At 43.0% G+C, this 72,089-nt stretch overlaps 3 protein-coding genes across 3 annotated transcripts in view; 1 reads left to right on the top strand and 2 right to left on the bottom strand.

Annotated features, from left to right (window-relative positions):
* gal3st2 (galactose-3-O-sulfotransferase 2) overlaps window positions 1-3,839 on the bottom strand; it is a 14,490-nt gene extending 10,651 nt beyond the window's left edge. Inside the window, exon 1 of the mRNA XM_030067508.1 lies at window positions 3,778-3,839. Within this exon, the coding sequence (XP_029923368.1) occupies window positions 3,778-3,839 (62 nt within the window). The remainder of the gene's footprint in view (window positions 1-3,777) is intronic.
* A 31,817-nt stretch (window positions 3,840-35,656) lies between these two features.
* LOC115370479 (protein NLRC3-like) lies at window positions 35,657-54,596 on the top strand. The gene is made up of 11 exons (XM_030067507.1): window positions 35,657-35,681; window positions 35,890-36,057; window positions 36,229-36,307; window positions 36,475-36,703; window positions 40,023-41,796; window positions 41,899-42,072; window positions 42,227-42,355; window positions 42,564-42,599; window positions 42,696-42,742; window positions 48,865-49,386; window positions 54,577-54,596. The coding sequence occupies exons 2-11, from the start codon at window positions 35,990-35,992 to the stop codon at window positions 54,594-54,596; spliced, it is 3,078 nt and encodes a 1,025-aa protein (XP_029923367.1). The 5' UTR covers window positions 35,657-35,681; window positions 35,890-35,989.
* A 4,182-nt stretch (window positions 54,597-58,778) lies between these two features.
* On the bottom strand, window positions 58,779-64,475 carry LOC115370478 (protein NLRC3-like). Its single transcript, XM_030067506.1, has 5 exons — window positions 64,202-64,475; window positions 61,280-63,074; window positions 61,001-61,174; window positions 59,511-59,684; window positions 58,779-58,836 (listed from the first exon to the last, which is right to left on the bottom strand). The coding sequence occupies exons 1-5, from the start codon at window positions 64,473-64,475 to the stop codon at window positions 58,779-58,781; spliced, it is 2,475 nt and encodes an 824-aa protein (XP_029923366.1).
* Between the last annotated feature and the right edge of the window lie 7,614 nt (window positions 64,476-72,089).

The raw sequence follows: 72,089 nt of genomic DNA, 5'->3' as shown, positions 1-72,089 counted from the left end.
AGCTGCTGGGAATATCTCGATGCAGTATCACGTCGGTACGGGGGACCAGCTGAGAGTGCGACTCAGGTGGGATATTTTTGTCTAACCTGGACCCAAGACGGGAGCACAGTAACTCAGACCAACCCGAACCCGACAGACATTCTTTTTTTGTCTGAACCCGACCCGAGCCCAAAATTTGGCTTGTCCTCCATTGCTAGGTTATATTTACTGCCTGAAACAACCTACATGTTGCCTTCAGCGTCGTCATGTAAACTCCAGCACTATACAGGAAGATGCCCAGAACAGACGGTCTATCGTTTTTTACTAAATGTCTGTCCGAACCCATCAGGTCCCGACATGCCCAGGTCAGGTATCTACACTCTAGAGCAGCTATCCAAGAAAAATACACAACCTGTTGTCTGACTGATGAAAATCAACCCTTCAGCATCGGCACTGTGGATGAGTGATTTGCTCTATTTTATGACATAACTGAGCAGCTTTAGATTACATGGAGGAAACAGTGACGCTCTCATTCTGACAGACTAGTGGTGATTTGCGTTGTTTTCCAAAGCAAACTTTGGAAACAGGCATGTTGACTTACACAGCCTTGCACATGCTTCAAGGTAACAACTCAAATCCACATCCACAGGATGACCCGGCCTGCTGTTACAGCACAGAGGCTGTCTGATCGCAGTCACCAGCCTGTAATCTGATGCTGATAGTTAACCGTGTCACACTGGCCGCAAACTCAGATAGGATATCAGGTTGGAACTGAGGGAAGTAAGCCACCAGACACTGATTTGGACTGGTGGTATTTTTTCCATTGAGTCAATATTGCATTATTTAAATAATGAATCCCTCCTGAAATATTTAAAACACTGGTAAAAACAGCTGTTGGCTGGTTATTTTTCCTTTAAAGATGACAAATTTGGTCATTTTTGCCCTTTTTAGAGAGCTTACATAGCAGATTGACTGCAAAGTTTGGCATGGAGGGAGGTCTGGGCTGACTTTAAACCCCTGGCAGCATTTTTACGGAGTGTGTGCCAACACACAGTCACCAGGAGTTTCTCATCTCCTGAGATATCGCTGCTTGGACATTTTACTTTTAAATGTGACTTGTTAATTTATGGCATAGACAGATCCCAAGGACGGGCTCCTGGGCCTGAGCTTTTCAGGGCCCCCCACCCTCCACAACACACACACACACACACACACACACACACACACAATGCCAGCACACACAACCAGTCCTCGCAAACACACAGTAAAAGTAGTGAGCACTCAAACTAATGGCTTATGTGTATTCAGCCATTACTGGAAATTAAGGACAATTTAATTTTCTTGTATTAAAAAAATATTGAGTCACACTTTCTTTGGGTAGATGTTCATCAGAATATGAATTGCCATTTCAGTTAAATGTCAACAAGAGGTCAGGAGAATATTAACAGCCACATAAATTATATTTTAACAACATATTGACAAATCTGCTCACGTTGTGTGGTAGTGTGTATTGGCTGGGTTAGGGTTAGGGTTGTTGGGGTGGTCAGCCACAAAAACAAAACAAAACAAAAAACAAACAACAAAACAACACCAGCAATATGAGCTGGTTAGAGTTATGATTGGTCGGGCATATCTTGTCCATAATTCCAGTGGAATCCATAAAAACCCTTTGCAGACATGTTGTTGAAATATCATGTTGGACTTACTGATATTCAGCTGACCTTGTTGATATGAAAATTACATATCAATTGACATTTTGGTGAATATCTACAGATATTGATATGATTGATATGTAATAAAAGACACGGAAACAGAAATGCATGGCCGAAATGGAAGTGGCCGGCCAGCAGCTACACCAGAAAACCCAAAATATACCGGAAAACGCAAAATAGCCCACGGGTTCTGAGACTAAAATCGTGGCGGAATGAATGGAAACCGGCGGCTGGATTAAAGGTTGTAAAATTATACTGGTGGTCTAAAATGCGACTAGTTGCTTTGGGGAAGGATGCATGCATTTAGTAGATACAGTATCATGCCTAACATGCAGACTCACTGGTGAGGTCCTTAAACACAGAGACGGAGCTGCAGCTTCAGGCCCGCAGCCAGAAGAGCCTGGTTCCTCCCTGATGAGTCGCAGATGGGTTTGAAACACAGGCTGACCACCACTGAGCAGCAGCCGACTGTTTACCGTTATCTCTTTGAAGCAGAGCTGCTCGATTGTGGGAAAAAAAAAAAAAAAAAAAAAAAACCTAATCACAGTTATTAAGGTCAATACTGAGATCACAGGTATTCAGCACAATTACTGAGCTTGTCATTTCAATGTGCCACAGCACAACAGAGCGCAGTGTAATAACTGTTTTACCTCAATAATCTCATTTTCAGAATCGTCGGAAGCCAAAATCACAATTGGAAATGAAATCCGATTTGCTTAGCCCTACTTTGAGGTAACCTATTCTCAGTTGTTTTCTCAGTTGCCAAGATTTTTTTTTTCAATCAGTGAGAATCAGGAATTTCTCAACAGAATTGAACAGCAACAAAGGGAGAGCTGTGTGAGGTGCAGGGCCGCTGGTGGTAAGGTGATAGTTGGGTGCACATGAGGCCGGCATATTTGTTTTTTTCACAGCAAGCTGAAATTACAGGGCATTTAAAAATAAAGTGATGCAAACAAAATGAACCACTGACACAATTAAATAAAATGAGGAGAAAAGTAAAACATTAAAAGAGAAGAGAACATGACTGTCCCGACACGTTACATAATATTATTGAGTCTGGGTAATAGCCTAATAAAATAGAAATGATAATGTGGAGGTGTGTGTAAGGAGTCTAAAGAGTGTGTGTGTGTGTGTGTGTGTGTGTGTGTGTGTGTGTGTGTGGAGGAGGTTGGTGGTATTACATGCTGACAGCCCTCCTATAAAACTTTTACAGCGTCTCTTAAACTATTTGTTGTTGGTATAAACTCCATTTATGAGCAGCAGCAGTTTGTCCAAAGGCAACTGTTGCTGAGCTACGATTGGTTAGTTTGTGTTCGGGAGGGCGGGGCCTTGCTAGAGGTCTAACCATGAATGCAATCCAGTAACCCAGCCTTACATCTGTATTGATTTTTGTAATATGTTGTAGGGTTAATGCACATATTGAGACATACTGAGCAGCTGCAACTGACCCAACATCCCCTCAGGGATCAATAAAGCATTTCAGATTCTGATTCTAATCACTTTTTGGCTGTTGGTAATCTGTGATTTACAAGCACCCACCCAGGGATTCCTAAGCCGAAGTTTCCTGCTCATGTTCTTCCCTGCAGCACAAGAGGAACCAGGTCTCTGTGATGTTCCTGTACAGAGTTGCGTCAGCCTCGGCATCCATTCGCATGCTTTCACGCCCGGCACTAACAGAGTTTCTACAGCTTCTACACCGAACTTCACTGAAAATGAAAGCATTTTTACTTTTTATTAAAGAGGTCATATCTCTGGATTAACACAAGCAGCAACACGAAACAAGGTTCACTCGATTCAGGAGAGCAAGACGGAAAATCACAATCTGGCCACAGCCACCTGAGATCATCTCATCTACTTTTTCCTCCTTAGTGGGAATTTTTGCCATGTATTTTCCCTCTCCATTTAAATTCATTCGCTCATTCCCTTTCACACAGCTTACCCTAATTAGGGTTGCAGGGTGATGGAGCCAGAAGCTCTGATTTCCTCTCAGTGCACCAGGAAACCGGAGCTCCTGGTGGAAACACCCACACACACACACACACACGCACACACACACACCGTGGTGCTGCTTGCACTGTTGCCTCACAGCAAGAAGCTCATGGGTTTGATGCCTAGACAGCCACGGCCTTTTCTGCGTGGAGCTTGCATCTTTTCCCAGTTAAAACCAGTCACAATTTTTTCACACTTTATTTATTTCTCTCGCTTTCACTGCTTCAACCACACAAATTAGATTACATTAGATTAGATCTCTTGCTTTGTAACCGAAGTAAAAATCCCACTAATTTTCCCAAAAGCAATGTTAGTGGCCATTTGGGCCTTTCTAACTGAAACTTTCCCAGTTGAATCATCGGTACAGACTAACAGCAGCTGCACTGAGGCTTAATGTGAGACTGAATACACCTGAATGCGTTTTGCGGCTTTTAGCTTCACCACAGTAATATCCGACGAGCTTCACAGGTGCTGCAGCACATGAGAACTCATGCAGATACACAGGAGAAAGTGTGTTACACAATCTCCCCCAAAACCGAACACACCGGAGAACAGAGCTGTCCTTTTGGCCTCAGGTAGCTCGCACTTTCTCAGCTCTTTGTGCTGGAAACTCGTCCAGGCAGGTGGGACTTTCTGAAGCTTGAGGTGCGCTCGGAGAAGAAGTCCAGGTGCGCCGCTGAATGGGAAGCAGCGTGACGCTGCCGTGCAACTGCAGGATTTATTTTCAGTTTCGTGAAGATACAAGCGTAGTCGATGATGCAAGCTGAGGCAAGACCGAGCCCACACATCATCACACAGCATCAGAGCGTGCAGTGCACCTGTATGAGGTAGGCCTACTTTGTCATAACAGTTGGCTAGCAGTTATATAATTTTCATTTAATGCAGGTTGGGGATCTTGATTTTTTTTCCGAATTCAAAGAAAAGTCGAAAGAAAGTACTAACACTGGAGATGGGCTGCGATTTGCAAAATATGACACAAGAAGTTCACCCCTCACCCTGTCCTCATGTTCATACAGTCCCTGACAAACTTCCTTTTCCTTAACCCTCTGAAACCTTTACACCTTTCAAAAATAATGTTTAAAATTAAAGTACAAGATGATTTGCAAAAAAAGAAAAAAGAAAAGAAAGCTGATAATTAGAAAATTTACCATTTACCATTAAATTACTACAAAATGACCCTTAAAATTGGGGGAAGAAATACAAGAAAATGATTAAAAAAAAAAACCCCTGACCCTGGGCCTGGAGGATGCAAGTCAAATGAAGTCCAACACAGTCGATCTCATGGGTTGTATGAGCAAAACTGTGCAGAACGGCCAGAAGAATATGTGCACAAAACTGCAAAATTCAGACCAAGTGGCCGCCAGACGTGTCCGACTTACGAGTGGAACTACAGTAACAAGTTTAATGAGTTTTCCACATGAAAAATGTCCTCAAAGTGGCAGAAAAATGATAAAAAATACATTAAAGGACCAGTGATTTTGAATGTTTGGCCCATTTACTTTTCCCCCTGTTTTACTTTGCAATAAACCTTTTACTAAAGATTCTTAAGGTTTGGTGTGCAAGCAGCAGAGGATAATATATAATCGAAATCCCTCAGTTTTTAAATATGATTTTTTTGATTGAAACACCCACTTTATAACATTCTGCCTCTGAAAGGGGTTCTTCTCCACGCCTCCTCGTATATGAATCCTTAACCCAGATCTACTGAGCAGCAGCATCTGCATCAGAGCAAGTTCCTGGCTACAGCAAAAAAAAACCCATCATGCCAATTAATTCTGTGCACCACCATTTTTTTTTTTAATCTCACCAAAAAATGTCAGAACTGCTTTGCACTCTAGTGAGCCGTATGCATGCTAAAACAGACCAAGTGGAAGTGTTAACTACCAGGTTCATACTGGGCTTCCTGGGGGACTATTTTCCCTGGCGGAAGGACCTTTTTATGACACCTAATTACAAGCCATTGAACACAACAGTGCTGCCTGCTTTAAGAAACTAATGTGGAGGACTTTAATCCACAGATGGAAAACTGGAGCGAAGAAAGTCTCAAGTCTCTGAAAGTTCATTTTCATATCGTAGTGGAATGAATGGAAATCAACGGCTGGAGAAAAGGGAGGAGAAATGATGCAGTAGTTCTAAAATACCACTGCTCGCTTTAGGAAAAGATTAGCAGAAACTTGATGTACTGAGGTACACACTCAGTGTCACTTTTTCAGGTCCACCTGTTCGGTCTAATGCAGTTCAGGTCTACAGCTCTGCCATAAAGTTTATAATGTTCAGTTTGTGTTGACATTGTAGAGAATGTGTATATTTAATTCTATGTTTATTACTGAGATTGTAGTTTGCAGAGGTCTTGTACGGACATACATTATATTGAGAGGTGTTTCTAATTTTTTGTCCTCCTATTTATATCCATGAGGGCTGACAGAATAGTGGAAACAGCTCTCAATAAAATGCAGTCCAGTATAACAGCAGCACTAACTATGAGCTCAATGCCAAACATAGAAGTGAATGAACACCTCTATTACTATGACAACAAGACGAGCATTATAGGCAGCAGGAAAGGAAAAACTTTATGGCACAACAGTTGGATTGGATTGCACAGGTGGACCTACTGAAGTGGCCACTGAATGGATATTTTGTAGATTTTTACTCTCAACATGCAAACGCATTGGCTAGTCCTGTAAGGCACCCACAGTGCTTGACCCCCTAATAATGGAAACATTTATCACCAGATTTCCTAAGTGCCTACAGTGCTTGGCCCCAATAAAAATAATTGGCTAATAAAAGAAACAGCCAGTGGATCTGAATCCACATTTTTAATCAAACTGTAACAAAAGAGATGCTCAGCCTGGGTTTCTGCATGTTGAGCAGCAACCTGGGAATCAGTTCAAATTGGATGCAAAAGTTGCGTTGAGTGTATTTCTATTCCAGAGAGCGCAGAGAGGAGTCAGAGACGGTCCCCTGAGCAGGACCTGAACTCACAAGCTGCAGATTTCTCTGTGCCTTTTCCTCTCACCCACTGTTTCCCAGCTGCTGCCTGAGAGCCAACCGTCCCGAAGCAAAGCGTCGGTTTACTTACGAGGCCGGAGCTGGTTCCTTTCATCCACTCTGCTCGCTGAGGACGGCATTCCCCGCAGCCCCCCCAGACACCCCGACACCGCACCGGCCCGACTGCCTCCGATCTGTCCGCTGGAGCAGACTGCCCTGCCGCCTCTTCTCTCTCTCTCTCTCTTCTCTCTTCTCTCTCTCTCTCTCTCTCTCTCTCTCTCTCTCTCCTGTGGTGTGTGTGTGTGTGGGACTCCCTCCTGCTGAGCCGTCATCTCCCCGACGTGTACACAGAGGTAGAGAGACGTAGAGAATGAACGGCCAGAGAGAGAAAGAGAGAGAGAGAGAGAGAGGGAGGGAGGGAGGGAGGGAGAGAGAGAGAGAGAGAGAGAGATTAAATGAACTAACCCTAACCCTTTTTTTTTGGCATTTCAAAGCACACATGTACAATAGCATATTAGAGATATTCTCTGAGATTAGAGTGGCAAATTTATGAGGGAAAACTCGAAAACTGAATTATATTGTAGCGATTATAAAGTGATTATTAAGTCACAAATTTGCAAGAAAAAATTGACATTACAGTTGTAAATTTAGGTGAAAAAACATTTTAAAAAAAATCAAAAATTCAATAACAAATTTACGAGAAAAACAACTCGAAAAAATGTTTCTCTCATACTATGGTATTTAGCAACAAGGAAATCCTGGGAATCCATCGGATGCTGATGATAATAGTGTGATTTTAGGTTTAAAAAAAAAATAACAGGATTTACATGTTTTTCTTGTACATTTCTGAGAAAAAAACTAGAAAATTCTACTAGACCTGGCCAAGACATCAGCATTAAAGCACAGACTAAAAAAAAAAAAAAAAAGTTGCAGCCACTGTAGCGTTGAAGGCCAATCATAACCAGTGGGTCTTTCATAAGTGAATTAAATTCACAAAATGAAGCTAATGAAACGAATGATGATTTATCCACATGTGCTACACATAACAAAAGAAAGAAACAAAAGGCATTAGAAACCTTATGATTTGAGGTGATAATGATTTGAAGTGTACATAAACTAGTGCTTAGCTGCAGTGCCACAGCTTTTTAATGTCATTTTTATACAATTTTGAACTTAAACTCAAGCATTACAAGTGGTTTCTTTCCCTGGGTTATTTTACTTGCTGACTGGCAATATCTTAGTGGGGAAAGTGAACCGGTATAGCTCTGTTTCCCAAGCCGCTGGTGGGGGAAACCAGTCACACTGGTGGAACTCAGCTGCAGCCACTGGTGAATTGTCATGCGGAGCAACAGTCTGTGTGTAAGTCTATGAATGTGGAAAAGGGCGGCACTGAAAAAGGCTGTGTGTGCTCAGCAGCAGCTTTTCCCAGGTAAAGAAAGCTTAAAAAAAAAAAAAAATTCTCTGCACACTCTGCTGAATATATCACTTGTCATTAATCTAAACTTGCAGGCCGCTGCGCTGAAGTGAATAAAAACTTGACAAATCGTCGAGTCAGTTTTGCTTTGAATATTTACTTGAGCAAACTTTTTTTCAAAGGTTCCTATGAGCGGTTAGCGGTCTGCCTTACGACGAACCTGACAAACCATATTTTCATCTGAACTCAACCTGAACCTGAGATTTTGCTCGTCCTCCATCGATCGGTTATATTTACCACCTGAAATAACCTACCTGTTGCCTTCAGTGTTGTACAGGAAGTTGCCCAGAACAGACAGCAGGTCCATCATTTTTCACTAAAATAACACCAACATGACTGAACCCGACCCGAACCTGAACATCAGTTCCAAATTTTTGTCCGAATCCAACCAGGTATGTAGTTATTGAGCCAGTACTCATGATACGTAATCTGAAAACATAATCATTTATGAAATATTATTATTTTTTAAGTTAAGGGTGTAAATTTTATACACCATTATGTAGCTCACATGGTTTATGTGAATCCGGATTTGTATGGAACAGATGTTGATCAGACAGTTTTAGTGGTGTAGAAACCTCATATTGGCTGTGAGAATAAACTAAAAAATAAAAATGCAGGAGAGATCGTAGTCTTAGCTCCATGATAAGTGGAGTTAATGAACATTATAAAGGAAAACACAATACAAATTTGACATAGCTTCTCCATGAACCAGCTCGGTTTATTGTTCTCTAAACTTGTAGGTAAGTTAGACATTAACCCTATGCCTAACTTGTAGGCAAACTTGTAAAGTGATATAATAAACCTTGTCACTGCATCAGAGTTTGAGCTCATTTTGAGTTATTGTCACAAGTTGTGGTTTTTTGACCACAGTATCCACTCTCTAATAGACAGGCACTAAACTAACAAAACCACCGAGCCAAACTTTTCCACAGACTTGGACCAACGTCTCCGTGACTCAGGCTCAACAACAACAGCAGCACAACTTCAGGACTTCATGACATCATCCGAGGTGGACTGAGGCCGACGTTCCCATGTTCATATTCCAGGATGCTCCACACACACACACACACACACACACACAGCTGGTTTCATGAACAAAAACAGGAATGTTTCTCGAAGAAGCCAGCACACACATTCCACGATGCAGCACGACAGCAAGACCAGGAGGGCCGACGCTGGCTGCTCTGCGTCTTAATAGCTGCTTGATATGCACATGTTGTTTGCCGTCTCTGTTATTCTCTCACTTCCCGTGGGGATTTGTGACAGCCTGGGTTCTTTTGAGTCGCATTTTCAAGCGTTACTGGTCTACAAATCTTCCATGAATCTCCAATCAAATGAACTTGATCCTCCTCGACAGGCCGACACAATGCAGCACCAGGGTCTTACACCGGTGCTCACATGGCATTTGAGTGCTGGCCATATAAAGTAGCCTTTCTTAGAGCAGAATAGCCATTTTTTGTATAAGAGATGTTTGTTGGTGCCAAGCCCATATAATCCGGTATCTGTGCCTCTCTTGTGCTGCTGTGAAGGAGGGTAAAGACATGGAGGTTGAGGGGTGTTAGGGGGGTTTTTGGCCCACAAAAGCCTCCTTTGTCTCTGTAAACAGGGAGGTAAAATGAGCCTGCAGCAGTCACCCTGACAAGGGTGAACATGGCATTGTGTAAATCCCCCCACCCCACCCCCACAGTCACACATACTAACACACACATACACACCCTTCTCCTCACTGCATTTGTGCACAGAGAAGGTGGCATTGTGCACAACTGTAGGGCATAAACGTGTGTGTGCATGTGTGTGTGTGTGTGTGTGAGTGTGTGTGTGTGTGTGTGCAGAAGCAGCGGGACATAGTGAGGCAGGTGGTGGCCAGTGGCCACTGGACAGAGGTTTTATTGTTTAGGTTTAAAGGACCACAGCAGTGATTTTGAATGTTTGGCCTAATGACTACAATTTCCCTCATATTTAACATGGCGGCAAACCAGTTAGCTAATTATGAAGGAGGAGCAAAGATTTCACCACATATAAGCAAAATCCCTCACTTTCCAAATAGCAATGTTGGGTTGGAGCGCACACCTTATAATGTTCTGCTTTTGCGGTTAACAAAGTTGTCGCCAATTGATAAACCACAGAGCTGAAAATTGTCAGTGTGAAGCGAACAGGACTGCTCCCTTGGGTCTATTTCCTGATTTTCAAGATTAAAACTGCCTTAATCCACTCAAATGAAAGGTACGTAAAGCATGTGCAATAGAGGGAGGAGCAGGACTTAAAAAGCCACAATATTACCTGCGTACATGTGTTCACTGGCAATAATGGCTGCTGCTGGTCAGGAGCGGAGTGATACAGGAAGTGCAGAGGTCACCGCATCTTTGTGGATGGTCACAACAGAAAAAACAAACTTGTAAACTGTAATTTGGGCAAAACTATCACCTGTGTGCACTTGTGTGTGCATTTTAGTTTCAGAAAGTGACACTTGCAAAGTAGTGTTAAACTTTTGAGTGGATTAAGGCAGTTATTTTTAAGGGTGTTAGCTGGGGGGAAGTGCACCTCAATGACAGGAGGCAGTTAGCATCTGGAGCATCCAGCCAGTAACAATGAGAGGAAGATCACTACTGTCCTGCCAAGCCGCTATCAAGGCAAAGGTTTCCTAACCTCAACCTAAATGCAAAAACCTACATGCAGTAGTGATTTTACCAACTGATATCGTACTAACATCTTTGCCGAGAATGTAATACACAGGGATATTGTACAGGACATTTTTAACATTACTCAGAGGTTTCTTATATTTTCGGGATTTATTACATTCGACATAAGCACATTTTTTTTTATTTTTCAGGAAATTATTACTCTATTGGGCACTGCAGTCCCTTTAAAGAACCATTTTTGAATGGTTAGTTTTCTGTGTCTGAGATCAAACTGAAGTATTTGGCTGATTTCAGGATATATGACCACACACACACACACACACGCACACACACACCTGAACACATACAAATGCTATACACATTAACACACACACACACACACACACTCACACACACACATTGAAACTCTACAACTCGGTTAACTGTCTCTCAGCCATTCCCCCGGCTGTCAGTCAAACAGTGTGTGTGTGTGTGTGTCCGCCAACCATCTCACGGGGACTGAGGGGGGCGGGGCCAAGCAGATGGAGCTGTCAATCAATTTGGCTTGAGAAAAGAGAAGAAGTGATGTGATGCATTTCAGTTTAACTTCCCGGAGTGTTTGTGTGTGTGTGTGTATGTGTGTGTGTGTGTGTGTGTGTGTGTGTGCGAGCACACGGTGATTGAAGCTTGAACAATGTCTGTCTTTCTGCTGTCAGATTTGTTTTAGCTCTCGGCTCTCTTCTCCTCTTTTTTATAGAATCATTCACCGTCTGTCATTCTTCTCCAATCTTTCTCCGTCTCCATTTTCTTCTCCACACACGACCAAAAGCCATTTATTTTCCTCTTCCTTGCACTTTTTTCCCAGTTTTTTTCCCCCTTCTCCGTCTCTCCCTCAGATATTCTCTGCAGCTCTCTTTTAACCTATACATGCAAGTGCAAACACACGCACGCCAACTCGACTACCTGGTTAATGACAAGACGACATTCCACAGGATATTTTAGCATGGCAAGTGAGATGTGCCCCCCCAACACACACACACACACACACACACACACACACACACCGAGTCTCTTGCTGTGTCTTTGTCTCCGAGCCCCAGACTACAAGCTCCAGCAGTCATCAGAGGAAAGGTCAGGCGTTTAGTCTCAGCAGAGAGGTACTGGCCTAATTTGATTCCTCCTCTCAGACTCTCAGGGATACATATTCATTATAAACTCCTCTCAGTGTCTTCCCCAGACACTTGATGACTTCAGGCAAAAAATTATTTGGAGACCCTTAAGTTTTACCGTGAATAGATCAATGTACACTATATGGACAAAAGTATCGGGCTATACCTCTTCATCACTGAATTCAGGTTTTTCATTCAGTCCCATTGCCACAGGTGCATAAAATCCAGCAGCTAGCCATGCAGTCTGCCTTTACAAACATTTGTGAAAGAATGGCTCATTCTAAAGAAATCACTGAGTTCCAGCGTGCTGCTGTAATAGTAATATAATAGGATGCCACCGCTGCAACAAGTCAGCTGCTGAAGTTTCTTCCCTCGACCGTCAGCTGGAAGTGGGATTATTGCAAAGTGGAATCGCCCAATGAGCACTGGGATAGGCTCCAGCAACCCCCCGCGACCCTTGCGAGGATAAGCGATTCGGAAAATGAATGAATGAATGAAGGAAGTGTTTAGGAACCACAGCAGCTCAGCTACCAGGGGGCAGCACCACGTAAAGTTACAGAGCGGGTCGCTGAGCGCTGAGGCTCATAGTGCGTAAAAGTGGCCGACGCTCTGCTGCCTCAGTAACTGCAGAGCTCCAAACCTCCTCTGGCATCAACATCAGCACAGAAACTGAGCGCCGGGAGCTTCATGGCCGAGTGGCCGCAGGCAAGCCTCACATCACCGAGCACAACGCCGAGCAACGGATGGAGTGGTGTAAACGTGTTCTGTGGAGCAACCAATTACGCCTCTCTATCTACCTGGTGCTCTGATGGACGAGTCTGGGTTTGGTGAACACCAGGAGAACGTTCCCTGCCTGACTGCATTGTGCCGACTGCAGTTTGCTGGAGGAGGGATAACGCTATGGGCTGGTGTTTCTGGGCTCGGCCTCGGCCCCCCAGTTCCAGTGAAGGGAAATCTTAATGCTTCAGCTCACTGAGACATTTTGGACAATTCTTTGCTTCCAGCTTTGTGGGAACAGTTTGGGGAAGGTGCTTTCCTGTCCCAGCATGACTGAGCCCCAGTACACAATGCAGCTCCATAAAGGCATGGCTGGCTGAGTTTGGTGTGGAAGAACTTCACTGGCCCCCACAGAGCCCTGACCTCAGAAAACAACATGAATTACTATTTTGAAATGAGAAATGTCCTTAATATCTAGTTTCATTGTTTGTGTTTGATTTTGTGTATTTTTTTTTTTTAATTTATTTATTATTATTATTTTTTTAAGGGGTTCAAGTGTTGTTGTTTTTTTTGCTGGTTTATCATTTTGCTTTTTCATAAATGTTTTAGCAAATTCCTGTGAGATGGTAAATGGTAGATACACATTCACTGGAGGGTTTGTGTAATTGCTGACCAAGAAATATGACCCCCAGTAAGCCTGATGGGGGTGCTGTAATTAAAGGTCAAAATTTTGAACTTTAAAATTCATAACTCATATGCTGTAAGTCCAATTTATACAAAACATGATTCTGACCCTCAGTTCCAGTGAAGAGAAATCTTAATGCTTCAGCTCACTGAGACATTTTGGACAATTCTCTGTTTCCAGCTTTATGGGAACAGTTTGGGGAAGGCCCTTTTCTGTCCCAGCATGACTGAGCCCGAGTACACAAAGCAGCTCCATAAAGGCATGGCTGGCTGAGTTTGGTGTGGAAGAACCTGACCGGCCCGCACAGAGCCCCGACCTCAACCCCATCCAACACCACCTGGGATGAACTAGAACGGAGATTGCGAGCCAGCCCCTCTGGTCCAACATCAGTGTCTGACCTCACAAATGCTCTTCTGGATGGGGCAGAAACTCCCACAGACACACTCCAACATCTGATAGAAAGCCTCCCAGAGGAGTGGAAGCTGTTCTTCTGCAAAGGGGGACCAACTCCATGTTAATGATTTAGAATGGGAGGTCAGAAAAGCTCCTGTAGCTGTAATGTGGAGGTGGACCAGGACTTTTGTTCATATAGTGAAAGTCCAAAAGATGAACAACCTGTGTGACACAAGACGTTAAGACTTGGTGGCACTCTGTTTTAATGTGTCTTTACTTAAATATGCACAAAAGATCACAGCCTTTATAACTCAGAGGTTTGTGGGCAGTATGGCTCCTATTTTGAAAGGCTTTATGGCTCTCTGAACAAAACTCACTTCATTTCTTTTTATTTTTCATTTCATGGGGGGGATTTTTTTTTTGGCAATCTTATTGTTTATCTTATTGTTTTTTGGACATTGTTGGGGTAATAATTTTATGATGGAGTTTCCCATTACTGTCCATGCTGACACAAGAGAATTTACATTTGCTGTGTACATTTTGCTTCAAGGTTCCTCCAGGAGCCGTTTTAATCTGACACTTTCCTCTAAGAGCCCATGTTTTTCAAGGGGTTCCCGGAGGCCTTCCAGTAGGTTCTGCCAGTGTTTCACTTTAATGAACCGCTAAAGGAGCCGGCAGGAGCCTTTCCTTTTTAGGGTGCAGCATGGCCCTGGCTGCTGCTGTGCATGTCTGATGTTGGGTGTAGCACTGTGGGAGAGACAGAGAGAGTGTTTAGAGAGGCTGGCTACTGTGGTATTTATGGTAGCAAGTTGCCAGCAGCACAAAAAAAATTGTAGGGTTATACAAGAGAACTCCACGACAAGACATGACCCAGCAAGACAAAGAAAAAGACAGAAAGAGGGAGCCATGGCTGTGTTATAAATCCTAACAAAGTGTCTTGCCACACCACAAGGGAAGTTGTTTAAAGCACAGCAAGGTTTCAGTTTAAAATTATTTTGGAAAGTAAAGAGGAGGAGCAGTTTTCGACAAGCATAAAACAAAAACTGTTTTAGAGAAGTAGTCTCTAGAAGGAAAAAACGAGTTTTCTGCAAGGCACGGCTGTGTAAATCACCAGTACAAGCTCATTTAACCATCAAATAAAATGAAGAGGAAGTGAGGAAGAGAGATTGAATCCTCCAGTGTTTTTTTCACACCATGACTGTGTGTTTTCTGCACGGTGTTCCTGCAGGAGCCTGAAGATGCTGAGGATGAGCTTGGAAATGAAGGGGCTGTGACCCTGGGCTCCCCTGTCAGTCAGCGCTCTCAGCTTTCCTCCGCAAACAATAAAGTTTTTATGAAGCTGAAGTGGCTTGTCATTTCCCAGAGTGCAGCGTGAAATGTGACCTCGCTGTCCATGCACACACACGTGGACGCGCATAGCCCTGCACACACACACATACACACACACACACACACACAAGCACAGGGAGAGAGAGGGAGATGATTGCTGAATGCCTTTTCTGTTGGACTTCAGCGAGATATCCCGAGCTTCTTCTAGTGCTTCATGCAGCGATAACAACCGTCTTACAGGACTTATCTGCAAACCAAAAAAATCTGTTTTCACCTCGCAGTTTCTCTCTCTCTCTCTCTCTCTCTCTCTCTCTCCCCTCCACATTCTTCTCATGCAGTTGTTTTGCACCAGCTTTTCTTTTGCAACACTTCTGTCTCCCTCTGTCCACATGCCTGTCTTGTACCGTGGACTCGAACCATGAAGGATCTAGAGATGGGGAAACTTACCAAATCTCAAACGTAGGTCTTTATGAACAAAATGAGCAGTAAACAGTATTGAACTGGTGTAAGTTATATGTGGACAGAGCCTTCACAGTTAACCCTTTTCTGAAAATATACTGTTTTCAGAGTTGGTACAGGAGGTGGCGTGTACATGAGATACGAGAAATTACACATGTCCAACCAACAGGGGGCGCTAGAATCAACATCAACATTAGGCCCAAAACATGGGAGTTTTGGGCCTAAAACTCCCAAGGCAAAAATCACACATTCAAAAATGATATATATATATGTATGTGTTCTGTGGGTTGAGACAAATCTCTTGATATCATCATATTTTCTTGCAAAATCGCAAATTTTGTGCAATCCACATTTTCTCACTTCTTCCAGGCCGTTAGTCTGATCTTCATGAAACTTGGCACATAGAATCTACAGACCCTCAAACCAAAAAGTTATCAAAAGAGTTTTAATATGACAAAAAATGTGGAAGATACAAATGTACAACTTCTTCCCTTTTATGCACAACACAGTGTTATGCCTTAGTAACAATTAGTCCAATTAACACCAAAGTTAGGTTCATGGTTCCACATACACCACTGAGCGTATGTGCAAAATTTGGTGCCAATTGACTGCTAGGTGGCGTTTTTATGCCAATTTAGTTATATCTCAGGGTAAATAGTTTCCCATTCTGTCTTATGCATCTCTATATAAAATTATCTTTTGTGACATGTCATGTGATCACAGCTTCATCGCACTTCATCTCTCCTTGATGCCGTTCTCCCCGCTCGCTAAGCCTCCCTCGTCGCTGCTTACAGCTCTGGTTGATTTTTGCTTTTGCTGGTTGTTGGTTTTGTAAGGTCCGTTCCTCACAGCACTGATCACTGAGAGCATTGTCACCTCTGCCAACAGAGCTGGACAGGCAGGGGTTAAGCTTTGTTAGTTTGATATCTCAAAAAGGCATGGCCTGTCCCAACAAGGTGGAAAACGTCCAAATGGATTTACATAACACTGCAAGGCTTGGTGGAGAGGTTGGTCATGAGCCACGGAGGAGATGATCAACTTTTTTTGACAACTGGCAAAACTGGGGTGTGGCAGTGGGCATGGCCTATAACAGAAATTTGCATAACTTCCAAACCGATTCATACAACAGTGTATAAGGGCCATTGTGGGGTGGGGGGGGGGGGGGGGATTACAGAGCAGGGGGTTGAGGGAGTTTTTTTTTTTTTTTTCCTATTCCCTGACTCTATATTTTTTCTTTTTTTTCTTTTTTTTCCATACAATGGTCTCTCACTCCTTGGCCAAAAAACGTTACTAAGCCATTCTATCTAACTATTGTTTCTCATAAATTTGTGACTTTATACTCTCAGAATTATCAAGTTTTTTCTTGTAAATTTAGGACTTTAATCTCGGAAAATCTGAGTTTTTTTCCTCAGAATACTTCCCCTCCCCTGGCTCCGTAATGTTTTTCCCTTCAATGGCCCTGATATGCCATCATACCTTAGCCAAAAAAATACTTAATTATTTCAATCATTAAACTATTTTTCCAAGTTTTTTTTTTTTCTTAAAATGATGACTTTATAATCTCAGAATTATTGAGCTTTTACTTGTAAATTTACGACTTAAATCTTGGAAATTCTCAGTTTCTCAAAATACTACTCCCACACATACATCACTGTTTAATGTTTGAATTTATTAGACAAAATGTGGGATGTGGCATGCTCTGAGGATTTCATTGCAGCGGCGGAGGTGGTGCCGTCTTTCTAGCTGGCAGTGCTGAACCTGGGTCAGGTATCAATTATTCAGTTCAACAAATGAGGCGTCTCACATCTGGCAGTGATTTCACATCTGGCAGTGATCTCACATCTGGCAGTGATCCTAAACTGGCACAAACATACAACATGAACTCAAAGGAAAGGATCACCCTCAGTCTTCTTCTACTGTTATACCGCTACAGAGATAATGAGAGAAAGGGGATATGAAGCACCTATGGCCTCTGTTGGTGACTAGTAGGAATGACAGTATCTGCAGAGCCTGTTTCAGTGTCTGGTCAGATGGAAACAGCTGCTGGAGTTTGCTGGGGGTTCAGGAGGGATGTGCTCCAAAACAGAGCCTGGGCCAGAACGTGACGCCGCCTTCCTCTCCAGCTGGGGAGTTGGAAATTCCCAGGGCATAATTACAACCTGTTTGGATTCCTCAAAACATCTTAAGGCCAAAAGTAGATCCTTACTTGCAGATTGAAGAGCTACTCTAAAAATAATGGGTGTGTCACTCCTAACTTTAGGCATCCTAAATTTGGGGACTACTGGGAGTAGTGAAAAGGACTCCTGAGTCACTAAAATCAGATCACAAACAATCCTAAAATGGATGCTGAAGGCAACTTTAAAAATTGATTGTCTTAATTATGTTGGTAATATGATGACAGCAGAGTACTTCCTTTTCCCCGGCTGTAGTTTTGTGCCACTGAGAATAAGAAGCTGTTATTACCTCCGCCTGTGGAGCTGGACAGGACCCATTCTGTCTGTCTGTCTGTCCGTCTGTCTGTCAGCGGGTTATCTCAAAAAGTTATGACTGGATTTACACAAAACTCTGTGAAACGGGCAGTCATGAGCCAAGAGTGAGCTGATTAACTTTTCATGCTGATTGGTCACAAGCGGGCGTCACAGTGGGCGACACCGATCACCAAAGGGCACATAACTTCTGAACGGATTCAAGCAACATGGCAGAATTTTGTGGAAAGCTCACGGCTCAAGGAAGAGCTGGTTAAACGCAGACTGATTTGTCGTTGTGGTTTGTAAACACAACATTAAAAGTTGGCCCCTCCTCCCTGATAAGCAAATTCACTCTTGTTTTGGAACGAGCTTTGTCCACTTGTTGTTTCGCCTCACTAGATTTCCTTTTTTTCCACTGCATCTGCATTTCCATAGCTTCCTATTGGATGTGATGCTATTGATCTGGCACCGTGCTGTGCTGTGATTGGCCGGGAGCGACACACCCACTGTCCAACGGTCGACACTCAGCAGAGTCCCGAGCTCAGCAAAATAAGAAAACCCAGGCAGAGGGCAGGGTCTCTGCAGACACACACACACACACACACACTGCTAGTGGCTCTCGGGCACGGTGGGTGGTAGAAGAGCTGAATGTGCAGGATCCATAATAGAGTGGAAGGTCACTAGGATGGCATTCATTCCGTCACCATCCTAGGAAATGAAAACTCCCTGCCAGCGGTCAGTTTAGCCAGGGAGCCTTGGCCGGCTTTGAATGTTGTGTTTAAAAACCACAGCCGACAAATCCTCCTCATCCTGCCTTTAAACCACTCGGCTTCTATTCTCAGGGCCCCAGCTGTGGCTTTAAAACCTGCTGACTGGCAGCACGAGAATCTTCAGTCTTCTACTTTTGAAATTCCTTTCAAAAGTGGATTTAAACCACAAGCACCATCACGAGCATTTAAACTACTCTTCATTTTGCTGAGGACCCAAGGACCTCTGGGGTTCCCGGACCCCACTTTGAAAACTAGTAGTGTAGAGCATCTAAAATAAAGAGCAAGAAAACACAGCAGATAGTCAGAGGTACAGAGGAATGTCACGACCAAATCCAAATGAGCGGAGAGAGAGAGAGCATACAGTGAAATTCTTACTTGGCTAGTCCTCCTTCCACACAAAAAACAAAAAAATAAAATGTCACTTAAAAGGCAGCAGGTCTTTAACAAAAGCAGACGTCCGCACTCACTGCAGCCTTGTTTTAATTTCAGTCACTGAAGACGCATCTCACATCTGTTACAGTTCGACTGTTACTGATCACATTCAGCTCAGATTATTGAATTATTCCAGCAGCTCTGAGAGGCTCGGGTTCTCCGCTGAGGAGGATACATCAACCTGTGATATTTCTGTGGTACTCCTGTAGTAACTCTGTCACATCTTGGGTTAGAGAGAATGTGTTTAATCGTGTCAAGGCACAAATTTCAACAAAGGCTGCTGCCTCATAATTTGATATGGAGGAAAAACCACTTGAATGTTGTCAATTCATATGTTAGAAACCTCACAAAATTTCTCACAACATGTCTTTAAGGGAGCTCCTGTCTTATTAAGGGCAGCTGAGCTCCTCCTGCTCCCCTGTAGCGCCCCCTGTAGGTAGACAGTTTGTGTTTTTCTTCATTAAGCAGCTGCTTTATAGCCGATCTGCACTTCACTTTGATTTGATCCATCAGCTGACAGTCCAGCTGCTGGCCAGAGTCACACAGGAGAGGCTTTCTGCTGGAAAAGTGACAGTGTGGCCGGTGTCGGGGTGTCGGGCTGGACCAGAGCTGCAGACAGGGAACGGCAGATGAGTGGGCGGGGCTTCAGTCCGTCCTGGGTCACATGTCTGTTTACACCTTTGATGCTATGTGGACAAAAGCGTCCCAGGCCTCTGAATGTGTCCTGAGCGATCGGATGTCAAGATGCTTTGAGGACCAGCAGGACCTTCATGCTGTTCTTTATTCATGTGGAGAGAAAGAATGAAACCAGCTGGAAGATGATCTGGACAGAGCCGTTGTTGTGTTTGTGTGTGTGTGTGTGTGTGTGTGTGTGTGGCTTTGCTGAACTTACAACTCCACTATTGACAACAGAACTGAATAAACTGGCTTACACCTGATCTGTGGAAGAATGATATGTTCACTTAAAGAAAAAAAATCTTCCCTGCTTTTCTGGATTGAGATAATTATCTGAGAAGGTTTAGTTTTATAATTTTTATTCTATTTAGTTTTATATTTTATTGACTTCTGATTATCCGGTTTTATTTGTTTTACTATTTTACTCTCAACTCCAGGTTGTTTATGCCTTTTAGATATTTTTAATCTAATGAACCCATTTAAAGCACCTTGTACCTTTGTTTTGAAAGGCACTCTATAAATTAAGTTTATTATTATTGTTACTGTAAAGGTTTTCAGGAAGAAAAGATTCTGCTGTTTTTGTGAATGAATGAGATCATTGTGTGAGAATTCTGAGGACAAAGCTCATGAAAAATAAATGATTTTTCTGAACAAACGATTGCCTCGAGACTCTGAGATGAATATTCTTATTTATTCAGGGAAAAAAAGGCAGATTGTTTTTTTTTTTCAAGTGAAGGCATTACACTCCTGTAGATTATTGATAAAATCAAATTTCAAAAAAAAAACAGCCCAGAGGTTGAACGGGCTTGTTCATTGCAGTTTGAGGTCCAACAAAGAAATAAAAAAAATCAAAAAGAAAAAAAGCTTTGCTGTTGTAGCGTTGATATCTCTCACTACTACAGGGCCTTGCTACAGGTTTGTTTTTTTTGTTGTTGTTTGTTTTGTTTTGTTTTGTTTTGTTTTGTTTTACTTTGTTTTGTTTTTGCTCATCCAGTATGGCTGGATAGTACAATACAATGTGCAGTACAGTGCCGTATTCACATTTATAGTACCGGTATTTGGTACCAGTTTATAGCGGTACCAAAACATAAGAAAAACATCAAAATGTGTTTCCAAAGACTTTGAGGTAGATATGAGATTTAATTAAGTTCTGCTGAAGGTCGCACCAACTACCAAAGTCATTTTTCTAGACGTTTCCTTCATAGATTTACTAATTTTATGCTGGCGAGGTTCGAGACGGTGTCTGGCCCGTAAACGAGACCAAAAGACCCACAATCCCTCTGGGCCATTCTCAGAGACGGTTAACGTCACTGAGGAGGAGGAGGAGGAATGTGTCGACCCTTTATTACAGCCTGTGTGTGTGTGTGTGTGTCTCTGTGGTGCTGTACATGTGCCAGGCCAGACAACATGTCATGAAGCTGACTACTATATAATCCCTCAGCACAAACAGCCTGTGAACACGATCCTCACCACCCCGAGTCATTTTACATGGAAGCATCGAGTCCTGGACAGATACACAGCGACAAAAATCTCAGGAGTCGAAGTCGAGCCTTAAAGGTACCAAAACTAAGATCTTTCACACCCCATAGTATAAAGTCAATCAGTCTTGTAACACAAAATACCTCACACAGTGAAAGAGAACATAAAAAACAGAGGAACCTGTAATAAATCAACAAATTGCACTGAGGAAAGACTAGAGGCAAGATTAATACTAATAAGAAGAATAAGAAGCTGAAAAATAGCATTCTAAAATAGGGTGAGGTGCTGTATCTCGACATATACATATAGAATAAGGAGTAGTAGCCAAAACAAATGAATAAATGAAGGTATTCTAATTAAAAGCCAGATGGAAAAGGTTGGTCTTGTGTTATCACCATTCTGTGATGGGCTCTGGTTTTCCTTCCTGTTGAGTTTGAATGGAGTTTAACTGAATGCTGCACTGTTATAATATATCTGTGTGGAGCTGATAGGCGTTGTCCATTTATACCAGTGACTCAACAGCAACATGCCTGACTCCTCACTTCCAACTTTTCAGTCTGTACTCTGCTTTGGACCCAAAACTCCCCACCCACCAATTTCTTCCAAGCGTACAACTCTGTGTCGTCAAAATGTGACTTTACCGTTCATGTCACTGGAGGCTCTTTCACACAGAAAAGCTGGTAAAAAGAAAAAAAATTGGAGATGAAATTTCAAACCTACTCACAGTGCCTTTAGCGAGGCTGGCATGTACACTTCCACACACACCAGTCACTACGGCTTCTGTTGCCGAGCAGCACAAGAGGCATGTAAGCGTTTACGCCGATCAGCTGTTGAAGATAAACGTTTGTATGGAGGACTGTTAAAGCAATGGAAGGTACAGCTAGTAGTAATGCAAATCACTCTTCTAAAAAATTTGACTGTGGCCAGGAGATACAAAAGGAGCCGTCAGTGGCATGAGATCTACAGACACGGTCTAGTCCCTGTCTGTCAGGCAGTAAGAACAACATTCATGATGATGTATGATTATTTGGGGTTCAAGAAAGTAGCACTGGAATAGAAACGGGTTCGGGTCGGGTTTGGTCACATCAGTGTTTAGTGAACGGAGCTGGAGTTTACGTGACGACACTGAAGGCAACGCGTAGGCTATTCCAGGCGGTAAATGTAACCTAGCGATGGTGGACAAGCTAAATCTCAGGCTCGGGTCGGGTTCGGACACAAAAATGAATGCCTGTCTGGTTTGGGTTGGGACAGAAATATACACTCTGATTTAAACATAAAGCAAGGCTGGGAAAAAGTATCTGCAGAGAAATGTGTCCTTGCTTCAGAAAGAGCTGCACGGTCACCTCTGGACTGAAAATCAAACATGGACGAAGCTCTAATTTTAGCGGTTTCCCAGCACCCAGTCCTGCTCACTACGCCCATGTGTGTTGGGGTGAACTTTTTTTTTTTTTAATTTGGGTGAATCAGCGGTAATGTGACTGCCCCCTTACTGACATACTAACGGACATTTCTCAGAAATAAAATAGTGGAGCCTCCTAATGGCAACACTAATCACTGCTGTGGATGGTGCAGATGTGACTTACTGGAGCCTTTGACTGGTGACACTAAACACTGCTACCTTCCACAACATCACTCGCAGACACAATTTTAATGATCTAAGCACATGAAGAGTACCATGCAGGGTGTGTCCAAGTCCACTCTTACTATTTTAATGGCAGAGAAAAGGGTCATTGTGCCAGGCGCCTTGTTCAAAAGGGTTGTACTGAGTCTCTTCATTAATCATGGGTGTGTTTTGGCTGTTTCATGCAATAAAGCATTCAGAGTTTCCCTTTAAAAGCCAGGTTTACTCACACCTTGGTGGATTGCTTCTATAATGGTGCATTTCCCAGCTGAGAAAGAGGGCTTCTCTGCAGAGGCAACGGAAGTGAAAGCGCACAAGCAGATCATCTACAGTGACAGCGGGACGCCATCAGAGCTGTGTGTGGAACAAGCTGTGGATATGAAGCAGGGTGTATGCATGCTGCATCTTGATAATGGCCTTAAAACAACAGAGAAAACTTCACCACTGCTCTCACACTTCAGAGTTTTTCTTGGTCAATCGTACAGTCACTTTCACCTGTCCCCAGGTAGCAATGCAACAACATAACGCCTGGCTGCACCTCATTCCAACATGGATGCTGGACCGGAAAATGACAACTGAACCATTGCTCCTGGGCGTGCACATCACATTGTTTCCCAACATACAAGATGTCTCTTGTCATTTTTGAGAGATTGGGCATTGACTTCATTAGTGTTGACATCTTTTTGGACACATTTCCACAATCTCAGCAGGTCCTGGACCCACTGCAGCTGGCTTCCCACCCATCTGGAGGGGTTGAGGATACCATTTTGACCCTAATGAGCCTGGTCTTCTGTCTCTCATGTGGCGACACCAAAGGCACACGTCAAGATTTTATTTGTGGACTTTACATTCGCTGTCAATACTGTCCAACCCTGTATTTTAGCCAAGACACTGGACACAGTTTTTCTCAGACCCTCGACTTTCACAGTCCAGCAGGTTAAAGTGGATCATTGTCCACAGGCTCGCCTCAAGGTTGTGTCCGGTCTCCTTTAGTGTTTATTTCATACATCATTCTGTGGCACTCCAACTTCTTGAAATGAAATTCGACCAAAGTGATTTATAGTGAAAGTGAGATCAAAAAACATAGTGGATCAAGAAATCTTGTGTCTAATTCCATGTATCTGGTCAACAAAAGGATAAAGAGGTTTCACTGTCAGCACCAGAGAATACAGAGACTCCAGCTGCAGCAGGGTTAATTTTCTGAGAGGCTATAGTATTTTCTGATTGATTTGTAGGTGGTTAAATGTGCATCATAGTAAATCACATCATAACATATATGATTTTTAACACTTTGACACCCAAGCTAATTCACCTGATTCCATTCAGAAACATTGGGGAAAATGTGATTAGACAACAATGATCAAAACACACAAAAAGAAAGTGAATTTTATTAAGAGGGTCAAATAAAACCTTTCAAAATAAACTAAAAGCCTGTGTGTGGTACCTTGCTTTTGTAGTATTAAAGTTTTCCTGTTATTCAGCTTTGAAGTTGCAGGATGGCATGTTTGTTGGTCTGAAAAATGCTGTCTGGCTGTTTCATGAGGAACCCAAAGCCACCAAATGCCATATTTTTACCCCATCAACAAAAACAATATCAACACTGCATTCTGTGTAATATCCTGTGTGTGGGCTGACTGTGTGTGTCAGGTCAGGCAGGGAAACCAGAAATAGACTCGGAGCTTTTGTAAATGCTGTTGTCTAGGGATTCAAGTTTGATGAAGGCAGGATTTAAATATGATGTGGGGCTTCTTGCAGTGATTTTTCCAAAAAGCATTTCAGTGTAGTCAGAATGGTTGGGAGAGAAAGCATTTCAACATTTTTTTTTTTTCCCCCTGACTTTAGAGACTGTGCCATTTGAGGGGGAAGTGAGCAGATGAATCTGAGCTGAGAGAACAAGAGGCCAGGAAGACGATGAAAAACACAGCAACCCAACTTCCTGCTGGCTCAGTGGGCTCAGGAGCAAACCACGTCATTCCTCTCGCCCTCCTCGTCCCTCGCCGTTACGTGCGATCTGAAAAAGCCTCACAGAAAAGCCTCAAAAATGTCTCCATCCTTAAAGACGCCTCCGGTGTGGAGTCATGGAAGGATTATGCAGTAGAAAATCACAAATGAAGTAAATAATACTGACATTTTGGTTCTCAGCCCCGCTGAATCAAACGGGTCGCCTTTGTTTGTTGCAAAAACACACACACCACACACACACACACACACACACACACACAAGGACATAAACTCTACAGACACTCCTAACTCTCTCCTACACACACATAAAAAAAACATGCCTTTAGCTTTGGCTGCACTTTTCTACCCACAAATAGGTTTCCACTCATTTAGAGCGAGGATCAGTAACAGATGCTGTCTCTCCAGTTATTTTCTTCTCGGTGACGGATTGCTGCATGTCTCCCCTGGAATGTCTGCACACACACACACACACACAATCCAGCATCGTGCACACACAATCGCACTCACACACACAAACTGGGGAATTTTTTTAATGTCTGGTATGAGGGAAATCATGAAACAATTATTCTCTCCTTTTAACAAAGATATAATCAAAACAAAATTAGTTGGCTCTTTCAGCTTCTTCTCAACAATTTGACACACACACTTAAATTAAACTCTAAGCTAAATTACTCCTGGCATTGGAGATTCTTTTTTTTTTTTTTTTTTTTTTTTGATTTTACTTGGCAAATTCAGCTTGCAAAACAATAACTTTTGGAGGACATAATCGTTTGAGTCTCACTACCTACATCCAAAATTCGTCTCCATGCAGCAGAGACACACACCGAGTCAACAATTGGGTTGAGGACAGGGAGAGCAGTGGGAAATCTTTTCCATAAAAGGTTGCTAGACAGCGAGGGCAGGATAGGAAATAGCTATTTAGAGCCACCACCAAAAATTTGTGATGCAGAGGAACATTTATTGAACATTGCAATATGTTCCACAAAAAAGTCCAGCATGAGCCTTAACAGTCTTAGAAGAGCAACACATGTGTGTGAATAAACATACAAATATACATGTACATACATACAGATATACTATGAGTGTTTTTTTATATTTTGAATTGGGAAATGAATTGCAGTGCTACAAACACATCCGTTGAATGAGAGCCCTACAACCACACACTGAGCTGAGGAATTAATGAATACTGAAGGTATTTTTACAGAGTCGGCCCTTCAGTCCGTCCTGGGTCACATGTCTGTTTACACCTCTAATGCGATGCCGACAAAAGCGTCCCAATGTGTCCAAAATGCATCCTGAGCGATCGGATCTCAAGACACGTTGAGGACACACTGCGGCTGTTCACACCTGAGCCGAGAGCTGCCAGCTGGTGATTGGATATCTCAGGATGGATGTTAATGCCAGGTGGAAACAGGGTCTAAGTGTCTGGCTAGCAGCTTCATTAGCAGAATAAAGGACTGATATCTAGATCAAGAGACTGAAAAAGCTGGTGGTCAAATTACCCAGCATTCATTAAGATCAGCAATCAGGGATCCAATTTCATTGTGGTACAAGAGAGAAGGGCTGGAGGAAAGGAGGTGTATTTTACTTTGGTTGTAAGCACAGGACAACATTACAATGGTGCAAGAAAAACAAGGCAAAGAGCAGCAGGCGAGATAAATACAGTGACAATATTTATAATTTTGCCCTTGTACGCCGCCACAGTGGATCTGAAACGGAGTAATCAAGACGTGACTGAAGTGTTCAGCTTTGATTTAAGGGGCCGAACAAAAATATGGCATTAACCTTTTAGGAATTACAGCCAGTTTATAGACCAGTTGCTTGGTTACAACCTGTATAGCGGGAGGTCTTAACACACTGATGCCGTCCCTTGAGCCTGGTGACCCACTTTCTGCCCTAGGTGGCGCTGTGCTGCTGGGGTTCCTGCACGAGACCAGCAGTCCAGCTGATCTCTCGATTCAGCTCAGCGTGGATAACCATGACCTGGACTAGTCACAGCCCACACAGACCAGGCCAGCCTCCTCCTCCTCCTCAGACAAGCCTGGAGCACTGACCTTCATCAGGCCATGTTACCTGTTGCCTCGTCTCCCTCGTCTCTCAGGGCTTTTATCACTCCCCTGTTTTGTGCCTCCTCGTCTCCTCTCTCCTCCATCCTTCTGCCTCGACCCAGAAATCGATCTCAGTGCATCCTCTTTAAGGATGTCTCACTTCCTAAAATGCATCTGGAGGAGCAAGGAGGTACAGGTGGATCTTTAGTGGAAGTCTTTCCATTTTTTTTCCTGAATGAATGACAGGAAAGGCAGGAAATTCTCCCTCCACTTTATCTTATTCAGAATTACAGCAGGGCCATTTCATAAATGTGAGTCCTGTCATTCACTTTTTAACTTTCTCCTGACATTTAAGATCCATGACTTTTGGTGTTTTTTATCCAAAGATCAAGCTGTTATTTTTAAGAGATTTTTAGCGCTTAAACATCAAAGTCATACCAGACCAGAACTAGCACTGATCCAGCCCGACACCCTGTGTTTTAACCCCGACACCGACCCGAAAACATAGGTTTAAAAATATATATCCTGCTGATTCTGCCGAACACAGCTCAACTGTCAGCTGATGGACCAAATGCAAACTGAGCTGCAGGTATGAAGCAGCTGTTCAGAGGATAAAAACACAAACTGTCTGCCCAACACTGGTTTCAACAGACCCTGGGTTTAGTTTAGTTTTTTTTTTTTTTTTTTTACCTGGTCTGTAATTTCTGGGCCACATCAGAGTCACGACAACAGAAGAGTCCCTACCCAGCTGCACATTCAAACACTCAGAGAATTACAAACTCTGCTGTTCAGACTTATTTACATTTTCCCACATAACAACTTTAAATGAGTTTCAACTGTTGCTGTGCATTTTGAGCACAAAATGAAAAAAAAGAAAAAAAAATCGAAATACAGAAGGAATCAGAGCCTGATGCCTCAAACTCACTCGGTTCATTTTCTCTTGTCAGATTATTTGTCTCAAACTGGCACCACATTTTATGTGTCCAGTGTAATAATGTGAAACTGTTCACTCAAACACACAAGGCCATGGGTCAGACAGCTTTCAGATAGATCATCATCATCATCTTCATCATCATAATGTTTATTACACAGCACTTTATAAAAACCTGTCATGCTTCACAACAAAGTGGAGTGGAAATAAAAGAATTGCAGTTGGGATTTTGGATTATTGGAGCACTTCAGGTTTTGTATGACAACATGACTTGGTAGAAGAAATGACAGTAATAACTTACAGGTGTGGAAAATTGTCATAATTAATTGACGGTGGATTAAAATGAGGCAGGAGTGAGCAAGGATGTCTCATTTTGTTAACTTCCTGTTGCATCGCCTCCTCTCTCCTTGAGTTTCCTCCTCATCTCACACTTCCTGTGGGCGGGGCTAGGGCATGAGGAGAGGAGGCTCAGGCAAGGGGTCTGCTCGGGCTGCGTCTCTTTGACATTTTCTGATTCTCGACTCTGCTTCAACAAAAATGAAAATAAAAAATCAATACAGAAGAACAGGACCAGGCAATGATATCTGTTCTGTTTGAAAAGCTTAAATTGTGTTTGGTTGGATGTCCAATAATCAAAAAAAAAAAAAAAATAGCTCTCCTCAAACTCGCTGAGGTGATGAAGATGTTTGTAATATTTGGTACATGCATGTAGAGTTCTCAAATAATACTAAATAGGCCAATACAAAAATGTTATCATATTGTATTATAAGTATTGCACAGTCAGACAAATTTTCAGATTTTTGTCTTGTTTTTGTTTTTGATCATAATTGTCTCTTGCAGAGCTCAACAGAGGAGAGACAGGTGAAATGAAGATTATTGCATTTCTGTTTTTTTATATATATGTTTTTGATAATTTTCTGGTAATATTTTGGTAATATTCTTATTTAAATCTTTCTTTCTTTCTTTCTTTCTTTCTTTATTCATTTTTGTTTGTTTATCTATGCATTGATTTATTTTACAAATGTTTTGGTTATTTTCCAGCAATTTCTACAAATTTTCTTATAATTACATTAATAAAATTTTCTGATTTTTATTCATTTATCATTTCAGTTATTTATTTATTTACTTATTGCAACTTATTCGGTCATTCTCTTGTACTTTCCTGCTAACTTTGGTGTCATGTCTTACTGATGTGCGAATTGCCTTTTCTTGTTAATTTCTAATTCCCATTCTTTACTGTGTTTCTGAAAGCAATGAAGTGAATTTGCTCAGAGGGTTAAAGTTTAAGTCTTGTCAAATTCAAGTTTCATATCTTAAACTTGAGTTTGCCTTCGTGGTGCAGCAGAGTTTAACGGGAAACCTTGATTTAATCTGGGGCTTCAAAATAAATCCTGGTTTGACGTTTCCGTTTTCTCTCCGTGTTTCTTTGTTTTCTTGTTTTGCCTTTCATCTCTGTCTTCCACACCTCCCCATGTCTTGCTTTATTTTCCCCACTCTTCCTTTTTTCTCGCTGTAATTGTCAATTTGTCTTTTGTTTACTTTTCTCACGCATTCTTCTTCTGAGGTCTTTTTTTCTTTTTTTTTTCTTTGCCGTATTTGTCAGTTCTGTCTACCTCCTCACAGAAATCAGCTCTCTCCTCCTCTCTCAGGTGGGTGACCCCATTTCTTTGTGCAGGAACTCAGAAATGAGGTGGGGGTGTCCCAGTGGCCTGCTTTAAAGGAATCAAAAAACACCTTTTTTTTTTTTTTTTTTTGGAGATAAAGCTGGAGCTGGTGAGCCGTATAGGTGGTGAGACACTCATTTTGCTCGAACGGTAACATAAAGAGAAAGTGGAACAGCCTTTCTGCACTTAGACTGCAATTTCAGTGTTGCAGTTTTATCTCAATATATACATTTTGTTCACCCCAATTTAACAGCAGAACTGTCATGCTGCAAGAGGAAACAAGACTCCCTCAGCAAACACGTGATGCCGTTGGCTCCAACTGTCGAAATGTGTAAAAGTAACTGGATGACAGTTACAAATGCAGTCGATATTCTCTAAAAACGATGTGTTGCCACGGGTTGGCCCTCTGACCTAAAACCCAAACTCCATGTGTACATTAAACATTGACATTTCACACTAGCTTGCGGCACCACACACATTACATTTCAGTTGTGTACTTGTTTGGGATGCTATGGAATTTTCCATGTAAACTGAGTGAACTGCAGCTCCAGCACAGCCTTTTTAAGGCAGTTAAGTGTCAATATTTGTTTGGAGCCCCATTGTGAAAATTCACTCAGTCACATGGCAGCAAGCTGGCAGGATAGAAAATTCAACAGGATGTATGAAAAAGGAGAGAAGAAAAGCAGAAGAGGGGTATGTATACACTCAGTGTCACTTTCTCAGCTCCACCTGTACAGTCTGATGCATTTCAGGTCAGCAGCTCTGCCATAAAATCTACCTTTTAATAAAGTTTATAATGTTCAGTTTTTGTTGACATTGTGGAGAATGTGTCACTTTAATGTTTATTATTGATGTTGTAGTTTGCAGAGTCCAGTCCAGTCCAACAGCAGCACTAACTATGAGCTCAATGCCAAACATTGAAGTGAATGAACACCTCTATTACTGTGACAACAAGAAAAGCTGAGCATTATAGGCAGCAGGACAGGAAACTTTATGGCACAAACAGTTGGATTAGATTAGATTAGATTGTACCTAATAAAGTTGCCGCTGAGTGGCATCTCTCTGTCTCCTGTAAAACCCCACAGCCTCAGCCTCCTCAGAGCAGGACGAAACCCATTCCTCTACTGCCCTCTAGTGTTTGATTTTCCATTAACACAGACATTATTATGCAATGTAATTACTGACTCTCAGTCTGTGGACAACTGATTTCTGTCACTAACCACAAAAGTGCGATCATGCAAAGGCTATTGCGCTGATGTCAGGAGGGGAGAGGTGTATGTGGTGGGAGGCAGGAGGCTGGAGGTGCACACACCGCTATAGATTTGCGATCGTCATGTTTCTGCCACGCCTGTAGAGATTTTCATGGGAACCTGCTGAGGCTGTAATTTTTGACTAATTCTTTCAATACTGGCGATAGGCACAAGCTGCTCTTTGACCACAACACCGAGTGATTTTCATTGCCATGGCAACAGTTTAGGAAAGTTCTGTTCAGGCACCAGCACTGCCTGAAGACTAAAACCCCACAGAGACATTGCTTGTGAACGCTCAAGAGGTCACAGTTTTTTTTTTTGTTTGTTTGTTTTGTGTGTGTGTGTGTGTGTGTGTGTGTGTGTGTGTGTGTGTGTGTGTGAGAGAGTGTGTGTGTGTGTGTGTGTGTGTGTGAAAAGTCTAGCTCCTAATCTTAAGCAAGAAGTCCTTTGGTGAAAACACCAAGGTTCTGAAGAATCTTAAAGAAAACTGCTTCAGGGAGAGTTGTTTGGGCAAAAGCCTAAACACGTCCTGGGAATAAAGCTGCATGGCCATGAGTGACCAAACGTTCTAGTTCTGTCCCTGCAGTGTTTAGTCGTCACCACCAGGGGTCTCCAGTCAGTAAGTAACATTGAGACGTTCAAGGCCTTCCCCTCCACTAGTGGGAGTCCAACAAAAAGGCAGGAAGTGTTGAATGTCTTAATCAACCTCTCCATTTCCAGCTGTTGCTGGCTGAACTAAATCACATGTGTAGCTGAGCAAGCTCGTCCAGAAATCTGACTTGCAGTTGAAGGACAGTGGCAATGAAAATATGAGCTGGTTTGTCAGGCTTATTGGCGTTGTTATGAACCCCATCAGCACTCTGAGTTAGATGCGCCCACAAGCGCTGTGACTGGTGAGAAAATCTGCAGACCCTTTGCCTAATTCCTATAGTAGTCTTGACATAAGCCCTCAGCCAACCATTACCCGAACCTTAAAGCCACATTAAGCCCACGTGCAACAGTTAGTGAGGAAGTTGCATCATTTAGTACTAAAACTGTAGAACTGATGCAGGATGAAAGATTTGCAGCTTGACTCTGCACTACATGTGAGCTAACCTCTGAAAACACTCCAACAAAGCATTACTGTATATGACTTTGACTGTAGACGAGACCAGATCATCATTTCCTTTCCTTTTAAAATCTCCAACAAGCTCTTGACGACTTGTCCTTTGGCTTTCCACATCTGCACACCACACATGTCAGGGAGCACTGGCCGGCTTTCATTTTGTGCAGAGGAGGGTGAAGATGATTGACGTGTCTGTCATATGAATGAATTGGTCAGTTAAGTTGGAAGAAGCTGCTGAACGATGACGAAGAGAAGAAGTTTGGAAAAAAATTGCCACAGTTGTGTTGCCAAAACTGATAAAATGGGAAATAAAGTTGATTGTGATGGACAAACTGGATGGGAGGTGTGGCTGAGCAGATGAGTGAGGGCTTGAATTAGAATTATATTATCCAGAGCTCAGAGAAAACAAGTTTTCATTTGGATTTAGAAGGAACAAGAGAGTTTGTCTCCCTGACTTCTCCAACAAAACGTCCGCTCTGCTACATTAAAAAGCTCTTTTCACTCTTCATATCAAGACTTTTTGGCTCAAGAGGCTCTCTGCACACTCATGCCAGTGATCATATCCGATATACTGGAGAACCACGAGCAAAGTCCACAAACAGCAACTTGCACACCTCCAAACTTCTGCTCCAGACCCTCAAATGGGCTTTCATCCAGCTGCAGAGCCACTGGAGTGACTTCCAGAGCTTCACACCCTGACATAAACACATATTGTATACATATGCTGTTGTCTTTGATTTATGTTTGGTAAGAGCCTTGTTTTGGTGTACGGATCCCTGCAAACGCTGTTTGTTTTTACCTGCATTATTTGTGTATGTCTGGCAAAATGACAATAAAGTTGATTTGATTTATTTTATCTTCTTTTCACAGTTTCATGATAGCTCCAAAAATACATTTTCATGAAAAATTACAGATATTAGTTTCTTTCCCTCTGGACTGATCAGAGGTCTATTTTCCTCTCATATGAGAGCAGATTGTGAGTATAAACCTGATTCCAATGAGTGACAGCTGCCATACTTTACCACACCCGACTGACACCTGTGACCTCAGACCAGACCAACATGTCAAGTAAATGCTAACATTAACAAGAATCACACATTTATGTTAATTTAATCTCATGGTGAACTATTATCAGTTTTTTTTTTTCTGCAGCGCTGCCTTTCTGTCAGCAGAGGGCGCTGCTGCTGTTCAGTTCAGTAGAGAATTCCATTCCATGAACGGGCGCAGCTGAACTGTTGAAGAATCCCCTTCAGGTTATGGCTTGTAGTTCTAACATCTGGCCAGCAGAGGGCGGTCTCCATTTGGCTGCACTTCCTGACACTGGCGTCTGCTACGCTGCACTGTCTTCAAAATAAAAGCACACACCTCGTACTCTGTAGCCTCTTCAAAATAAAAGTATCTGAGTCCTCATTCCTATGCAGAGCCGTTTGATATTCAGCCTCGTTTTGCACAAATCAGTTTGTTACCCATTTAACTTCAGTGGCGAACTCGCTGTGTTTCCTGCCACGTCTGCATTTCAGGTCCATCACAGAAAGGAGAGAGGAGGGAGAGGGAACCTGTTGTGTGGTCGTCGTTGTCGTTGTCGTTGTTTTCTGCTTATGTCAGTTTTTCAGAGCAGGAGAAGGAGGCTGAACATTTTGCAAATGAAAAGTTAAAACAGATGACATCTCTGTTCAGCAAAGATGAGAAGAAGCTCAATAGGCCAAACCAAAAGTTCAGTCCATGTTCCCTGGCAGACAAAGGAATGGTAACTCCACACAGTGCCGGCTCTACCTATGTTGGCGCTCTAGACAAAATTACTCCCTTGCGCCCTTCCTGACCAGCTCATTTGCATACTAACAGTGATTGGCTGTTTACTGAGAGCTGGGGGGCAGGGGGTGAACACAGAGCACGGAGGGACAGAGGTGAGATGAAACCAATCATCTCATTTGTGCCTTTCCCAGCGAATTTTTCCAATTATTGTGGTAAATTATGTCTACATTGATTTTGTGGGTAATCTATTAAAATCTTCTTTGTCAACTTCTAAAATTTTGATTTGAGGGGGCAGGACATTTGTTTGAGGGGGCGTTGCCCCTGCGTAGAACCGGCCTCGGTGGTGAGGCTGTTTTCTCAACCCGCAGATGAAAACAGTTTTTCTACTTTCACTTTCAACCTCAACAGGGTGAAGAAGGACGACTCGACATTTTGTCTTTTCAGCCGCTTGAGGAAAAAAAAACTCGACGAGCGGTAAGGCCGATTAATTATTCGATTTGATTTGTGTGTGTTGGTGTATGCATATAAATATTAATGTGTCTGCGTGTGTGTGTGTGTTTGTATGCATGTCTGTGTGTGGTTGTGTGTGTAGGCTATGTATAAATTTGAATGTAGACACTCAAACACACACATGCTTGATTAATACCATCAAGACACCAAGACCTTGAGGAACACCACTGAAAAGTTCAGGATTTGATCTGATGTCAAAAACTATTGACATTTTGAGAGTTCTATAAGAACTGCATTTTTCAGTGCCTGGATGTTGAGCATTGTGTTGTGTAAATGTGTCAGAAATTTTGTCTCTGTCTCTTCAACTGCTTTAGAAAAAAACTCTTTCACTTCCCCTCAGCCAGAACCAAACGGACTGTTGACGAGCAGTAAGGTCGATTATTTATTCAATTTCATTGTTTTTTTTTTCTCTTTTCAGCTGCTTTGTGCACACGCACGTACACACACACAAACACACACACACACACACACACACACACACACACACACACACACACACACACACACTGAGTGTGGCAGCAGAAGCAGAAGCAGAAGCTCTGTGTTCCCTCTCCAGGTGAAGCTGAAAGTCTCTTGGATTTGATGTGGATGTGACTCAGCAGGTAAAGAGCCGACCAGGGATCATTAGAGATGTTTGATGAACAGGCTCCTACATTGTGTTTTAGAGCTGGAGGACTGGAGAGCAGACTGGGACCAGCACATGTGGAAAGGCTTTCAAAACGGGTTTTCTGTCTTTCAGCATCTAAATATTCATGTCATGATATTTAATGTTGATTGAGGACAAAATCATCTTTGTCTGAAATATTTTACCTGTGTGTCTTACTGCTGACCAAAGTCTGTGCCAGGTGAGCTGTAATCTCAACACCTCATCAATGAGGTGTTGAGATCCACCAAGCTGTCGATCCACCAAGAAAGCAAAACACTGTCACTGAGTATTGTACCTGTTATATAATATTTTACACTACTATCACCGAATATCTCAATACGGAAACTTTGAAACCTGGAACCTGGGGAAATTAGCAAATGAGGTCATTTCAGGTCATTACCTGAAAATGAACAAAACACTGAGTGAAAGAAGCAATGATTTGTAACTATTATAATTACACATTTAAAATTAAATGACAAGAAATTTACTGCAAAAATACCATCAGAAAATATAAATTAAATGCAGTGGAATGAGAGCTTTGTAAATGTGAGCTGCTGGCGGTCCATGTGTGAAGTGTCCCAGAGGATTCAAAGTCCTCTCTAGGTGAAGCTGCTCAGTGGGTTTGATGTAAAGGGCGGCTGCTCTGAGTGTTACATCCACTCTGTATATGTGACATGGTGCTGACAGGAAGACAGCACACATCCTGTCATGGAAAGCTTGTTGTCATGAATCAGCCGCTGTGTTTGTGTCAAGGTGTCGGCTCGGCTATGGATGTGTGTGAGGAGAGAGAGGAGGGGCTCCCTGCCTCTGAAAGCACTCTGTCTGGGGAACCTGACAGCCAGACCAAAGCTAAGAGGTGAGATGAGGATCTCTGACTGTCCATCTCAGAGCTCAGCAGGCAAATCAGCACAGCAGCTTTATTCACAGGAAAAGCTCTGTGTGTGTTCACATTCGATTTTACAACGCTGTTTCTGAAAAGAAGTCACTCATTATTATCTTAGTATGTTAGTGTGACTAAGAAAGTAAAGCAGATCCCTTCACTGTGTTCATAATGTTTCTATCAGGATCCAGCAGGAGAGACCAGACCCCCCTGAACCTGAACGTGGACCTGGACTTGAACCTGGACCTGAACCAGAAGGTGGAACTGAGCCCAGCTGTGTGTCCATGAGGAGTGATCAGTCTATTGATAAATTTATTGACTTAAAAGATGGCCACCCCTCTGTGGATGATGGGTAATTATTTCAAACTGGTGATAAATCAGATGTTTTTCTGTCATCAGATTAATGAGATCCAGAATTGGTTCGACCCTTCAGACTCTGTTGACTGAGTTTCCTCTTTCAAAACATCACATCCAATAATCATGTGTGTGTGTGTGTGTGTGTGTGTGTGTGTGTCCTCCACAGAGTCCAGCAGCAGAGCTCAGAGGTTCCCAGTGGTCAGTCTGCCCAGCAGCATCAAACAGACCTGGCCTCCATATTTATGGTGTGTAAATGTACAACAACATAACAACTGAACAACAAACATTCTGCTCAGAATCGTCTCTGTTCTGCTCTCTGTACATCTTTCAGCCTCTTTAACTTGGATATGATTTTGTGTTTTGAGTCCAAATTTTAATTTGGAAGTCTAATTCTGTTATTTTTCTGTTGCAGCTGCTGGAGGAGAATATCAACACCTTTGTGAAGAAGGAGCTGAAAAACCTGCAGAGGTCTCTGAGTCCAGATTACCCAGAATGCTTAGAGAGGCAGAGAGAGGATGAGGAGGTGCTGGACAGTGAGGAGGAAGAGCAGAGGAGGAGCAGCAGAAAGGCTTTTCTGCAGGTCACACTGCACCTCCTGAGGAGGATGAAGCAGGAGGAGCTGGCTGAGCGTCTGTGGAGCAGTAAGTAAATAAATAAAAAAATAAATAAATTTCAAATTTAAACAAACAAAAAAAAAATCTTAGTTTTACTCTTTGGAGTCTGGCTTCTTTTTTTTCTTCTTTGACTGTGCTCTCAACGCCCAGCTCTCATAAACTCTGAAAAATGTTTCAATTCACATTAGTCATTTCTAACAGACGAGTCAAACTCTTGCTCATCACTGAGAAATTTCAATTAACAGCCGAGTCAAAGAACCAATCAGATCAAACCAGTTGTGATGCATCAGGCTGTTGCTTGATGACAGATTATTTCAGCTTCTGACACTTTTTACGCACAGGAGTTTTTCTCCCGGCCAGCAGGGAGCTTGCTTTTTTCTGTCTTGTCCCACTGACTTCCCCGGGACAGTGGCAGCGCTCCGGCTGAGGCAGTGCTGTGTTGTGAACTTTATTCTCCCCAAATCCTGATCAGGACATGCAGCTCTTCGTTTTTTGCTGCAGTCTGTTGTTTGGCGGCTGATAAGTATGGTAGCTGGCTAAGGAATCACCAGGTGAGTGTCTCTGTGGTGTGTCTCAGTTGATGGAATCACTTCTCCTTGCACTGCCAGCTTGAACCTGTTTGTCAACTTACCTGTCTGAATAACTATGCTCCTAGATTTCTTGGGCTTAAACTTCATTCTGGCCCATGTTGCTATGCGGTCCAGAACTATTAGTACCAATCTTGTCTCATCCATGTAACCACTTATTGGGGGTTGTCAAATGCCAGATTCCATTACTGGTCCATGGGCTTCTTTCCCAGCAGCTGTTATGAGGAGGTACATTCCCATGACAAAGAGAATGGGAGAGATTGTGCATCCAGTTACAATTCCCTTTTCCAGGCTTTGCCACCGAGTTGTAAAATGGGCTGTTTTGAACCGCAGCTGGATACCTGCAAGATAGCTGGTGATGATTCCCTTGATGTGCTGAGGGACATGGTAATGGTCTACTGCTGCATAGATGAAGGAGTGAGGGATTGCTCCACAGGCATTGGCCAAGTCCAACCAGACAATGGTCAAGTCGTTTTTTGCTTACGTTGGCCTGCTAGATCATCTGACTGAGAACTCCGGTGTGTTCCAGGCATCCAGAAAAGCCTGGGATCCCGCCTTTCTGGATAGAGGTGTCAACATATCTGTTCTCTGTCATGTATGAGGTTATCCCTTTAGCAAGTACAGAAAATAAGATTTTGCCTTCTATGCTTATAAACGTTATTGTTCGGAATGGGTTGATGGTTGAGGAGTTATCTTCCTTTGGCACGAAACAGCCTTCCGCCTTCTTCCAGCATAATGGAATGGTGCCCTTTTTCCAGGTTCTCAGAAACAGCAAGCATAGGCTCCGAAGGAGCTTCGGGCATTTCTTATATACTTTGTAGGGTATACCGCTGGGTCCGTTCACCACGTCTAAGATTTCCTTCCAGGTTGGTTCTCTGATGTTGAGCCCCTTTGCTGGTTTTTCAATGCCGTCGATGTGGTTAGCGCCCAAGGCCTGTTTTTTGTAGGAGTCATTGTGGGTCCACCTCCATCTCTTCTCTGGAGCTAGTCAGCATTCTGGATTCTGCTTCACCCAGTAGTTTCCTGGTGAATCTGAAAGGGTCTTTGGTGAACTGTGCTCTTTTGTTCTCCCTCTCCTTCCTCTTTTTCCAAATGCTTTCAGAGACGACAAATGCAGAGACGTTTCCTGAGTTGTCTTGTTAGGTCCTTGATACCTTCCCTTTCTTTGACAGTGGCTCTTTTGGACTGTTTAAAGTCATGAAATTTCTTCCATCAAATGGTGGATTTTTCTTTCTCTTCTGCTTGGGTGGTGCTCAGTTTTGGTATTGGCCTTCTTGTCCTCTGTTCCAAAGCACTGTATGGCGAGGTTGTATGTTATTGTATGTTACCTCTAGCACATTGTCAAGGTCTTTATCTAGTTGGTTCCATTCCTTGGTTTCAGTCATCTTGGGCCATTTGATTCGTTCCCTTGCAGGGTGGGTTTGATTTTCTGTAGAGGTATTGGGTGCATCACACCTGAGGTCTTGGGGTGACACTGGTACTGAAAGATCTCCAGTGCTGTGGGGCACTCCCTGCCTGGAGTTTTCCTGCGTCCCACCAGGTGCTACCGCTGCGCGCTGCACCCGTGTCCCCCCTGTTCCACACATGGTCCTGGCTTGGTGTGTTTTCCACTTCCAATACCTCTCCAGTTAATGTTGTTTGGGTGAGCCATCTCGTAATTCATTCGTGCCCACCAACCCCACCGCCACCCACCCACACACACACACACACACACACACACACACACCTCGGGAGACTCTGGGGGAATTGCTCATTGTTATCTATCAATACCACTGGTCAATAGGCAGGAATAACAGACAGTGCAGTGCACCTCAATAGCTTATAGGCACAAAGAGGCATAATTATCAAGGTCACAGTGCCCCCTTGTGGCGACACGTTATATAAATTCCACTCCAACTTAGCGATGTATTTCCATCACCAAACATTTTACACTGTCTTAATATAGGAAATAATACACAGTAGACTAGTAGAATAAAACACAGAATAACCCATAGGAGTATTAATCACTCGGTAGCAACTGACTTGTAAAGTTTACACCGTACCACCGACAGCATGCCGCCATGGTGTGCTCTTGAGGATTTTATGTGCGTCACAGTCACACACCATCTGCACGAAACTGTCTAGCTACATCCCCAGAAACATCATTAACATGGGGGAAAATACAATAAAGAAGTATCACGCATGAGGAGTGTGGAAATATTATCTACTGCTGTCTTTATGAAATTATATTAGCAACACAGGCCTACATGTAATATTCAACATCTCAAACAACAGCATACAGATTATCACAGACCTCAGTAAATAAACACCAGATTACTCACTTAATCATCAGGGACAGCAAAGGGAAAATATAATGCACCAAATCTCACTCAACATAAATGTTTTACTCTACTGGAAAAGTTTGTCCACACACAACTGTGTTGACAATTAGGGAATGTTAACTAAGCTGGGAGGGTCTTGTGTTCTGCATAATGTAATTGGTCCATAATAATGATGGAGTGCTCCCCGGCCAATAGAGGGTTAAACTTCTAATTATGTATTAAATTAAGGAAAACATGACCTCCATTATACTCTGAGCACTCTTTTGTATTGCAGCGGCTGATTTGTGTTGTCGTAAAATAGCCGTCAGGTCTCGGCACACCTCACTAAGTTACTTACAGTTGAAACAGACCAATAGATACATTTACCAGGAAATATTCACATTTCTCATATTTTATATAACATTGATTTGTTGATGTTTTTGTTGTTTGTTCATTCAGATGCTGTTGCTGCAGCGTGCCAACGTGAACTCAAATCTAACCTGAAGAAAAAGTTTGAGTGTGTGTTTGAGGGGATTGCTAAAGCAGGAAACCCAACACCTCTGAATCAGATCTACACGGAGCTGTACATCACAGAGGGAGGGAGTGGAGAGCTCAATGAGGAACATGAGGTCAGATGGATTGAAGCAGCATCCAGGAAACCAGACACACCAGAAACATCAGTCAGATGTGAAGACATCTTTAAACCTTTACCTGGAAGATATCGACCAATCAGAAGAGTGATGACAAAGGGAGTGGCTGGCATTGGGAAAACAGTCTTAACACAGAAGTTCACTCTGGACTGGACTGAACACAAAGCCAACCAGCATGTCCACTTCACATTTCCATTCACTTTCAGAGAGCTGAATCTGCTGAAAGGGAAAAAGTTCAGCTTGGTGGAACTTCTCCATCACCTCTTTACTGAGACCAAAGAAGCAGGAATCAGCAGGTTTGAGCAGTTTCAGGTTGTGTTGATCTTTGATGGTCTGGATGAGTGTCGACTTCCTCTGGACTTCAACAACAACCAGATCCTGACTGATGTTACAGAGTCCACTTCAGTGGATGTTCTGCTGACAAACCTAATCAAGGGGAACCTGCTTCCCTCCGCTCGCCTCTGGATAACCACACGACCCGCAGCGGCCAATCAGATCCCTCCTGAGTGTGTTGACATGGTGACAGAGGTGAGAGGCTTCACTGACCCACAGAAGGAGGAGTACTTCAGGAAGAGATTCAGAGATGAGGAGCAGGCCAGGAGAATCATCTCCCACATCAAGATGTCCCGAAGCCTCCACATCATGTGCCACATCCCAGTCTTCTGCTGGATCACTGCTACAGTTCTGGAGGATGTGTTGAAAACCAGTAAGGGAGGAGACCTGCCAAAGACCCTGACTGAGATGTACATCCACTTCCTGGTGGTTCAGTCCAAAGTGCAGAACGTCAAGTATCATGGGAGAGCTGAGACAGATCCACACTGGACGCCAGAGACCCGGAAAATGATCCTGTCTCTGGGAAAACTGGCTTTTGAGCAGCTGGAGAAAGGCAACCTGATCTTCTATGAAGCAGACCTGGCAGAGTGTGGCATTGATATCAGAGCAGCCTCAGTGTACTCAGGAGTGTTCACACAGATCTTTAAAGAGGAGCGTGGGCTGTACCAGGACAAGGTTTTCTGCTTCGTCCATCTGAGCCTTCAGGAGTTTCTGGCTGCTGTTCATTTCTTTCTGACATTCAACAACTCTGGAGTCAATCTACTGTCAGCAGAACAATCAACCTCTCAACTAACACACCTTCTCCAGAGCGCTGTGGACAAGGCCTTACAGAGTCCAAATGGACACCTGGACTTGTTACTGCGCTTCCTCCTGGGTCTTTCGCTGCAGACAAATCAGACTCCCCTACAAGGCCTGATGACACAGACAGGAAGCAGCTCACAGACCAATCAGGAAACAGTCGAGTTCATCAAGAAGAAGATCAAGGAAAATGAGTCTCCAGAGAGAAGCATCAACCTGTTCCACTGTCTGAATGAGCTGAATGACCATTCTCTAGTGGAGGAGATCCAACATAACCTGAGATCAGGACGCCTTTCCACAGACAAACTCTCCCCTGATCAGTGGTCAGCTCTGGTCTTCATCTTACTGTCATCAGAAGAAGATCTTGAGGTTTTTGACCTGAAGAAATACTCTACTTCAGAGGAGGCTCTTCTGAGGTTGCTGCCAGTGGTCAAAGCTTCCAAGAAATCTGTGTAGGTTCAGAGATATCTGGGTATATTAAACACATAACATGATGTTTTATAAAGGAGAAACACAATTTAAATTTATTGTTTTCATCTATAATTCCTCCTCAGGCTGAGTGGCTGTAATCTGTCAGAGAGAAGCTGTGCAGCTCTGGCCTCAGTTCTCAGCTCCCAGTCCTCTAGTCTGAGAGAGCTGGACCTGAGTAACAATGATCTGCAGGATTCAGGGGTGAAGCTGCTCTCTGCTGGACTGGAGAGTCCACACTGCAGACTGGAGGTTCTCAGGTCAGGATTCCTCAACCTGCTCAATGCATGACCAGTTCAGTCCTGATTTCCATGCAGCTTCATGTCACTGATCAGATTCCTAGCCTGTGTAGGTTTTTGTGAAAACACAAAGCAGATGATGTGTTGGACTGATTGTGTTTGTGATGGTGTGCAGGCTGTCAGGCTGTCTGCTCACACAGGAAGGCTGTGCTTCTCTGGCCTCAGCACTGAGCTCCAACCCCTCCCATCTGAGAGAGCTGGACCTGAGCTACAATCATCCAGGAGACTCAGGAGTGAAGCTGCTGTCTGCTGGACTGGAGGATCCAACCTGGAGACTGGAGGCTCTCAGGTATGGAGAGACACACACAATGTCTTATAGAGGCCTGAGGAAAATTGTTTCATGTTTAATGGTGGATATGAGTGGCATGGTATCTAATAATAATAATAATAATAATAATAATAATAATAATAATAATACATTTAATTTAGTGGCACCTTTCATGACACTCAAGATCACCTTACAAAAGCAAAAACACATTAAAAAAAGAGTAAAATATCATTATATACATTAATACGTTAAGGTAAACACAAACAAAAAAAAAAATAAACAAACCATTATAGTCTGACTCTGTTTCTTCCTCCAGCGTGGACCATGGTGGAGAGCAGTGGTTGAAACCAGGTCTGAAAAAGTGTAAGTGTGGATTTAATTTAATTTAATTAATGGTAATAGTGGTAAAAGTAATCTGCAACAGTGATAAATTTAATGTTAAATTTAATTTTCATCCAGCTGAAATGATTTGATCCAATAAATTGGACAGGATGAAGCAGCATCAAACAAATCTGATCCTGCAGCCAGAAGAATACCATGCAGCAGACCACACATGAATACCAGCAGCAGATCATAAATAAATGTGAGGACAGTTAAATGGGACCTGACAACATGAATGACACAGTACAACTGTGAGTCGTGTCAGGAGACACTAACTGAGGGTTTTAGCTGAGAAACCCAGAGCAGAAAGTGAGTAGCGTGGCTGTAAACCAGCAGATGAATCCCAGTGAGTTCCAGCAGAAACACAACACACAGGGCAGCACATTCAAGAACAAAGCTGGAAAAGACGGGAGACAAGATGAAAGACAGAATGGCACTAGCAGGGCCAGCACAGAAAGGGGCTCCTGGGTTAGTGCTGACACATGGGATTATCAATAAGCCTATTTTTGAAATGGGAACTAAATGACTTGTGTGTGTTCAGGTGTGTGACGTGTGTTGGAACAGAGTTCCTCTCCTGTGAAGCTCGGACTGACTAAAGGCTCTTTTCCTCAGTGGGATGATGCAGTCCCCTGCAGTGACTCCTCTAGTGCTGCCATGGGACTCTGACCCCCTGCTAACAAAGGCTCTGAGAGGGGAGGAACCACACCATTGACAACTCTGTCAGTCACACACACATCTGCATACCTGAGCAGGTTTTCCCAGTTCAGGAACTTATATTTCCTTCAAACTTGGCGCTGGTAGAAGTTATGCGGCCTCTTATCAAGAGTCTGAAGTGTTTGTTTCTACAATAACTGTAGTGGCTTCAGTGCTGAGAATCAGCATGTGAGCAGCTTGTTAAAGCACAGCTAATGTGAGAGAGGATCACTGACCACAGCAACATCTTGCTTGAGCTGACATGTAGGTCCTCGTGTCCCTGAAATTCAACAAACTCAATTTGACTCGTTGACAGGTTTTATTTTACCCGAGCCTTGAAAGAGAGATCGCAGTTGATTGTAACGCTGAGATACTTATATTCTGTCCCCATCTCCACTCTGGAGACCCTGGAGAGGAAGGTCAGGAGGTCAGGAGGACTCAAGGTCCGTAGCTGTCTCCGGAGGTGGTTGGGGTTGCCCAGAAGCATCAGCAACATTGCTCTCTGTGGGAACAACACAAAGCTCCAGTTACCCCTGAAGTCTCTAGAAGAGGAGTTTAAGGTGACACGGACCAGAGAGGTGCTGATGTACAGGGACTCAAATAACCCAAAGGTGGCCCTAGCAGGAGTGGTGGTGAAGACTGGAAGGAAGTGGAGTGTCCAGGCTGCTGTGCTAGATGCAGATGCATGATTGTGCCATAAAGATCTGGTGGGAGTGGTGGCCCATGGCAGAGCGGGCCTGGGGATGTTACCAACACCACCTCGGCACAAGGAGTGCAAGGGCAAGGAGAAGCGGAGGCAGGTACAGGAGGAGGTCAGAACTGCAGTGGAGGAAGGATGGACAATCAGAGCGGCTGGTCTTAGGCAACAGGGGGCCTGGACCAGGTGGAAAGAGGCCATGGACCGTAAAGTCACCTGGACAGACCTTTGGCAGACTGAACCACATCGCATCACCTTCCTGATTCAGGCAGTGTATGACATCCTACCTAGCCCAGCGAACCTATTCATCTGGGGAAAAGTGGAGACCCCAAATTGCAATCTGTGTTCAATGTCAATGTCAATGTCAATGTCAGCTTTATTTGTATAGCACATTTAAAACAGCCAGTGGCCTACCAAAGTGCTTTACAGTAAAGAAGCAGAAACAATAAAAGCAATAGCAAGCAATAAAAACAACAAAAAAAGACATGTAACATATAAAAGACATAAAAACATCAACATATAAGTATGATAAATAAAAGCCCCATAAAGTCATTATACTCTGCCAAAAGCTAAAGTCAACAAGTGCGTCTTCAGTTGGGCTTTAAAAGTGGAGAGACTATTCGCAGTACGCACACTGAGGGGTAGTGCATTCCACAAAGTGGGAGCTGCAACCGCAAACACTCGATCCCCTCTGGATTTTAAAAAGGATCAAGGCACGTCTAAGACCACTTGGTTAGCAGACCTAAGGGCTCTGGAGGGTTGGTGCAAATTAACAAGGTCAGACAGGTACTCCGGGGCCAGCCCATTCAGAGATTTAAAAACAAATAAAAGAATCTTAAAATCGATCCTGTACCTAACTGGAAGCCAGTGTAGAGAAGAGAGCACCGGGGTTATGTGCTCACGCTTCTTATTGCCAGTTAGGAGGCGAGCTGCCGCATTCTGAACAAGCTGCAGGCGGTTGAACTCAGACTGGTCAATGCCAAAATATAGTGAATTGCAGTAATCTAAGCGAGATGTAATAAAAGAATGGATTACTATTTCAAAATCTCTCTGGTTGAGATATTGTTTAATCTTAGCTAAAAGCCTTAATTGAAAGAAGCTGGACTTGACCACAGCACTGACCTGCTTTTCCAGTTTGAAAGCACCATCAATAATAATACCAAGATTCCTAGCATGGGATTTTATGTACAGTGCTAGTGGGCCAAGGGAGCTGGCAAGGACCTGAACCAGGTCAGGGCGGCCAAACAGGACAGCCTCTGTTTTGTTTCCGTTTAATTTTAAATAGTTTAGGTCCATCCATGTAGAGTTAAAGACACAAAGACAGCGAACGGGAGCGGAGTTTGTGATTGAGGCAACAGGTAGTGAGAGGGAAAATAAAACAGGTTGAAGGGTGTGTGACAAATTTCGGTTATCTGTACATCTAATCCATATGATAATACAAGATCCAAAATGTGGCCCTTGTCATGTGTCAGCTCTGAAACAGACTGTGTGAGATTAAAAGAGTCAAAGAGATTGAGGAAGTCTCTGACCAGAGGTCTAGTCTCACAGTAGACATGCACATTAAATTCGCCAACAATTAAAAAGTGATCATAATTAAGGGTGACACCCGACACAAAGTCTGCAAAATCCCGAATAAAGTCTTTGTTAAATTTCCGGGAGCGGAGTTTGTGGTTGAGGCAACAGGTAGTGAGAGGGAAAATAAAACAGGTTGAAGGGTGTGTGACAAATTTCGGTTATCTGTACATCTAATCCATATGATAATACAAGAGCCAAAATGTGGCCCTTGTCATGTGTCAGCTCTGAAACAGACTGTGTGAGATTAAGGGCCCACTCACATTGGCAAGTTTGAGCCCGTATCGTGCTAAAGCCAAAATCCCCCCCTCCCCAGTCCCCGGCTGGCCTGCACTCACATTACCTAAAGCCCAAACGCGCCCAAGCACGATTGCCCCCGGTGTGCACGTCATCACGTTGAAATACGACAACAACAGGCATGGCCCGACGTCATTATAAATAAATGTAGTTCAAATACATCATGTCTTCCTTTTAACTAAAAAACGTTTTTGGTCCCTTTAATCAGACATGGGATGTTTATTTACCTTGACAGTTTCGGAGGTAACTTCCTCCTTCTTCAGAAAGGTCCAACTGACAGCCGGAGCGGCACCTGGCAGATCCGGCAGACCGGGTGACCGGGTGGCCGCACACCGCGCGGTGCCGCGGCCAGTGCCGGCCGGTGCCGACGCGGTGCCGGCCAGCACCAGGTCTGCCGGATCTCCGCACACAGACTGCTGTACTTTCATTATAAACCGACTTTTGTTTATACGCGGTTGCAGCAGCACAACGGACAATGACACAGACAACATGGTTGATTATTGATTGCGCAACGCGGCCATTCGCCGGTAATCGCGCTGCGCACATTAAACAGTTTTGCAGAGGCAGGAGGAAAGTTGCATGATTTACATCCGCGCACTGCGTGCGTGACCGTGCATGTGCTCATGTACGCGCCCGTACCGTGCAGAAGCACACCCCTTCCAACCGTGCCAGAGCGGGGGAAGTGTACTGTATTCAAGCACGATACGGAGCGATCACACTGGTCAAAGAATCCGGATTTTAAGGGCAATCGTGCTTGGGCGCGGATCAAACTTGCCAGTGTGAGTGGCCTATAAAAGAGTCAAAGAGATTGAGGAAGTCTCTGACCAGAGGTCTAGTCTCACAGTAGACATGCACCTTAAATTCGCCAACAATTAAAAAGTGATCATAATTAAGGGTGACACCCGACACAAAGTCTGCAAAATCCCGAATAAAGTCTTTGTTAAATTTCGGTGGATGATAGACCACCGCACAGAGAACAGTCACAGAGAAGTTTACCTCGAAGAGTTGGAGCTTGAAGGTGCAGCGATTAACAGCTGGAGACTGCCGGCAGTGAAAGGTGGATTTGAATATGGATGCCAATCCTCCACCTTTGCCGGTGATGCGAGGGGAGCTGAAGAAGCTACATCCCAGGGGAAGGAACACCGAAAAAGGAGCAAGTTCACCTTCCCGGAGCCAGGTTTCCGTTAAAAACATAAAATCCAATTTGCGTGAGGTAAAGAAATCATTGAGTAAGAAAGTTTTGTTGGTGACAGATCTCACATTCCACAAAGCCAGCTGAAGATTAATAGTGTCAGATGAGGACGGAGCACACTTCAGTGAACGGAGATTCCGAAAGTTCACACCGTGTATCCTGGTAGGAACACGCCAGCTGGAAGGAGGAAGCAACAGCTGATCGGGGTCCAACGAACAGCTGACGCTGTCAAAGCCGCCAATGTCTGGGAACACCGGTCGGATCCATCAGTCTCTCGCCCTCATCCGAACGTCCAAAAAATGCACATCTCTGCAGCGATCAGACACACGGATCGACCTCAGGTGAGCCTTGAGCCAGACCTCCCCATTTCCCACGTCTTCTCCGGCGTTTCTGGGGGACAAGGTGGAGGGGAGGGCGCCTAAGAAACGCCGGGATTTCCTTGAGGCATGGAGAAGAGCTCATCAACTTGTCAAATGTAAGCCGATCAAAGTGATCTCCAATCTCAAGCATCAAGCAGAGTTTGACGGTCATAAATGACGAGAGATGAAACCTCTTGACATATCAGGTAAATCACAAAACATACAGCAAACACAGAGCTGACCACTCTGGCGCCATCTTAGTAGAAGTCAAGAGGAACAAGAGGAAGAGCAGCAAGAGGAACCTCGGAGCACATACTGAGCTCCTGCCCAAACGAGCTCGGCGAGGGCTGCTATACCTGGCCCCACAACCAGGTGCTGAAACCTATTGCAAAAGCCATCAGCAAAGGGATCAGCAGCTGCAGCCAAGTGCACAACGCCACCTGCGCAGTCACTTTCGTCAAGGCAGGGGAGCAGCCACAGGTAGGACACAAGAGGCCGGCAGCAGGGATCCTGGCAACTGCTCAGGACTGGCAGCTTTCTGTAGATCTGAAGAAGAAGCTGAGAATCCCACAGCATATTGTCAGTACCACCCTGAGGCCAAACATCCTTCTGGTCTCTGAGAGCATGAAGAACATCATCCTCACCCTAACCCTAACCCTGTTCCAACTTCTGTTTGACTCCTGAACACAAAGCAGCAAACATTCAGCTGTTTAGATGCTGCAGCTGCACAAAGACACAAAGACAATCTGTATTCCTTCAATATTTACATATTTCTCCAAACTGAGGTCCAGACTCTAAACAGTGAACACACAAAACAGTGAAGCGCTGCAACAACCAGTGTTTCCCTCTTTAACAGCTTCTTCTCCACCAAATTTAACAAACCTGGCAACCAATCACAGATCTTTGCTGTAATGTTGAACCAATGAGTGAAGAGCTTTAATTTAAGGTAATAAAGATTATACATGATGCATTTTGTGAATGTAGTTGGGAATTTCCCAGTTTGGGATCAATAAAGTAAATCTATGTATCTATCTAGTTTCCAACAAGTGAGAAATAATCTGAATAGAGAAATATTCACAGTGTAAATGTAGTTTAGATTGTGTATAAATGGCTCTTCCAGATGTAAAGTGGATTTCCACAGCAGTTTGTGATGTCCATTCATTCAGATCCTGCTGTGAACGAAGAGGATGGCTGACAAAATGTGTCATCATCAAAGAGTTAACAAATCAATAATCAAACTGTTAATAAATCAGCAGATAATAACCACAGCAGGTCTGTGTCTTCTCTCCATCAGATTCCTGTGAACTCAAACTGGACACAAACACAGCAAACAGAGGCCTCGTCCTGTCTGAGGACATCAGGAAGGTGACAGAGGTGAGAGAGGAGCAGCCATATCCTGATCACCCAGAGAGGTTTGACCACTGGAAACAGATCCTGTGTAGTGATGGTCTGACTGGTCGCTGCTACTGGGAGGTCGAGAGGGAAGGATGGGTTTATATAGGAGTGACTTACAGAGGAATCAGCAGGAGAGGAGACAGTGAAGGCTGTGGGCTTGGAGGAAACGAAAACTCCTGGAGTCTGATCTGCCATGGCTCTGGTGGTATCTCTGCCTGGCACAACAACAGAGAGACATACATCCCTGCCCGCCCCTCCTCTAAGAGAGTGGCAGTGTATCTGGACTGGCCTGCTGGCTCTCTGTCCTTCTACAGCGTCTCCTCTGACACACTGATCCACCTCCACACCTTCAACAGCACCTTCACTCAGCCTCTGTACCCGGGGCTTGGGTTTGCGTCATATGACTCCTCAGTGTCTCTGTGTCAGATCTGAGGAGTGAGAGTCTCACACACACACACACACACACACACACACACACAGAGAGTACAAAAAAAAAAAAAATGAATGGATAATGAATGTTATTTTATTTTATAAATTAAAATGAAATCTTATTAACTGTCCTTTTCAAGTCAAGTTCAGTTAGTTTGTAAAAAACGTCCAACAAGTAACAAGCAAGAATTACAACAAACCACATAGAAATATACATACACACATTAAAACAAGACCAATTTTGATGAGAGTTATTGATCACTTTGTTGCTTTGCAAGACAGAAAATTGAAAGTTTCTCTGTAAGTGAGTCATGTATCCTGTCATCTGTATGGTCTGAAATCTCTGTACTACAACCATGTCTAATGTGAATTTGTTTTTAATAGACTAGATCTCTTTTCCGAGCGGTCTTACGTTTGTGGGTTGTATGCATCATACTCAAGTTCTGAGTATATGGTGATTTTTACAAGTTATATATTTAAATCTTTAGATTACACAAATTATTTTTGGTTTGCTAAAATAAAGCAGAAAATTAGCAGGGTGTTTTATGGATAGCTGACCAGGTCATGAAATCTCCAGCAGTGAGTTTCATAAAGAAAAGAATGGAAAATGCTTTCTTTTCTAAATTTACTGCTCCTGTGTGGAGAGGAAAAATTCCAGACAAAAATTCTAAGCAAAAAATTTACCTCCAGTGCCACTGCTCTTTATCCTGGATTTGATGCAGCTAAAATAAAATGTTTGTGATGAACTGAATCAGATGATTGTGAGTCTGTTTATTTTTCTGTCATGCTAAAGTAGTTGTAAAGTAGCAGTAGTAAAGCAGGTTTTTGTGAGACAAAGTGACAGATGACAAATTATCTGTTTATGATTGATGACCAGAGTGGATTAATAAGTCACTGTTGAGCTAAAATAATTTTATTCAAGACATGTAACTAATGTCATAAAGTAGACTACAAAAAGGCCTACTGTACAGTATGCAGCCTATGGAACAATCCTTGTCTCATGGTATCATGGAATGGTTGCCGCCCAGTCTTGTGACACCATAACACTTAGAACAGGATGGGATGGGGTCACTGCTCAGTGCCAAGAAATCCCCTAGAAGGTGAAGAGTGTTACCTGTGATGATCTAATGGTGAAAAATCCCCAAAGGATGCACATCAGGGGTGAGTCTTGGAGCAGTGGGCTGCATGGGAGGAGTCAAGCAGCAGATATAAGGCAATGCTCTGTGACTCAAACCTCAGAGTTTGTGTTCATGAACCACTGCTTTCGCAGTAAATCTAAGACTTGCGCCTGACTCTGCCTATCTATAAGTTTTATTAAACTGTGGAAGGTGTTTTTGTAAATAAGTTAGTGTTGTGGAAGACCTGAGGGTCAACTGGCCCATTTGAAGTGTTTCTTTACATTGCATAGCCGTGTACCTTGTAGTAATGATAACTGTGCTTGTATGTCTAACTCTGTGTAAGTTCATGAGAGTGGCAGAAATGACTGGAGTCAGATTCCTTGTATGTGCATACGTACTTGGCGAATAAAGCTGATTCTGCTAGCCTGCTCCGGGGCAGGTTAGCTTTCAGGATAGGATTGAATCCTACATAAAGCACCACCACCCGGCCAATCAGCTGTTTGCCAAAACATGGCCTGCCCAATCATTGAGGATCCCATTGAACTTTGAATTTTCCTGGACCAGTCAAATCCGTTCGCTTTTGCCGACGACTCTCTTTATGAGAGAAAGGATGTAGGGGGGAGTGGGGTAAGTAGTGCCAATTTTACTTAAAGTGCCTTTAAAGCGAAGTGATTACAGTAATGCCTCCAACTAAAATTTGCACATATAGTTTAGGATGTTGTGCATCCCTGGGAACAATCACTTTGGATCTTATATAAACTGTTTGAGAAATATAGCTTTCGAAAAAAAAAAATGGTTTTGTGGCACAACTTGCCCCCGGTGCGGGGTAAATTGTGTCATTAGAGAGAATACACTGGGGTAAATTGTGCCATTGATAATTGAAGTAAAACAGATCATTTTAATCTCACAAATGATAATGCTATATAAAAGCAAAAGAAATTCAATACAAAATTATTTATTTAACATTTATTTATTATTATAACAAGATCACAGGCCACTTTTCTATAACAAAGCCTAGAGCCACATGAACACATACCCAGAACAAAATAAAAATTCCAAAATGAGCACCTGAAAATCATCTTCATCTGAATCTGAATAGTTTTAGTGATCAAAGGTAAGAAGACAATGTACAATAACAATAAAATACAATAAAGCAATATATAGTATATAATCACAAGTTGTGCCACTGGCACAACTTACCCCAGGCCCTTTGGCACAAATTACCCCAAGCCCACCATTTTGAAAAAAAAATGCATCCCCCAGCTGTTTTGAGCTGACATCATGCTAACTGTATAGACTCATGGTGTAGCTTACTAAAGTACTAAAACCTGTGTGAACTGTTTTCAAAGTTTTCTATAATTGTTCAAACACAGCAATCAAAAAACCTTGATCATAGAATTTTTACTTTGGAGGGCAATTTTTTTTTTTTTTTTTTTTTTTTTTTTAACTTAAATGTGCTTACCTCTAAAGCCATGTGTCTCCCTTCTTTGCAGGATGAGTGAAATGGATGCCTCTTCAAAAATATGTGGTCATATGACCAACTTCTTCTATGGTTTTCTAGATAACAGGGGTGGCACCACTTGCCCCTTGGCACAAATTACCCCACTCTTCCCTAATACTAATATGAAGCAACACTTCAGCCTGGCTAAAAGCTGCCTGATATACAGAGCTGACATTCTGTATGAGAGGAAAACAGAAATGAGAGATCATTAAAGGAAATTTGATAATTAAAAGTATTTTTAGAGGCGTTTAACAACTCAGGTCTCCCATGTGAAAGGTGTGCTTTGTGGTATGACCTGCCTCCTGCATGACTTTGTCACTGGTTATAAGAACACACATCACTTTATGCCCCCCGCCTAACAGAGGAAGGAAGAAAAAATATCAAAAGAAAAACTAAGTAAAAGAAATAATGACAGAGTGTTCAGTGGGACGTCAGGCAGAGCAGAGCCAGAGCTGCTCGGCTCTGTGGCTGAAGTGATGGGCGAGGAGCTGAAAGGTGTTTGCTGCAGTTTCAGTGGCCGAGGCTGCAGCTGGTGCCCAGACACACGCTGGGCTCAGGCCAGTGAGGCTCAGCGATGCTCGACTTACTGTCTGTCAGAGGCTGTAGAGGCTCAGTTCCACAGTTTTAGAGTCCAGATCCTGCTGTCATCTGAAATTAAACAACCTCATCAACTGATGTCCAACATGTCATGCTAGGTTGTCACCAAGCATATTAAACTTCCCTCCAAAGTTCAGCTAAATTTTGTCCAGGGTAAAAACTTTCATGTCTGTTTCCAGCGGGGTCCCTTGACCTCTGACCTCCAGATGTGTGAATGAAAATTTGTTCTCTGGGTAGCCACGGCTCTCCCCTTTGCAGACATGCCCACCTTCTGCTAATCCCATGCAGTTTGGGCCACAAACCCTGCAGTCCACGTGTTCTTGTGGCCTGTTGTAAAATGGTGTGTTTGTGACCTCTAGGAGAATCATATCCTCAACAAACTTTACAGACACAAACTAGAGAGCGAGGCCGTTCGGAGGAGCTCTGCTTCTCCAGCTGGACTGACAATAAGGGCCAGTTTCTGACACATTGACACAACACTCAACATCCAATCACTGAGAAAATGAAATTCCTACAGAAATCTCCAAATGTCAGAAGTTTTTGACACCAAATCAAAGCCTGAATTTTTCTGTGGTGTTCCTCAAGGTCTTGGTGTCCTAGTGTGGGGTTTTGGAGGGATTTTGACCATTTTTTATTAATTCTCCAGTGGTCCCTGGACCCTTATACGTTCTTAACCCTCCTGTTATGTTCAAATTTACTAACATCTTTTATGTTCCCGGTCAATTTGACCCCAGCAGTTTAAACCTCCACAAAATTATTAGAATTAAAATTGTTACCAAAGTTTATGTGTCAGGTACTTTATATTTCTTTGTTGATGACCTAAATAGCCCTTTAAATAAAACATAAACCCCCACCCCGACCTATACATTCAGTATTCCTGTTACGCGACCATGGAAAAATATGCAAATCACCATAAAATCTCACTGATTGACCTAAAATTGGAAAGAAATATCTTTTCGGTGTTTTAATGGCTTTATATTATTTCTAAGTACAGATATTTGTTATTTATAACCGATGCGTACAAAGTGTGTACAGGACATTGAAAACATCATCATGTGAATTTCATGTTTACCCAGTAGTACCCATTACATTAGGAAAAGTCATTAAATATGAAGCAAAAAAAAAAAAAAATGACAATCATTTATTTAGACACGATAAACATTGAATGGGGTCAAATTGATCCCAAACATAATAGGAGGGTTAATAAATAAATAAGCTCCTAACCAAAACACAATGTTTACTACAGATTTATGACTAGAATAAAGTGACACACAGAGCTGAGCTGCATCTCAAATTGATCTTCAGGTTCCAGCTTTCAGATGATGTTTATCACTTCTATTTGGCTTCTACTGTTCAGCTTTTATTTCCCCTGAAGACCCCCTGTCTACACTCTAAAGCCTAAAGAAAGGGCCAGAGTGGTAAGGAGTTAGTCAGGCTTCTTATTTGATAATTTTCTGTTCTGCGTCTCAAAATCTAGTTTTGAAGAGCAGTGTGAGACCTTTTTTTAGGTGACTGTTTTCTATTGGAGACTCTTTGAAGTGCTTTTGTGTTGTTGCTCAGTGAGGCGGTTCACCGTGTCTAGTTGATGTCAGTTGATGTCAGTTGACAGTTGACAGTGGCAATGTGGAGCAGCAGAGTGCAAGCAATCACGGAGCCGACATGGAGCCATAGAGTCGCAGTCATTTTGCAGTATAATTGCTTATATTATTTATGCATGCTAACACTGGGTCTGCGTTTCCACAACAGTGTACAGCCATGGGTTTCCCCAACTAAACAGGAGATCTCTCTCTTCTGAAGTTTTCTAAAGATTGCAGAAAGGTAACATCAGAACATCAGCATGTGGAATAGACTCAGCTGTGGGTGCTAACCTTGAAACAAATGTGCGTGTGTGTGTGTGTGTGTGTGTGTGTGTGTGTGTGTGTGTGTGTGGGTGTATGTGTGTGTGCGTGTGTCTCTCACCCCTCAGATCTGACACAGGAACACTGAGGAGTCATATAACCAAACCCCAAACCCCGGGTACAGAGGCTGAGTGAAGGTGCTGTTGAATTTATTTTTTGGTTGCATTTTCCTAAATTATGTCAGCTTAGTTTTTTGTTTTTGTTTTTTTTCCCAAGTTGAAGATAAGTCTGTTGCATAGGTCTGTTGCATGTGTCATAAGACATCTTTTTCCCCATGCAATCTTGTGCAAATAAAATAAATGAATAATAATAAAAAAATAAGTACAGCTGAAAAGTGAAGTGAGGCCACACCTGGTGGTAAGGTAAATTTAATACTCAGCATCTTTCAAATGCCAGCATTTATATAACCGTCATATAAAATCCCACTGTCTGATGTTAGTGATGATCTGGTCTCATCTACAGTCAAAGTCATATACAGTAATGCTTTGTTAGGTTAGCTCACATGTAGTGCAGAGTCACGCTGCAAATCTTCCATCTTGCATCAGTTCTATAGTTTTAGTACAAAATGATGCAACTTCCTCACTAACTGTTGCACGTGGGTCATGTGCACACAACTTCCTCATGACATGGCTCGTTCCCAGGCAGTATTTTGCAGCCTTTTATATTTTAAAAGATGACAGAATTGAACCCCGGAATTTCTCCTTGGAAACTCCAGTGACAGAAATCAGAGTTCTCATTTTATCACCAAGCAAGAGACACTTTATAAGAATTAGTAATTAAGAAACCACTGACTGTGACGCTGAATTATAACTTAGACTTCAGTGTAGACACATTGCCAAAACAAAAAGTTCTGTATGTGGTTTGTTGTAACTGACTTGTTTGTTGTTGGCAGAAACTTTTTACAAACTGACTGAACTTGATTAGAAAATGACAGTTAAGAGTTCATTTGCACAGAAAAAACAAAATACAGTAACATGAAATAAAATTTATCAACAGGGAAAAAATCCTCACTGATGTAGAGATTTATCCATTCATTTAATATTTATTTTGTGTGTATGTGTGTGTGTGTGTGTGTGTGTGTGTGTGACTCTCACCCCTCAGATCTGACAGAGAGACACTGAGGAGTCGTATGATGCAAACCCAAGCCCCGGGTACAGAGGCTGAGTGAAGGTGCTGTTGAAGGTGTGGAGGTGGATCAGTGTGTCAGAGGAGACGCTGTAGAAGGACAGAGAGCCAGCAGGCCAGTCCAGATACACTGCCACTCTGTTAGAGGAGGAGGGGAAAGGGATGACTGTCTCTATTTTTTTGTGCCAGGCTGAGGAAACACCAGAGCAGCTCAGACTCCAGGAGTTTTCGTTTCCTCCAAGCAAACAGCCTTCACTGTCTCCTCTCCTGCTGATTCCTCTGTACGTCACTCCTATACAAACCCATCCTTTCCTCTCGACCTCCCAGTAGCAGCGACCAGTCAGACCATCACTACACAGGATCTGTTTCCAGTGGTCAAACCTCTCTGGGTGATCAGGATATGGCTGCTCCTCTCTCACCCATGTCACCTTCCTGTTGTCCTCAGACAAGACGAGGTTTCTGTGAACTGTGTTTGTGTCCAGTTTGAGTTCACAGGAATCTGATGGAGAGAACAAGACACAACAGACCTGCTGTGGTTATTATCTGCTGATTTATTAACAGTTTGATTATTGATATGTTAACTCTTTGATGATGACACATTGTGTCAGCCGTCCTCTTCATTCACAGCAGGATCTGAATGAATGGACCAACTCAGACCCATAGGGGGGCTGTGCCCGCCCTGAACGAAAAGCGGCGAAAAGCTTTTTTTTTTTTTACTACTGTCTCTTTAAGTTAAATCTTTTTTCTCTCTCTCTTTAAGTTAAATCTCCATTGCATTAAATCTCTGTGATGACTCCTGGGCTATTCTGCATCTTATTGGCTTACCTGATATTACTTTAACCAAATGCTGCAAATCCTATGTTGTTGATAGCTACAGGTGAATCTATTGATTGGCGTGACGTGACTGAAATACATGAGATCTGACGTTAACTAGTCCTTGTCAGCCAGCCATCTTGAGCTTATCATGTTTTCTAGACATTGTGATTCCCCAAAATTGAATAAATACCACACATAGCAACACAAAACTGCTTTGCTAGCTCAATCATGTTTTAACTAGAATATCCGCTGGAATTTTTTTTTTCATGGACTGATAGTTATACTTCTGCCGACTTCTCAGTCATTTTAAATCTAACAGGTACCATGACAACAACTCACCGACACAGCTGATTTTTATTGACAACAAACTTATATTAAGTTATATTTAAATATAGGCTACTGCTTTCCAGTGTCTGCGCCAGAACAAGCATCTGTCTTTTCATAAACTCACCGGCAGATGCTTTATTTCAGCTGGGGGTGTGTCACTCCAATTTAACGCCAGCTCCAATTAATGTGGCTAAGCAGCAAAAGTAACAAGTAAGCAGTAACATTAAGGCTGAGCAGTTATATCATTTCAACCCCACCTTTTGGGGGCTTTTGCTAATCACCTTTTTAGGCTGGTATCAATTTACCTCTGAAATAAAGATGACAGTTTTCACAGATGTGTTGATTTATTCAATGTTCATTACAATGTACAGATGCAAACAAATTGACAAATTAATTAAATCAATGGCCTAGACAGCTTATAAAGAATAAACAAATTAATAACAATTAATAGGCTAATTAATAACTCATAACATTAATGCATTAATAACAAGAACAAAGTTATAGCCGCACATCTCCGTGGGAAATCTTACAGGTACTGTCCATGGTGCTGAATCAGCCTCAGCGGGTAATGTCCATGGTGCTGAATCTGCTGAGGCAGGTACTGTCCGTGGTACATTTGACAGCCCAAGACATTGACCGGCCATACTGGCTTCATTTCCTGACCTCTCCAGCTGATCCAGCTCTCCACTTGTCACTCTTGCGTATCTCGACTTTCTCTGTTCTGTCTTGTCTTCCTCGTTCAGCCATTCATCCAAACTTAGGTCACCAAATAAATCAAAATTGACAACAAAAAGGTCCAATATGCTGGCTAACAAAGTTGACAGCGGCTTTTGATGCGGGTTTCAGTGAAACGTTTCGTTGTTGCCATGGAAACCACACAGACTCGGGCAATAAGATATAGGCGGAGTAATATTTTCAGTAATGAGGTATTTTTCATTTGAGCATGGCTAGCCATGCTGTGATGCTCATTTGAGCACATTCTACACGTTTGACCAATCAGATTGCTCGCTCGGATCTACGTGTTGTATAATAGATATTTCATATGCATGCGCTATGCAATTTGAGTTCTGCTGCGTTAATTGACCCTTGGCCATGCCATGGACCCCACCACACATGTCTGTCTGTCTGTCTGTCTATCTATCTATACAGACAGACAGGCAGACAGAGAGACACAGGCAGACATATAGACAGATAGATTTCATTTCTTTCTAGATATGGGACTGCTGTGGAAATTCACTTTACATCTGGAAGAGCCATTTATACACAAACTACACCACATTTACAGCCTTAAATTAAAGCTCTTCACTCATTGGTTCAACACTGCAGCAAAGAGCTGTGATTGGTTGTCAGGTTTGTTAAATTTGGTGAAGAAGAAGCTGTTGAGGGAAACACTGGTTGTTGCAGGGCTTCATTGTTTTGTGTTTCTGACATAATGACATGAAGTTTGACTCATTTGATTTTGCACATTTCTCCAAACTAATATTTATGCTCTCAAAACCATGGAACATTCATCCTGCAGAACAGACAAGAAGTGTTACTGCTGCAATCAACCACTTTCTCCTCATCAGGCCTTTGATTTCTGACAGGCCAGAGGCTTTGTGGCTTTAGTAGTTTTATCTTTTCAATTAACTTATTTAAAGTAGCTTATTGTTTGGGTCAAAATAATTAAAAAAAAAACATTTAAACATTGTTAAACATTGTAACATTTAAAAAAAAAAAAAAAAAAAAAAAAAAAAGCTTAGACCATTTGCTAAAGTCTGCAGCTGCACCATCTCAACAACTGAATGTTTGCTGCTTTGTGTTCAGGAGTCAAACAGAAGTTGGAACAAGTCACAACAGAACTGAAGTATCTCAGCATTACGATCGACTGTGATCTCTCCTTCAAGGCTCGGGGAGAAAAAGTCTGTCCACGAGTCAAATTGAGTTTGTTGAATTTCAGGGACACGAGGAACTACATGTCAACTCAAGCTGCTAAGATGTTGCTGCAGTCAGTGATCCTCTCTCACATTAGCTGTGCTTTAACAAGTTGCTCACAGGCTGATTCCACAGCACTGAAGCCACTACAGAGAAACAAACACTTCAGACTCTTGATAAGAGGCCGCATCACTTCCACCAGCGCCCATTTTGAAGGAAATATAAGTTCCTTAGCTGGGAAAATCTGCTTAGGTATGCAGATGTGTGTGTCCAGTTCACTGGATCAAATCATTTCAGCTTGACAAAAATGAATTTTAATTTTAACAAATATCACTGTAGCAGATTACTTTTACTTCTATCTTGTTAGCATGTATTGATAATAACTTTATCATCTAGCATGTATTCCATAATTATGTTGTTTTTTTGTTTGTGTGTTTGTTTTCACTTCTTACATTCAGGGAGTCTGTGCAACATCAGGGACTGCAGATGAAACCTAGACTTTTGGTAAATTCTGGTGCATTTAAAGACGATTTTTCATGTGCACTGTCCCTGTTAAATGAATTAAATTGAATTAAATTAAATTGAATTAAATGCACACTTACACTTCCTCAGTCCTGGTTTCAACCACTGCTCTCCACCATGGTCCACCCTGGAGGAAGAAACAGAGTCAGAGCAGCAGATTCTCTTTGATGATGGAAACATGGGCAGTAAATAACCTTCCCTATGAAGGATTTAGCAGACCACGTCACTCATATTCACCATTCAACATGAAACAATATTCCTCAGGCCTCTATAAGACATTGTGTGTGTCTCGCCATACCTGAGAACCTCCAGTCTCCAGGTTGGATCCTCCAGTCCAGCAGAGAGACGCTTCACTCCTGAGTCTCCTGGATGATTATAGCTCAGGTCCAGCTCTCTCAGATGGGAGGGGTTGGAGCTCAGGGCCCAGGCCAGAGAAGCACAGCCTTCTTGTGTGAGCAGACAGCCTGACAGCCTGCACAGCATCACAAACACAATCAGTCCACCACATCATCTGCTTTGTGTTTTCACAAAAACCTACACAGGTTAGGAATCTGTTCAGTGACATGAAGCTGTATGCATGGCTGTAGCCATTTCTTTGACACTGATCATTTCGACCTTGCCAAATTTCCATTTGAAGACCACCACAGAGAAGCAAAAATTATAGCAAAATTAAACTTTTGCCTACAAATATTCAGCAGTCTAGTACATGTAAGATGTAGAATTGCTCTCTGGGAGGTTGACATTGTCTCTAGATGAAGTGCAGCTTGCTGTATGTTTCATTCAGCAAGTTGACAACTGAGGGTGACGTGTTATATTTCAAAAATGGTTCAGTCAAATTCTCCAGTATCTCCAGTTTCACAGTGACAAGACAGAGACAGAACAATCTATTGGAACCATATGCACACCTATGAGGTTAACGTATTCATCAAGAGGCAAATATAAGAACAATGTTTTCATGACATCATAGTATGTGTCAATGTCTAATCTCTAAACCCAAAGGAGAGAAAGTGAGAGTGGACAGGCTGCAATAATAAAATGCATTTTGGTTTGATTCCTCTAAACCCTATACCTCTACATATTCCTGCATCATGATGTGGTTGAATATTATTTCTGGCCTACATGATTCAAGTAACATTTTAATACAGTGGCTGTTTTAGACACTCATAATAAATTCTTTTTGTTTCTTAGTTGGCAACTGGAAAATCTCTAATGTCATGTCTATATTGCAATGGTTTGTGGGTAAGTCAAGAGAAGTCTGCAATCCAAGCAGACTCTCCGCAGGTCTGCAGAAAGTCTGCTAGAGGCCCCTTCTGGACTCTGGACTTGGATTTGGAAAGCCCTCAGCACTCGCAGACTTCCCAGGAACACGCCCTCAAAGTCTGTGAGTCTGCAAGTGAAGTCTGGATATTTGGATTCAGCCAGAGAGACTGCAAGCTTCACTCAGTCTGGCTCCAGCCTGCTGTCATCACTGCAGTAGCAGCACAACAACATTTAAATGCCAACTCACTTGAGCACATACAGTGGAGGACTGGAAGGACTGGGATGAGTACTGGATGAGAGGAGCCGGGCCAGCATGCTCACTCACTCAAAACTACAGCATCAGACGCTTAAAAGAGACATTTTCAAACCCTTACTATTCATACAGTTATACAGCTCTGATTGTTGTTTTTGCACATGACATTATTATCAAGCTCCAGACCTCAGTGTCCTCACAGCTGGCTACAGGGGAGACTGTATGTAAATCAGGATTGAACTGGTCATGTGTTGAGCAGGTTGAGGAATCCTCACCCGAGAGCCTCCAGTCTGCAGTGTGGACTCTCCAGTCCAGCAGAGAGACGCCTCACTCCTGAATCCTGCAGATCGTTGTTACTCAGGTCCAGCTCTCTCAGACTAGAGGACTGGGAGCTGAGAATTGAGGCCAGAGCTGCACAGCTTCTCCCTGACAGATTACAGCCACTCAGCCTGAGGAGGGATTATAGATGGAAACAATACATTTAAATTTATGTTTCTCTTGTGGGGAAAATATCCTGTTATGTGTTTAATATATCCAGTTATCTCTTAACCTACACAGATTTCTTGGAGGCTTTGACCACTGGCAGCAGCCTCAGAAGAGCCTCCTCTGAAGCAGAGTATTTCTTCAGGTCAAACACATCCAGATCTTCTTCTGATGACAGTAAGATGAAGACTAGAGTTGACCACTGATCAGGGGACAGTTTGTCTGTGGAGAGACTTCCTGATGTCAGGTACTGTTGAATCTGCTCCACTAGAGAATGGTCATTCAGCTCATTCAGACAGTGGAACAGGTTGATGCTTCTCTCTGGAGAGGGACTCTTCCTGATCTTCTTCTTGATGTACCGGATTGTTTCCTGGTTGGTTTGTGAGCTACTTCCTGACTGTGTCATCAGGCCTCGTAGGAGAGTCTGATTGGTCGGCAGTGAAAGACCCAGGAGGAAGCGCAGGAACAAGTCCAGGTGTCCATTTGGACACCGTAAGGACTTGTCCACAGCACTCTGGAGGAGATGTTTTAGTTTAATTTTCTTGTTGAATGGTGCAGACCACCTGAAGGCTGATTTCTGTGTCAGCAGATTGACTCCAGAGTTGATGAATGTCACAAATACATAAAGAGCAGCCAGAAACTCCTGAAGGCTCAGATGGATGAAGCAGAAAACCTTGTCCTGGTACAGCCCACGCTCCTCTTTAAAGATCTGTGTGAACACTCCTGAGTATACTGAGGCTGCTGTGACATCAATGCCACACTCTGCCAGGTCTGCTTCATAGAAGATCAGCTTGCCTTTCTCCAGCTGCTCAAAAGCCAGTTTTCCCAGAGAAAGGATCATCTTACTGGTCTCTTGAGTCCAGTGTAGATCTGTCTCATGTTTCTCATGATATTTGACACTCTGCACTTTGGACTGAACCACCAGGAAGTGGATGTACATCTCAGTCAGGGTCTTGGGCAGGTCTCCTCTCTGTCTGGTTTTCAACACATCCTCCAGAACTCTAGCAGTGATCCAGCAGAAGACTGGGATGTGGCACATGCTGTGGAGGCTTCGGGACATCTTGATGTGGGAGATGATTCTGCTGGCCTGCTCCTCATCTCTGAATCTCTTCCTGAAGTACTCCTCCTTCTGTGGGTCAGTGAAGCCTCTCACCTCCGTCACCATGTCAACACACTCAGGAGGGATCTGATTGGCCGCTGCAGGTCGTGTGGTTATCCAGAGATGAGCGGAGGGAAGCAGTTTCCCCTTGATGAGGTTTGTCAGCAGAACGTCCACTGAGGTGGACTCTGTAACATCAGTCAGGATCTGGTTGTTGTTGAAGTCCAGAGGAAGTCGACACTCATCCAGACCGTCAAAGATCAACACAACCTGGAACTGTTCAAACCTGCTGATTCCTGCTTCTTTGGTCTCAGTAAAGAAGTGATGAAGAAGTTCCACCAAGCTGAACTTGTTCCCTCTCAGCAGATTCAGCTCTCTGAAAGTGAATGGAAATGTGAAGTGGACATGCTGGTTGGCTTTGTGTTCAGCCCAGTCCAGAGTGAACTTTTGTGTTAAGACTGTTTTCCCAATGCCAGCCACTCCCTTTGTCATCACTGTTCTTGGCTGATCTTTTCCAGATAAAGGTTTAAAGATGTCTTCACATGTGATTGGTGTTTCTGCTGTGTCTGGTTTCCTGGATGCTGCTTCAATCTGTCTGACCTCATGTTCAGTATTGATGTCTCCACTCTCTCCATCAGTGATGTACAGCTCTGTGTAGATCTGGTTCAGAGGTATCGACTTTCCTGCTTTCTTGATTCCTTCAAACAAATCCTTAAACTTCTTCTTCAGGTTAAATTTGAGATTTCCCCGGCAGTCAGCAAGAATGGCTGAATAAAGAAACAACAACAGATGATATCAATTAGAGGATGCAATCGAAAATCTTAATTTCATTGCGTACTTTTGTGTGACTTCCTTTTCAATTTCTGAAATTACTTTTGAAATCACGTTTTTGACAACACATGCATTGGTACTGTGAAATAACCATAATACCCTTGTGGAACTTCCTTAATAAAGCATTGCTATAGTTCATGTGCAGCACTGGAGGTCACTATGGTCCGTACCAGTTGTTCAGTGATCCTTTGCATGGTCATTATGGTCCAGTGTGAAAAGGTTCCCTCTATAACCTTTTCCCATTCCTAGACTCCCTACATTGTTTAGATCAATCCCTGCTATCAGCTGAGTCAGGCCACCTGTGCCCAAATTGGGTACTGGGTAGGGCCACTGATTCGTACTCATTTAGTCAATCAGAAGAGATGAAAGATTTGTCTGAAATAGGTTTGTATGTTTGTAAATGCAGTATTTTTTAACACTGATGCACATTAATGCTGTTGTTTTTTTCTCTTTTTTTCCCCCAGTAGTGCAATAGGGATTGAAACGTGAACTATATTGTGTTTCTCTCTTTTGGCTGCTTGTCCCCTGTCTAATGGAATGGTCCAATTAGGGAGGATCCAGAAGAGGTATAAAAAGCCAGACTGGCACAGAGGAAGTGGATTGTTTTTTGGTGGCAGCTTGCGGTGAGGCTGTATTGGTTTTGATGGCTGCTTGCAATTAGGCAGTATTGTTGCAGATAAAATTTTCTTCAGTTTTTTTGCTCTGTTAACTTTTCTGGGAATTTTGGTTTGTTTGCTGTTCCTCCACTCAACATTCTCGTATCATTTTTGCTCATTTCCAGTACCAGACAGCCACACCAAAATCCCACATGTAGTATAACCAGTGGTAATGTTCCATCCGGACCAGTTGTTCAGTGATCCTTTGCGTGGTCATTTTGGTCCGGACCATTTCAGGACCATGGACAGACCATGCAAGGGACCACTGAACAACTGGTCTGGACCATAGTGACCACATAGTGACCACAATGATGCAGCTTCACCTCTACACAGAGCGAATGATCCGATAATGTGTCAGCTTTCTGAGATGTCCCTTTTTGGGAAGGTTACACCTTCCCAAGATTTACCTTCGGGGCTTGGGCAGTGTGCCAACTGCAGAACGAGATCATTCTTGTTTATCTGAGTCAAAACCATCTTGGTGACTTCCACAGTGTACTCGCTGTAGGTCTTGACCATCTCATCCAGCGTGTCCTGCCTGTCTGCCGTCTCCAGTCGGCTCTTTGGGATGGCCGGGAGGTCATTCAGGATTCCTGGTTGCTGCAGGAACCACTTGAATGATTTTAGCTCTTTATCTCCCAGATCCTCCAGAACTCGGAAGAGCAGCACTACTGGAGTCGCCATTGATTGATCGTTGGTCCCTCAGAGGAAAAACAGAAGAAAGTGAAAATGACCACAAAAGGCGCATTGTGATCCCATCACTCAAAGCACCTGCCGATGGTTCTGAGACACATTTGACCATGTATTATTTGTAATGCGTCCTGATGCATCCCTGACGAGCATAGTGAAGGAAGTGATGTACACCCTCAGAAAATAAAGCCGCCTGAGCCCTTCAGGGGTAGTTCATCCCCTAGGTCTCTGAGGGCAGCCTCTGTCCCCTTGACTCACTGAATTCACTGATTCACTAAATTCTGTGGGCGTTTTCAACAAAAATTATTATTTTGCTAATAAATAACTGCACTGCTGAGGAAATTCCATGCATACAGTTGGGTGGCCTTTGACTGGCATTGCTTTGCCTGCTACATTTTACATGTGAATCCTTCTAGCTCAATACTGGGTTTACAGGTACATGTGCAAGTAAAAATGTGAGTAGGTGGATTTATTTGTTCAGATGCTGTTCAATATGTGCAGTGCACGACATCGTAAATGTAATACGGGTCATCACAGGTGGCTAACCCCTTAGCCGTTCACAGTTTGGCTTTTTAAATTACACCAATCACTTTCAGGTTCTAAAAAATAAGCAAAACATCTGTCTTTTGTCACAAACAAACAAACACCAGAATGTTCTAACCTATTTTGAGGGCTTTGAGAAAACTGCATTCATTTCCCCCATAGATGATTATCTGCATGAAATGCCAACAAACCAGCACTGACTGATGTGGAACACATCAACACACAGTCAAGTAAGGTAAAAATCAAGGTGTACTGTACTTGATCGCAGGTTTTTGAAGATGTTTCACTTCTTCAGGAAGCTTCGTCAGTTCTGACTGACTGGCAGGGAATCCAAGGTATTTAACTTATGTGGGGCCAGGACTTGACATTCAGGCTACACCTGAAGAACAAAGGACACACCTTTTAGGACCACAATGTACATATTGTGGACAGGGAGGACAGCTGGTTTGAAAGAGAAGTGAAAGAGGCGATCTATGTCAAAGCAGAGAAACCATCATTCAGCAGAGGAGGAGGCCTTAGACACCACCTGTCCTCTATCTACAGCACTGTTCTTTCATCCCTTCCCAGGAGATTGAACCACCACTCACACTTGACCTCATGTGACAACATTCGATCACGCCTGGCACAAGGTGACTCCAACCTCTCTCATTGATGATGGTTAACACCCAGGAGCTGCTACATATTAGTGGTATAATGGCCCTTTTCCATTAGTATCTACTCGGCTCGACTCAGCTCGACTCGGCTCGACTCTACTCGCCTCGACACGGTTTAGGTGGTTTTCCATTACAATTGAGTAGCATCTCGCCGTGGGTGGAGTCGTCATAGCAAGGCGGCGCACCGCCCAGCTCCCTCTGGATTCTTTTGGCCACCAAGCACAGAAAAGTCTCCACGGCTTTATTTGACCGCGGTAGCGGTTTACTTGCCATTTTCCGACTTTGACAACTTCACTGACGATCAATGCGCACAGCTGCTGTTGCTGTTTTTTTTTTTTTTTTTTTTTTTTTAAATGTCGGGTTTTGTTTTCGAGCGGGAGTCGCTCGCGTCACTCCCTGTCCAATCAGTTGCCTGCACGGCGTTTACGTCACATTTTCAGCGTCACTAACTCAGCTCGACGTACTCAGCTCGCAGGTCCCAAAATGGGACCTGCTAGCAGGTACTACCACCTAATGGAAAAGCTCTTAAACCGAGTAGAGTCGAGCCGAGTCGAGCTGAGTAGGTACTAGCGGAAAAGGGGCATAAGTTACCCTGATAACGACCCCACACAGGTTAAATACCTAGGATTTCCTGCCAGTCAGTCAGAACTGAAGAAGCTTCTTGGAGGAGAAGCGAAACATCTTCAAGAACCTGCTATCAAGTCCAGTTGATCTTGATTTCAGCCTTACTTGAAAATCATGACCTGGATGACTGAGAATCTCCACAGACACATCAACACACAATTGCAGGTGCATAAAAGATGAAAGTGAGGGACTTTCAGTCGGGTCATGGTGACATAGGTGAAAGTTCAAGATTTCCATCAGCAGTGTCAGCATAAAATATGAAGTAAACAGTGTCTGAGATATGTACAACAGATACAGTATGCTATGAAAAGGAAAGATGTTGACTCATAACAATGTTGAAAGATTGATCATAATTAATATACATAATAATCAGAAATAAGAATGAATGTGATTTGTGCGTGTTATCAAGGTAGTGATTAAGCTGTGTTGTCTGTTAGTGGTTAAAGTGTGTTAGGATAAGACTGTGTTTCACTGTGTAGCGAGAGGCCAAAAAACAGGAAGTGTTCCCCAACAGCCACTCAGCTGCACCCAGGCAGTAAGAAAATGTGTGTGTGCTCTAAAACTTTGTGTGTAATAGGAAGTGTGTGATAAAGATAATAAGGTATAAAAAGGTATGTTTCAGAGCCTTGGGGTTCTTTCCTTGGGGTCGGAGTTGTGGACTGCCTTACCTTATTCACATTGCTTGATCTGGACGGAACTGCCATACGGACTTGGGGAGTTTGTACTGATTCACGACGGATTTTCGGACTGAGGCAGAAAAGAGGAACTGCTGCTGCAGAGTGGTGACTCTCCTCTCTGCCTTTTCAGATTAACCATTTAGTTGCAGTAATCAGCATAACCTGAATTTTACTGATTGGCTGGATTTTTCTAAAAGTTGGATGAATTCAAGTTGGATGTTTTTAGGTTTTGTTATGCTACTTTGCCCTGCTTATTTTTCATTCATTCATCTTCTAAACTTCTATCCTCACAAGGGTTGCTGGAGCCTATCACAGCACTCATTGGGTGGAAAGCAAGGAAACACCCTGGACAGGTTGCCAGTCCATCACAGGGCAGACAAACACTGACATCCACACACACAATCATACCTAGGGGCAATTCAGCTTCTCCAATTCACCTAACCTGTATGTCTTTGAATGGTGGGAGGAAACCGGAGTGCCCAGCAGAAACCCACGCAGACATGGGGAGAACATGCAAACTCCACACACAAAGGACCCTGGGTGGGAATCAAACCCAGGACCTTCTTACTGTGAGGTGACAGTGCTAACCACTGCACCACTGTGCCGCCCCCTGCTTATTTATTTATTTATTTATTTTACAATAAATTCTATTAATCTGGATTGAAAGTATATTTGTGGACTTCTGTACTTCAAATAGTATTTGTACCCTTTTTATGATTCCTGGTGACAGTAAAACAGTAGGTTGTGGTGTGCATACAGCCTTAAAGGTTTTGTAAAGGTTACTCTAGCCATAATAAAACAACAGATCCTTGTGGCTATTTTACCAAGCCATTAAATTAAACCCAGCAAATAACAAGTGCACAGATCTATTAGGGAAGAGCTGCTGTTAACGGGTGTGACTGTTGCTTGCATTCACCTCGAGGGCTATTCAGACAGGTGTGGCTCCAGTTGAAGCAGGGTAGACACTCGGACAAAGGTAGTTAGGCTATGAGTGTCTTCTCATCACCGGCTTAAACAAACCTCAGCAGGTCTAATTGGGGTAAACCCTGTGAGGCTTGAGGTTCAGACCTGGTCCAGACCACCTGTACAGGGGTAACTGGGATCTAACACTGTCCTGTCAGCCCCTCCCAGGAATTTCAACCACTCACTGCTGACCTCTTGTGACCCCAACAACCACCACTCACTCCTGGAGTCAGGTGACCCAAGTGACACTAACATTGTGGTCCCAGCAGGGAGGAGCTCTAATGAGCTGACGACCTGGAGAACAACCCCCCAGGTGGAGCAGCTGCGATGCCCCACCTGTCTGTCAGAGCTGAAGAAGAGAAACGTCCTCAGGAATGTCCAGACAGGCAAGCTGAGCTCCAGCCTGCTCTAACTGGACGTGTCACATGTGAACTCTGAGCGGCTTCATCGAGACAGGACTTGTAACCCATGTAAGTCACTTCACGAAGAAAGAGGCGGAGTGACGGGCAGTTCCTATCAGTGCTGCTCAGCTGGAGGTGAGTTTCTCAGTGTTTCAGCAGCAGAAGACATTAATGAGTCACTGATGAGGTGTTGAGATTACAGCTCACCTGACGCAGACTTTGGTCAGCAGTAAAACACACAGGTAAAACATTTCAGACAAAGATGATTTTGTCCTCAATCAACATTAAATATCATGACATGCTGAATATTTAGATGCTGAAACACAGAAATCCCATTTTGAAAGCCTTTCCACGTGTGCTGGTCCCAGTCTGTTCTCCAGTCCTCCAGCTGTGAAACACAATGTAGGAGCCTGTTCATCAAACATCTCTAATGATCCCTGGTTGGCTCTTTACCTGCTGAGTCACATCCACATCCAGTGGCTGTTCTGCCTATGTTGCCGCCCTAGGCGAAATTACTGGCTTGCGCAATTCCATGTTACTACTCCTACTGCAGCGCCAGTCGGCCGTGGCATCAGGCGGGCCGGCCGCGGCACCGGTTGGCATCAGGCGGGCATCTGGTGGTTGTGGCCCTAAGCAACTGCTTAGCCCGTTTATGCCACGGACCGGCTCTGATTATTGAATCCAGATATTTATTATGAGGGACGAAAAATGACAAAACAGTAAATAAATTCTTTATTTCTGTTTTTATTCATGCATTTATTTATTTATTTGTGTATTTATACATTTATGCATGCATTTATTTATTTATTTGTGTATTTATACATTTATGCATGCATTTATTTATTTATTTTTACATTTATTTATACTTTTATTTATTTCTACATTTATTCATTTATTTATTCTTTCTTTTATTTCTACATTTATTTATTTATTTCTGCATTTATTTATTTATTCCTACATTTATTTCTGTATTTCTACATTTCCACATTTATTTATTTCTGTATTTCTGTGTCGTATGTTAATAAGGTGGGCGGTTCTTACATTAGTCTTAAGCACGATTGGTTTGTGGGTGTGATCCTATCCACTGCTACTACCTGGACTGGCAGTAGCAGTGGATAGCAGTGGACTAGCTAGCTACTACGGCATTAACAACGCCAGACTTTACCACGTCGTCGACGTTACGTCGACCCGTCAACACCGGGAGATTTCTGGGGGGGCTAGCGGGGCTCCAACCGGAGGGAGGGATGGGTTGTAGTGGAGCGCCGACCGGGCGACCTGGGGGGGTGTTATTTTTGTTATTTTTTTATTTACTTTTTGCAACTTATCCGATCATTCTCTGGTAATTTCTTACTAACTTTGGTGTCATGTCTTAATGATGTGTTAATTGCCTTTTCTTTTTAATTTCTTTAAATTTGACCTTTTAACAAAGTTTATAATGTTCAGTTTGTGTTTACATTGTGGAGAATGTGTCAATTTAATTCTGTGTTTATTACTGAGGTTGTAATTTGCAGAGGTCTTGTACTGGACTACATCATATTGTGAGGTGTTTCTCATGTTTTGTCCTTCGTACTAATATACAATGACGGGGGACAGAATAGTGGAAACAGCTGTCAGTAAAATGCAGTCCAGTCCAACAGCAGCACTAACTATGAGCTCAATGCCAAACATAGAAGTGAATGAACACCTCTATTACTGTGACAACAAGAAAACCTGAGCATTATAGGCAGCAGGAAAGGTAACTTTATGGCACAAACAGTTGGATTAGATTAGGTTAGATTGTACCTAATAAAGTGGCCGCTGAGTGTGTATGACTACTTTCTGGGAAGGTCATGGAGAGCAGTTCTTCACTCAGAGGCATCTCTCTGTCTCCTGTAAAACCCCACAGCCTCAGCCTCCTCAGAGCAGGACAAAACCCATTCCTGTACTGACCTCTAGTGTTTGATTTGCCATTAACACAGACATGATGTTTGGACTGAGGAACAGATTGTTTTTCACACACAGTTTCAGTATATGGTCCTGCTCAGACAAAACAGATATACTGATGCATGATGTAAAGACAAGACTAATGCACATGTCACTGGTGTCCGAGGATACTGTTTTACCTCATTTATTTATTTATTTATTTATTTATTATCTCTACTTGTCTACTTGTGGCTGGAAATCTCAAACCTGTTTGTCTGTCTGTCTTGTGCCCTCAGGTCTGGCCTCAGCAGTGACCAGTGAGTCACTCTTAAACTCCTTAAGGTCCCTGTTATGTCCAATTTTGTAATATATATGGTCAGGTTTGTCACTGTGTCTGCTGAGGCAAACAGCAGCCTCTCGGTTCATTCACTCACTTCACTGACACAGTTTAGATCAGACTTCGGCAACCTTTTTAGTTCAAGGGCTGCATGGAGCGTTGAAGACCAGGTAAGGGGCCACATTATAAAGTTTTAGATTTATTGTAATCAAGTTTCTATCATCATGCATTTGTTTCAAAACACAACCAATCAAATCATGCCACTTTTCCAGTTCAAAATCCTTTTTTGATCAGTTATTGCTATTTCATTTATTCAGAGCTCATCTCCAGTGTGTGATGTTGTATATGAAACACAGAGCTGTCCTTTCTCCAGCCTCCAGTGGAAATCCTCCGTATGGCACACAAACGCTCATCGGCTCAGTTTTAACAAAATAAGCAAAATGCTGTGAAGACTGCCTGTAGCTTCACAGCGCTCTCTGATTTTGTAAGCCAGCATGAAACTCAATTGTAGCATTTTCAGCTGCCCACACACAGCATCCGACCATGTCAGCTCAAGCCAGCTCACATCTGACACTTCCATCTACTGGACTGTTGGTGCAAAGCACAGCCCCCTTTTACAATAAGCTAAAGTTTTTGTTTTCTTACACAAACATAAATTCAGCAAGGGATTTGGATTCAACTATAAATCATGATTCATGTCCGAGGGCCACATCCAATTATTTTTTTGATTTTGCCCATGTGTGCTTTAGATGCAGGTGTTTTACAGTACTTATACTAACATATAAGAGAACAGAACAGCAGACAGATGTTCATGTTTCCCAGGCTTCTCCTCACTCTCGGCGGCACGCCTTGAGCAGCAGGCCAACAGTAATGTCTCTGATTCAGCCAGCAACTGTGTCATTGAACTGAAACCATTCACTCACTTCACCCACTGACACGCTTCAGCTGACCAAATGCGGAAGTGGATTGGTGGAATGGAATTGAATACTAATGTTTGACAACACACAGGCGTGATACTTTACATGAAGGATTGGGATTAGGGGCTCTATTTTTAACAATCTGAGTGCAGAGTCTGAAGAGCATGGAGCAAAGTGCATTTAGGCTGTGTTCATGTCCACTTTTGCTATTTTAGTGATGGAAAAAAGGGTTGTTGCACAAAAGGGTTGTATTGAAGCTCTTCATTAATCATGGGTGTGTTCTGGGCGTAACATGCAGTAAACCAATCAGAGTGCCGTCTCCCATTCCCTTCAAAACTCAGGTGTGCTCGCACCTTGGTGGATTGCTATTAACCAAACTGGCACCAAAAGTGTCTCTTTTCTTAAGACGGCATTATTAATCGCTCCATTTTTGATTATAAATTTGCCCTCAGGGTTGGTAAATGTTTACCTCTGAATTAGAGGATGTTTTAGGGTACGTGCTACTAATTCAGGAAATGCTTCCTTTGGTTGTATGGTCCTGTGGTTTGTATCAGAAGTCATATGGGTTGGACGACCAAAGAGCCGTTCAAA

This window comes from Myripristis murdjan, chromosome 13, assembly GCF_902150065.1.
Source record: "Myripristis murdjan chromosome 13, fMyrMur1.1, whole genome shotgun sequence".
Lineage (NCBI taxonomy): Eukaryota > Metazoa > Chordata > Actinopteri > Holocentriformes > Holocentridae > Myripristis > Myripristis murdjan.
The sequence above is the reverse complement of the archived record's forward strand: the minus strand, read 5'-3'. Positions and strand labels throughout refer to the sequence as shown.

Excerpts from the sequence above, each read along its gene's own strand:
- LOC115370478 (XM_030067506.1), bottom strand. The coding sequence starts at position 64,475 with ATGGCGACTCCAGTAGTGCTGCTCTTCCGAGTTCTGGAGGATCTGGGA. Across the intron at positions 63,075-64,201 it reads ACACTGCCCAAGCCCCGAAG|CCATTCTTGCTGACTGCCGG; the intron begins GTAAATCTTGGG and ends TTCTTTATTCAG. Across the intron at positions 61,175-61,279 it reads AAAGCCTCCAAGAAATCTGT|GCTGAGTGGCTGTAATCTGT; the intron begins GTAGGTTAAGAG and ends ATCCCTCCTCAG.
- LOC115370479 (XM_030067507.1), top strand. The coding sequence starts at position 35,990 with ATGAGGAGTGATCAGTCTATTGATAAATTTATTGACTTAAAAGATGGC. Across the intron at positions 36,308-36,474 it reads ACCTGGCCTCCATATTTATG|CTGCTGGAGGAGAATATCAA; the intron begins GTGTGTAAATGT and ends TTTCTGTTGCAG. Across the intron at positions 42,743-48,864 it reads GAAACCAGGTCTGAAAAAGT|ATTCCTGTGAACTCAAACTG; the intron begins GTAAGTGTGGAT and ends TCTCTCCATCAG.